The 60,948-nt window shown below is 44.9% G+C and overlaps 1 protein-coding gene across 1 annotated transcript; it reads right to left on the bottom strand.

The window, feature by feature from the left end:
* Positions 1-1,178: 1,178 nt before the first annotated feature.
* GLDN (gliomedin) lies at positions 1,179-37,020 on the bottom strand. Its single transcript, XM_063142527.1, has 10 exons — positions 36,679-37,020; positions 28,753-28,804; positions 25,003-25,020; positions 21,764-21,862; positions 21,284-21,430; positions 20,478-20,606; positions 11,523-11,606; positions 10,359-10,484; positions 6,072-6,222; positions 1,179-1,990 (listed from the first exon to the last, which is right to left on the bottom strand). The coding sequence occupies exons 1-10, from the start codon at positions 37,015-37,017 to the stop codon at positions 1,471-1,473; spliced, it is 1,665 nt and encodes a 554-aa protein (XP_062998597.1). The 5' UTR covers positions 37,018-37,020; the 3' UTR covers positions 1,179-1,470.
* Positions 37,021-60,948: the final 23,928 nt, after the last annotated feature.

Below are 60,948 nucleotides of genomic sequence, written 5' to 3'. Positions count from 1 at the left end.
GTTGTTCCCGCAGTCCCGGCCTCAGGTCGGGCTGAGGCCAGGAACATGGGCATGTGGACCGTTCCACCGCTTTTCCTGGCTACCACACTTACGCGCGAGTAGCCAGGAAAAGCGGTGGACGGGCCACAGCGCTCCTGCCCCCCTTCCCTCGACTCCCCCCCCACAACCTCCCCTGGCCTCCGATCCCACCCCCTGTCCCCACGTCCATGTCCCGCCACACACACACCCCATCCCCACCTGCTGTGTCCTGCCGCCGCCAATGTCCCCAGCCAGTGTTTCCTGTTGTTGCCATGTCCTGCAAGCCGGACATGGTGACAACAGGAAACGCCGGCTGGGGAGATTGGCGGCGGCAGCAGGACTTAGCAGGTGGGGACAGGGAGGGTGGCGGGACATGGATGTGGGGACAGGGGGTGGGATCGGAGGCCAGGGGAGGTCGTGGGTAGGGAATCAGGGGAAGGGGGGCAGGGGTCCGAATTTTTTTTTAAAAAAATCCTTACCTTGGTCATTGGTGTGCTCTTGCGCACGCAGCCACTTTAAGTAAAAAGAAAATGGCAGACGCGATGGGGCTTCCCTCGGCCCCATCGCGCCTCAGGTATAGATGGGGTCTGTAGGCCGTGCTACTTCTAGCGCGGCCTGGCCCCTCCTCACGGCTGGATTCAGCGGTAGGTCTAGCAAGGCCCTAATAGGGTGACCACATGAAAAGGAGGGCAGGGCTCCTGTATCTTTAACAGTTGGATAGAAAAGGGAATTTCAGCAGGTGTCATTTGTATGCTTGTCGCACCTGGTGAAATTCCCTCTTCATCACCACAGTTAAAGCTGCAGAAGCTATACTGCAGCTATACTGTGACCAGATTTAAAAGAGGGCAGGGCACCTGCAGCTTTAACCGTGGTGATGAAGAGGGAATTTCACCAGGTTCTTCCTATATACAAATGACACCAGCTGAAATTCCCTTTTCAATACAAAAGGAGCCCTGTCCTCCTTTTCCTAGGGTCATCCTACACAACAACTGCCCAAAACAAATTATATATATGCTCAAAATGAAATGGGAAGGAAACTCTCTCCAGATCTTTCACAAGAATCCAAATGACTTCATGACTGAGGTTGTTGGAAACGCATGACATTTGAAAGTTCCTTCCTCCCACCCCGCCAACCTCTTCCCCCCCTACACACACACACGCTTAAAGACGGCAGCAAAGAAACAGAAGGCTCTTTAGGTTTTCCTGGCACGGAGCTTCAGCCATAATATTAAGCAGCCTTTGTTCTATAAAGCCAAGAGCAGCCCACATCATTGACACATACGACGGGCACACAGTGGATCGTAACCTGCCCTTCTATACATGCATGCACACACAAGCACATACTGTTCGGCTGTCCTCGAGTAGGAGATGCGTATTAATTGGAAGGCTGACATCTGAAATGGATTATTTCTTGCTGACCTGGTGGACACACCGTTGTCATGCCAAAGGCCTTCAGCTGATAAAATGGACAGGGTACTGCATCAGGAAGCCATGCTCCCATGTATAAAGGCGCTTCTCCACCACGTTATAAGAGAGCATCGCCAGGACGGGCACAAACTCCGCATTGTCCTGCTTGGGTAGGGGCAACTGTCTCTCGAAACGTGCGTCGGATAGGGACAGGTTCAGCTTGAAACTTGTGTCCAGCTGCTTTTCTCTCAAGAGGTCAAAAGCGAAAGCGACGTGCGCATAGTACTTGTCCGTGATGTACAGAACCCCGCAGGCGATGAACGCGTTGCCGGCTTTGGACTGCGGGTAGGTCGTATTGATGGACCGCAGCACGGAAAATGTCTCCTCGTCGATGCGCGCAACCGCAATGTGTCCGTCGGGCCTCGAATGGTACATCACCCAGAGTCCGTTTTCATCCACGGCTACGCTGAAGTAGGATTTGGAAGCACTGAAGAGGTACATGCGGTCATAGAACCAGGCGTTCTCGATATGGAGGGTTTTGGATATCTGTGTCGCGAAGTCATATCTGCAAGGAATGGGGAAGTTAAGAACAGCTACGTTAGAGAGTAGGGGTGTGCACCGATTATTTTTACGACAAATGGAAAACGAAACAAATGTCCACCTTTGGTTTTCATTAGTTTTAGGCTGAAATGAATGGCAGAACAATGCCGAATGAAGCTCCAATTGTTTGGTTTTTCATAGACTCGTATATCAGTCAAGGACGGGACCTTAGAGAAGATGCCCTGAATTACAAGATCTCTGAATTCTTTTTGAACCACCTACCCAGCCTTGCTTCCTTTTAAACCTGAACCTACCCAGACACTACGATCAACATCAGAGGCCTGGCTCTGAGTGCCTCCTCTGACAGAGGTTTGGAGGCTGGGAAATAAGGTCTTCTCATTGGTGCCCCCTGATTACAGAATGCTCTCACCAATGAGATCCGCTGTCATATTTTTGGTGCCAGGTTAAGATTGTCCTCTACTCCAGGGCATTCGATGTCATATGATGGGGCATTTATATCACTTGTCATTATTATTATTATTATTATTATTATTATTATTATTATTATTATTAATCTTGTGGCATGTATTGTTGTGAACTGCTTCAGCTATTGGGTGGTATAAAAATCAAATAAGCAAATAACAACAACATAAGCCACTAGCTATGGAAGTCAAAGAACTACGGCAACAGGAAAAGGTCACAATTATTCCGTTAGTCAAATCAGTCACTGGCATCACATCAAAAAACTATACAGACTTCAGAAACTGGGCCTACCAAAATACATCCACACCAATATCCAGAAAGCAGTCATATTTAAAACATGTACAATAGCCAGGAAATTTCTGAATCAGTAAAAAACAGCATGACTTGGCAAAGGCGATCATGTCTGTCTAGAAAAAAATGGCATGAGCGAGAAAAGAGAGATAATCATAATTAATTATTATTATTATTATTAATAATAATAATAATAACAACAACAACCACAATAAGAAACCTGCAAAGGGTAATTCTGCAAGGGGTTACACAGGCACGGCACACCCGCGGACGCTAGCCAACCACCACTAGTCAGGGCTAACCACCCTGTTCGTGTGAAACAGTGGTTACGGAAACTAGAAGAAAAGCCTCGAACGGGCAGCATCAAGGCCGAGAACGCTGCAAGAACCTAACACCCGGCCAAGATGGAAATGAAAAGGTAATGAATAAGGAAAAGAACAACCAGCCAAACTCGCCTCCAGACGTGTTTTGCCTGTTCCACAGGCAACTACCAAGTCGGGATGCCCGAGACAACACTTAGCATAGTCAGGTGAAATGGATCGTAACGTTATGCATTATTACCGTAAAAGCACACAACTCGAAATAATAGCATCAGGATACCCCACAGAACTACATAGACTAAGGCCACAGCTAGACCTGAGGTTTATCCTGGGATCATCCAGGGTTCGCCCCTGCCTGAGCACTGGATCCCCTGTGTGTCACCGAGATGAACAGGTTTGACCCCTGCACGATCCAGGGATAAACCTTAGGTCTAGCGATGGCCGAAGAGTTAGAATCATCAACAAAAAGGCTAACGAACACAGTCATAATTAAAACTAATCAACTGCCAGGAAATTTCTGAATCTGTAAAAGACAGCATGACCTGGCAAAGCCCCTCGCGTCCGTCTAGAAAAACCACCATGAGCAAGAAAGATATAATAATAATAATAATAATAATAATAATAATAATAACAACAACAACAACAACAACAACAATAATAATAACAACAACAACAACAACAACAACACCACAACGGTCCGCCAGCAGTGGCAGTGTTCCAGTCCTCCTGCAGAGAGAAGCAAGGAGGGAGGTCTCTCCGCCCCGCCTCCCCCAAGTCTGGGGTCCTTGCCTTAAGTGACATTTTCCCAAGGAGTATTGTCACTGCTGTAGCTCTAGGGGAAACTACCAGAGCCTTTCTTCCTGGCCTGCACCACTACCCTCCATGTGAAGTTCTAACCAGAGCAGGGGCCGCCCTCCTGTCTTCTCCTTGTAGAGCGATGACAAGCCAGGTGAGCGTGGAATGAAGGAAATGCTTTGGGGACTGGTGTGGTTGGCAACTTCCAAGGCCCAGTAAAATAACCCATGACGGAAGGAGTAAAAACATTGTTTCCAAGCAAGGAGGTTCAGCCAGCACCCAACCTTGTACTTGCCTTCTCAGCAGCTGGCTGAATGTTTAGTCTCTGAAGTCTTAAAGTAAGTAAGTGTGTGTGTGTGTGTGTGTGTGTGTGTTTAATTATCCTGATTCCTGACAGAACAATAACGGGAGAGCCTTGGAGATCAGTAAGCCACGGAACATAGTTCAAAGTGTGCTCAACTGGCGTCTTGCCATGGGCTGATACACAGTGTTGGAAGCAGTCTTCCAAGAATGGGCTTGACTGAAGGACGCATCCCAACGTGAACAAGCTCTCCTTTGATGATGCCCACCCACAGCCTCCCAAGGCATGAGAATGCATCCAAGCGGCAGGATCATGCGGCTGAAAGGCAACCTTGCCGTACAGTTTTGCTAAACGAAAGGACCACTGGGAAGAGGACAGTTCAGCGTCTAAAGCAGACGAGGCAAAGAAGCTCTTTCAAATAATGCCGATCCAATCCACAGTGTCCTTTTTTGTTCCTCAAAGCACAGAACGTGCCGCTTAAAAGAGATTTGTGAAATGCATTCTCTCCCTATCAATGTCCTGCAGAGACCCAATGGTCAGATTTAACCAGGGATGGGAGAACCAGCCATGTCCAGGTTCACAGAGACTATGCAAGCGCTTTGAACCTATCTGGCGCTGGTGCCACTTTACAAGCCTGTGTTAGAGGACACCTCCTCCCTGAAGCCTTCAAAGGCCTCCTGCGAAAGCATCAGTGGCTGACATTCGGAATTTCAACTATTCAATGGGGAGTGCCTTTAGCAGAATTAATTATGACCCCCGGAACCATCTTCCTTCTGTGGGTTTGGCCCCATCTCCACAGGGGCAGGCCAAGGAGAACTTCACGCCCACTTTCAAAGGGGGATGTTGTGGTTGGCTCAGCATCAAGCGTTTGGCTGGAGATTGGGAAGTGGCAGAGGCCAGCCTGAATACAGCTGGGAGCCTTGCCAGAGCATCCCAGACCAGTCAAGGCTGAGATCTCATCAACTCTCCCTCCCAGCTCATGGACAATCAAAGCTAACGACGTAGAGACCAGCTGGGCTTCTAAGCTGGTCACTGAGAAGACAAGCCGCAAAACTTGGAGGAATGGACAGATTCCCGGTAGGGAACTGTCAAGAGAGGGGGAAAGAAGGGAACTTCTTCAAACAAGTATTAGACGCATGCCAATCTGGATGCCGGTTAAGCAAGCGTTGCACGTTGACAGCAAGATAGATGGACAGATGGTGGCGACAGATGAATCTTCATCCTTTCCAAGCGGTCAGAAGGGGCTCTGGAGCATGGAGGTTGAGTGTCTGCTCTGAAAGCTAGCAATTTATTTATTTATTTATTACATTGTCATTCTTTGTTTCTTACTCTAAAGTAAGAGAGCTGGTGTAGTGGCTAGAGTGCTACGGCATTTCTCAAATGCCTCTGCTAAAGCTTCATTTAGACCTGTAATTTGGCTAGAATTTTTTCTATGCTTGCCTCCACCTTATTCATTCATTTTTCATTCATCGCGTTTACATCCCGGCTTTTTTCCTCCAAGGAACCCATAATAATCCTCCCCTCCATTTTTATCCTCCCAACAACCACCCTGTGAGGTAGGTTGGGCTGAGAGTCTGTGATGGGCCCAAAGTCACCCAGTGGGTTTCCATGGCCAAGCGGGGGCTAGAACCCGGATCTCCCAGCTCCCAGTCTAACACTTTAACCATTACACCACCCTGGCTTTTCTTTTAGGCCCCCCACCCCCCTTGCCTTCAATCGCTGGTCACCACTGGAATGCAGCATCAAAGAGTTTCTCCAAAATTGAATTCAGCCCTCGGGATGAAAGAGATTTGACACCCCTGTCCTCCAGTACAGGCGCCGGGATCCCCCTCCCCAATCAGTGATGGCGGAAGCAGCCAGTCCATTGGTGCACCACCAGACGACACGCCGCCGCCCCTCCCTACTTGCCCACTTACTTCACAATGATGCCACGTCCCATATACTGATAGTACAGTGCGTTGTTGTAGACAGCGTGGCCGCAGCCGTGATATCTCCACGGGAGCTCAGTGGTGTTGTAGGTGTTGTTCCACAGTGCCGTGATGTCCTGGTATTCCTTGATTACCTTTCCTGTTCAAAGGAGAAGGCATGGAAGAAGTTGCAATTGGTATCTCTTGAACCTGCTAGACTTCCTTGGGTCGCCCAAGCAAAGCTCCTTACAGAAACTAGGTGGGTGATGCAGGTTTTCCATTGCACTTGGAAAGGGCAGAAAGGGCAGGGACAGGATCTCGTTGGGAACAAGGCAAAATTCTTTGGGGATTTGTCTACCCCTGCTGTTGGATCCTCCCATTTGCCAATCCTTTCCCATGGGCTGAATGAACCCTGATTGCTATTTCTAATATGGAGAGGACCACATTGTACCTAAGAAGAGGAGCCATGCTGGATCAGACCAAGGGTCCATCTAGTCCAGCATTCTGTTCATGCAGTGACCAACGAGTTGCCCACAGGAAACCCTCTCCCTCTCTCATAAGACTAGAATCCAGGATCATCCCATTAAGCTGATTGTTCGGAGATACTTCTTTAGGTAAAGCTTCCCCTGGCATTGTTTTCAGTGGAAACAATTCCATTCCCCAAACAACCAGAACAGAACATCAACTTGCCCGAATCAATGGCTTTCTAAAAGCTGACTGGCCACCTTGCATGACAATCGGGATCCCAAGTTGCAGAATGTCCAGAGAACTTTGGCATCTGCTAGCCAAGATGTCAGATATGGATCTGAAGTTGAAGACCTGGTATTCTATTAGCTAAACAAGGCTATTTAGACTGCAGTTCTTTACTACACACACTTATGAGGGGGGAAGTCTCATTGAGTTCCGTGAGGCTTACTCACTTACTCTTGAGTGGACAGGCAGATGATTACATGGTAAGCACGTAAGAAGAGCCCTGCTGGATCAGACCAAGGGTCTTTCTAGCCCAGCACTCTGTTCACACAGTGGTCAACCAGCTGTCAACCAGGAACCCACAAGCAGGACACGGTGCAACAGCACCCTCCCACCCATGTTCCCCAGCAACGGGTGTACATAGGCTTACTGCCTCTGCCATGCGGCTGTTGTTAAAGATGAGGAACCTGTCGGGGAACAAAAGAGGTGGCAACTCTAATTCAGTACGGACATGGTTCAAGATGCAGGTTGAATTCAACACTCGGCTTTTAAGAATGAAGCACTCGGGGCCTCAGGCCTGGATTATTATTATTATTATTATTTATTTATATAGCACCATCAATGTACATGGTGCTGTACAGATTACACAGTAAATAGCAAGACCCTGCCGCATAGGCTTACAATCTAATAAAGTTGCAGTAAACAATAAGGAGGGAAAGAGAATGCAAACAGGCACAGGGAAGTGTAAACAGGCACCGGGTAGGGTGAAGCTAAACAGTATAGAGTCAGAACAAACTCAATATTTAAAAGCTATAGGGAACAGAAAGGTTTTTAGCTGAGTTTTGAAAGCTGTGATTGAGTTTGTAGTTCTCAAGTGTTCTGGAAGAGCGTTCCAGGCGTAAGGGGCAGCAGAAGAAAAAGGACGAAGCCGAGTAAGGGAAGTAGAGGTCCTTGGGCAGGCGAGAAGCATGGCATCAGAGGAGCGGAGAGCACGAGCGGGGCAATAGTGTGAGATGAGAGAGGAGAGATAGGCAGGAGCTAGACCGTGAAGAGCTTTGAAGGTCAGCAGGAGAAGTTTATATTGGATTCTGGAGTGAATTGGAAGCCAATGAAGAGATTTCAAAAGTGGAGTGACATGGTCAGAGCGGCGGGCCAAGAAGATGATCTTAGCGGCAGAGTGGTGGACAGAGACCAGCAGACTGATGTGAGACGAAGGAAGGCCAGAGAGAAGAAGGTTGCAGTAGTCCAACCGAGAGATAACCAGTGCGTGAACGAGAGTCTTGGCAGAAGAGACAGACAAAAATGGTCGGATCCTGGCAATATTATACAGGAAGAAACGACAGGATTTAGCTACTGCCTTGATATGAGGAATAAAGGAGAGCGAAGCTATCCGTTTTGGAGTCTCCCACATTTGATTTTTTTTTTATTTTTATTTATTTATTTATTTATTTATTACATTTCTATACCGCCCAATAGCCGGAGCTCTCTGGGCGGTTTTAATCATATTTGGTTCTTTCCAAAGGTGAAGAAGTGTGTGAATGTTGGTAAATTCTAATCAAAACGAGCTCAAATGAAGCCACCCATCCCTACCAGAGGGATGGAGAGCTTCGGCTATTGGGCAGTATAAAAATGCAATAAATGCAATCGATCAATCGACATGAGGAACACACTGACATTGACTCTGAAGTAGGGCTGTCACACTTTTTCTTAGAGTCATAGAATTGCTGAGTTGGAAGGGACAACAAGGATCACCTAGTCCAACCCGCTGCAATGTGCAGGAAAACCAATCCATGAGAGGTAGCTGTCCAGCCTCTTCTTAAAAACCTCCAGAGATGGAGAACCCACTGTGGCGTTACACCCCACAAGTCAGTTCCCAAATGTATGTCTGCAGTGTGTAAGTCTGTGGTTTTTAGAATGTTGGCCTGAGTGGGCGGAGTTAGAATGTCTGGGGAGGGGGAGGAGTGATATATAAGGGAATGATGGAGGGGACTGTGAGAGACTTTTGGGAACTCTTAGGGCCCTCTGTGTGTTTGCTCTTGGGGTTTAGAGTACTTGGGTCTGGAGAATTTGAGGTTCAGTGTAGAGAGCAGTGTCTTTGGAGTGTGGTGTGCACATAGTTGATGTATATTAAACAATACTGATAATAAAGAAAGCTCAAGAGTGATTGTGTGAGAGAAAGGAAAGTGTGTATGTGAATGGATGAAAGGATTGGATGAAAGGTTTCAAAAAGGTTTTTAAAAGTTTTATTTTGAAACAAAGCTTGTGAACTTTTTAAAATAAATTTCAATTATTTTGTTTTAACTACCACAAAAATCCCACGTGTCTGTTTGGCATTTAACATCTGAAGTTTATACATTTAGCACCCACTCTGACAATAATTCACCTCAGCACATACAACTCACAGCACATTATTTTATATATTGAAATCCTTCTCCATTTAACCCCTTTCTCCACATAGTTTGGAGGAAGGTGGTTTTTATCCCTCGCCTCAGGCGTATCAAGCGGTGGTGCTTGGCTTGAGCAGGGAGTAGCTGCAGCCGGGTCTGTTGTTCAGAGCCTGTGTCGTGGCACCCACAACCTCTGTAGGTAGACCGTTCCACTATTGTACAGATCTTACCATCAGGAAGTTTTTCCTTATATTTCATCAGAATCTAGGTAGCTATAACTTATACCCATTATTTCGGGTCCTAATTTCTGTGGCCATGGGAAATAGCCCTTGGCCATCTTCCCTGTGTCATGCTTTTATGAGCTGATAACACAACTGGAGTAGGCTCAAGCCACGACCAGTAGTCAGCAAACAAAAAATGTAACATGACTCCCAAGCCTACCTTGCATATATTTTTGAAGGCAGTGCTTTCTACAAGCCCGCATGAACTAAAGAACTTATTTACGCTTCAGATACAATTTGTGAGTCGAGTTTCCTGGAGACAGGAGGGAACGCCAAGTCCCCCATCTTTTCTGGTATATCTTTGAAGATTTATAGGAGCCAATTTTTGGTCCTATTGGGAATTCATGTATTTGGGGCATTAAAAAAAAGTTTTTTAAAAAATCTGTATAAAAATTCTTTTCCCACTGATGAAGACCTTGGGGTTGAAACGCGTTTTGGGATTGTTGTTTGTTGTATGTTTGTGGACCATTCTGTTTAAATTTTATCTGTGTATTATGATTAAATATATATTTTTATGGATACATGATTTTATTTCTACAGGTATAGCTCTAGTTGAATTTGGAACATTGTTTCTAATCAGTTTCCTTAAACCTATTTTGTTCTTTGGCCTGCTTTTATGTAACGTGTCTCCCTTTAGTCTTCTTTTCCCCCAGACTGAGCATCCCAAAGTCTCCAGGTACCTGTCTAGTCTTCCAAGCATTCTATCCTTCCACGCATTCTTTTCTTCCAAGCACACGGAAGGCAGTGAACCGCTGCACTACCTATGTTTTTCTGCTGTCCAAATGAGTTCGAGGTACTGTACCTCTTTCCCCCTCCCCACCCATTTTATCCTCACATCAACCCTTTGAGGTAGGTTAGGCTGAGGGGGAAAGGCGAGATAGTGGCCCCAGGCCACCCAGTTTGCTTCATGGCAAAGCGGCCATCAGGACTGAACTGACCTGAGAAATGCTCAGTGATCCAAATTTTGTCATCGCTTCTATTCGCAAGATCCATCATCCATGCTCCGTAGCTCTGATTCAGTTTGATGATCTCGGAAGGGCTTCCGATGGATTCAATGAGGCATTCTAAGAAGAAACAAACTTAGCACCACCAGCTGACTGGCTTTGGTCAACATTGTTCAGTGCAGACCTAGAAGAGATTACCGGTGGAGCAAATGGACATCATGGTTTGTTGGTTCTGCACCCCAAAACAGTACATTTTGGATGGTTAAGGATGGAATGATGAACACTGCAAGTGTTGAGCTCTCTTTGGGCCCTTTGATATTTTTATTTGGATATGTCACAGACATAGTTCCGATCAATGATGTGGTAATGAATATTCATTTACTGACGGCTGCCCATATGGCAACAAGCCATGGGCGGAAGAGAGTTAATCCTCCAAAAATTGATGATTGGTGTATGAGGGTTTGGGATATGGCCTCAATGATGAAATTAAGGAAGGGAGCAATCCTATGTCCCCTAGACAGTGTCTGGGTGTCGTAGGATTTTTCTGGCTGCAAGCACAGAGACAGAGCTCTGAGCTCAGAGCCAAGAAATTACATTCCCTGTCACCTCACTGCCGGCATGGAGTGAACTGTGATGGCTACCGCTCTGTGCTTGTAAAACTGAGCATGGAGAGGGTGAAAATGGGGTATTCTCAGGGTGGGAAGGGGAGGAGGCCTTGGAAGCCGGGTTAGACAGCAACTCCTAACCCCTCCCACTCCAAAACTCCCCGGGAAGATGCTCAAAATCAACTGCAGGGTGGACAGACCATGGAGAAGAGGTTCCCCACTGTCATCCATCCATCATGCATTGGTTACTCATAGGATGTGCCCTAATAGGAGTAGAGTCAGAGACGATCAGTCAATACTTTTCAAATAGAGTAAATAGAGTCACTTTATTTGATAGTAGAACAATAAAGTTCATAATCAATACAACTTTATTTACTGTTCAGGGCAATTTAACTGGCATGAGTTTGATTTTGTTTATAATTCTTCTTTGTTATCATGTATATTTATGGATCAATGTAAGATTAAATGTTCCCCTTTGTTTATCTACTAGGACTTTCCTCTGTAATAGCAAGCAAATATATAAAGATATTTTTTTAAAAAAAAAATAGATTACCAGGTTTTCTGCGCTGATAGAGGTGTGCCCGTTCTTTTGCTTTTCCTGCCAGGGTATCATCATTTGGGATGGCACAGGTTTCCCCTAAAATTGTGGGCAGAGAAAAAGAGAGAGAGAGAGAAAGAGCTGTGGTACTTTTGACAGGCAATTTTAATTCGTAGGGCAGCTGAAACAGACATACGAAAATGATTATTGTTAGATGGGTTATTCTTGTATTTATTTACTTTTAGCATTTAAAAACACACACACCCTCAAAACATAATTTATTTATTAATTACATTTCTATACCGCCCAATAGCCAGAGCTCTCTGGGTGGTTCACAAAAATTAAAACCATTCAAAGTATAAAACAACAGTATAAAACCATTCTATAAAATACAATATAAAAGCTAAACCAGATAAAAACAGCAGCAATGCCAAATTACAAATTTAAAACACCAAGTTACAATTTATTTATAGACTGTTAAAATGCTGGGAGAATAAAAAGGGCTTCACCTGGCGTCTAAAAGCATATAATGTAGGTGCCAAGCGAACCTCCTTAGGGAGCTCATTCCACAGCCGGGGTGCCACAGCAGAGAAGGCCCTCCTCCTGGTAGCCACCTGCCTCACTTCCTTTGGCAGGGGCTCGCGGAGAAGGACCCCTGAGGATGACAGGTACATACAGGAGGAGGCGTTCCTTCAGACAGCCTGGCCCCAAGCCGGTTAGGGCTTTGAATGTTAATACCAGCACTTTGAATCGGGCCCGGACCTGGACTGGCAGCCAATGAAGCTGGAAAAGGACTGGCGTGATGTATTTGTTTAAACCTTTTGGGTATAAAAGCTTCCAAAGGAGTTTGCAAATAGTAAAAAACATACAACAAAAAATACAAACGTAGGATTAAAGCAGCACAGCAAATGAAATGAAATTTTGAAAAAACACAGCATCAGAATTAGACCTTTAAAAAAGGACTGGATAATTAAAGTAAAAAGTTATTTGCTTAAAAAAACCCTAATCAAATCTGGTGCCATATGAGCCTCCCTGGAGAGAGCATTACATAGACGAGGTGCCAAGACTATGAATGGCCTTTCAAAGATGTTATGTTTGAATCTTGGTATGAAATTAAAAAAAAATCGTTACACAATTCTAACTATTCAGATGGGTTTGTTGATACTTACGATTGTACGTTGTCTTGGGTTTTATTTTGTTTTCCATTCCAGTGTATCAGAATAAAGTCCAGTTTCTAATTAACAGGTTATGTATGTGTTTACTGTGATTTACATTCTATTAGTAAGATTGGTTCTATCTTTTAGAACATGGCTCACATCCTTTTCAGCTCTTCTTTTATGGAAGGGGGTCCTGTGCCCCAGTTCTTCCACCCTGCACCTCCTCCTAGTTCCAGTTAACAAAGATATAACTGTTTCTAGATCTCCAGAAATTGCTGTGTCTTTTTAAGTATCCAAATAAAACTGAATGGGGTTGAAATCGATTTTTTCTTTTTCTGAATCCAATTTCCAGTATTTTCTTTGCATTTATTATTATTATTATTATTATTGTTGTTGTTCAGGTTTGGACAGGTTTGTTTGAGAGCAGACCGTACTTCAGATTCCCTTATTCGAGATTGTTTCAGGATTTAGATCATGGACATTGTGCAGCTGAGAGGTGGCAGGTTTTGAAACGGTGTATTCATTTCTTCAGCAGAAGAAACGATTAGATTTTGGACTCAAGAATGATCCCGAGGTGGGGGGTGCACTTTTATGTTAAGAACGAAGATGTTGTAGTATGATAAGGTATATGTAATAGTTTTTGATATTTGTACTCAACAATCATTCAATATGTATGCAGCAGATATTTGATGTTTTTTTTTTCTTATTGTGTTTTGTTTCAGTTATATTTTGGTAATGTTTATCTATGTTTATATAGTGTTGAAAATGAATAAAAAATTTTAAAAGAAAAAAAGAAACGGTGTATTCAGAAAACAAAACAACTCAAACAGTCAGGATTGTTTGAGGTTCTTTTTCGTAACTTCTCAAGCCACGAAATCAAGAGGGGCGTCTCGTACAACGCACCAAGGGATTCAGCATTGGCACGCAGCAGGTAAGATGGAGGTGTGCAGAATTTGCCTGCAATTGCCTCCCCTGGAAAAATGCATCATTTTTTATTGGTCTTGAGAATGTGGTTCAATCTCAAATTTCGCCATGTGACATAATAATAGGTGAAAAATAATATTATGGTTATACCGCTTCTCTCCGCAAAATGCAAACAGGTGTTGGGTGCTTGAATGGCTCAAGCAACGTGTCAGGGATGTTTGGGGAAGCCTCTCTTTGGAAGCCCCACTATTCAGAGACAAAATTTATTTATTTATTATTTATTTATTTAAGGATTTTTATGCCGCCATTCAGCCAAAAAGGCTCTCATGGCGGCTTACAAAAGTATTTCTTGACAAAATGGCGCCTGACAGTCTATGAGCTGCCCAAGTTTAACATCCAATGTCCATCTCAAAGCCAGACTCCTATAGCTGATTTTGTGTGTTGTTTTCTTTCTCTGGTGTGACAGACGCCCCACAAGTACTGAGAAGATATAACGCTAGCAGTTGTCTTGATGAGATCAACAGCGTGATCCTCTTCAGATGACAAGCTAAGCCACAGCGGTTAAGCCCTTTGAGCTAACATCATGGCTTTGCATGTCATGTGAACCATGATTTAGCGGGGCGTGTCATGGTGCCTACATAACCACGGTTTAAACACACTTACTAACCATTTGCTGCGAAAGAGTTTGCAGCCTAACCATTGCTTTGTGTGTTGTCTGAACAGGCTACATACTTTTGGCTCTTCTCTCAGGAATTCCTCCTCCATTCCCTGATTAAGATTAACCATGATGAAAACTGCACAGGCGCGATCCATGTTGCTAATCCCTTTTAAACAAGGCATCAAGCCAACCGTGGTTAGTGTTAACCATGGTTTGCACCAGCACAGACAAAACAATGCACCCTTAAAATGTTTTGTTTATTAAGGTGCTTTGTGGTGGTGGTTCGATTTTTACATAATCACAAAATAATAAACACAGAGACTGTAACGGTTCAGTGCTCGTGTATGTTAAAGCACATGGAAACATGGAGGAAAAGGGGAGGGGGAAGAGTGAAAAGGAAAATACATGCTAAAGAAAGGGAATCCCATACTTGAAATAAGTATCTTACATATCTTATGATATCCTTACCTAAGAAGAGTCATACTCAGGAACAGCCACAGATTGAGGAAAGTGGTCATCAAGGTTTTCCACATACATAGCAAATGCTACATCAGTCTTGTATTTAATAATTCACCTGGTCACCACAGGTGTCTAGGAATTACAAGCAGGTGAGTGAGAGGGCTGGCGGAAGAAGGGAACAGCACCTACTTTGCATGCAGGATGTCCCCAAGTTCAATACCCAGCACCTCCAGGTAGGGCTAAGAAAGAATCCTGCCCAGAGAGCCACTGCTAGTTAACGTCAACAATACGAGGCTAAACGCACCAGGGTCCTGACTCAGTACGCAGCAGATTCCTATGGGGGGGTGGGACCCATAACCCAACTCTCACCGACCTCGTTGGTTCCTCTTCCAGCCACAGAGGAAGGGGCTTCCTTCTTCCGCAGCCAGCAGGCTAGCAGAGGAGGGAGGGATCTCCCCGTGGCTCCTCCACTCGCCCTTTATGCTTCCATGCTTGCCGAGGCTAACCAGAGTATTTCATTGAAATCGTTTTCAGCTGTTTAAATTGTGCATATTGAAATTCGATGCTGTATTTTATTATTTTGTATCTGCGGTTTTGATTTGATGAATTGGTATGGACCGCCCAGAGAGCTTTTCGTATTAGGAAGTATAGAAATGAAATAAAATTATCATCATCATCATCATCATCATCATCATCATCATCTGAGCCGGAGGCCTTTGTCACATCTTGTGGCTGAGAGTCCTATGACTGAATTACATGTTGTGTGACATAGTTGCTCTTTTTGCCTGTCCTGAATATACTGCCCACCAATTGCATACACACACACACACACTCATTCCCCATCTACTTTCTCCAGTCCGTGTCCTTAAGAGTACCAGTAGCACCCTTAAACAGCTTTTTTATCTTTTTGTGTGGAATGGTCAAGGCCCAAGCTAGCATACCCAAAGAAGCCGAAGAGCTTGATTTGTGTTTGGGAATTAATGAAAAAAGGAACAGAAAGTCTAAGGCCAACGATGTTTTCAGTTGGAGTCCATCCAAGGCCTGGAGATCACTTCGTACAATACATATGTACCCATCTGCCTGAAAATCATGAGCCTGCTCGACACTCAGAAAAGGCTACCAGGGTCTATGTCAAGAGTAGGCACCTGCTGAGGGCCCACTCCAAAGAGCCGCTTGGAGTTGCTCCTTCTCTTCACTGTTGCAACCTGCTTGTTCAACTGTGTGGTGGTAAGGAGAAGGAGGTGCCCCTTCCTGTCAAGCAAGCAAGAGGTGGCCATACTGGGAAAGAAGATGAGGAGTGATAGTAGCTGGTGGCAATGGTGGTGAAAAGGTAAGAGTCCCTGAGGGAGGGAAACCACTGACAATGCCTTGATGAAGGGCCCTTCAAAACCTGGAGACTGCACTGCTTACTACTTCAGGGTGAAGTTCCAACTCCACGGGTGCAGCCCACAAAAGCTCCCTCCTTGTGCTCATAGATTGTCTCCCTGCTCGTAAAAGGAACGGGAAAGACCCTGCACACGTGGAGCTCTGCATACGCAACAGAACCCTTGCTTGCACATCCGAGCCCAAAGCCAAGAGGAATTCAATATGTGCTATATAATATAGGCAAAATTAAAGCTTAAACACATCGGCCGCAATCCAACACAGAACGAGGCAGCCTTAAGTGCAAAGATTTCAAGGGAGCTTGTTCCCTCCTTCCAGGTGTTGCTTCACTGAGTGGATAAGGTCCGAATTGGCCTTAAGCCTCAACTTCGGCTCAGAGAAGACACATCTCTTAACCATGGTTTGATCCCAGATTTGGACTGAAACCATGGCTTAATTTGCTAAACTACGCCCTGCTCCTCAGAGGCACCAGCTAGAGCTGCAAGTCACGATGTAGGCAAAGAGGACGGAAAGGTGGGGAGGCGACCTTAACTGTGGTTTGTTTAGTGCCAATGTAAAGCTTAACCGGAGTTAATAAACCATGGTTTCAAACCAGGGTGGGCAGAAACCTATCCAGAAGTTTTGGACTTCTACTCCCAGAAACGCCTACCAGCGTGGTCAATGATAAGCAGTGCTGGGGGTTGAATTCCAAAACATCTGGAAATCTACTTTCTGCCAACCTCTGGTTTGGAGAAGCCCACTTCGAGTCCTGCTGCCACAATTCAGCTGTGTGGCCTATTCTTAATCATGGTTTGGGCATTAAGCATTACATGTGATCCATGATTTTGATGAGAGTGGAGTTGAACCCCTTCCTCCTGTGCTGTTTTCCAGATCTAAACTGCTCCTCCTTTGAAGATGTTCTTAATGCCACAGGGGATGGATTGGAAGAGAGATACCTGTAGTATGACTGTTTGTACACACACACACACCAGATTAAATAGCAGCTATTTTAATCTCAAAAACTGCTGTGGATAGAGCAGTGCCACTACTCTGATCAAAATCAGGACTCTCCCCTCAAATTGCTTTAAAGCCAGGAGATCCGATCATGGCTCTAGCCTTGAAAACCTCATATTCAACTCTCAGAAGTTCATAGCCTCAGCCAGCAGAATCAGAACAAGAAGATATGAAATTCTGCTATCTATCTCACTCTTCTCTTCACCAACTAGATGCTTTCCAGGCATTTTGGACTACAACTCCCATAAGGCACAACCAGCAGGACCAAAGGCCTGGGGATGATGGGCACTGAAGCCCAAAATGTTGCACTAAACCCAAAGAACGGATGGATTTTGGCATTGGCATGGGTTCATCGAAGGCTCCCACCAGCCAAGGCCTACCTTGCAAACGGCTGCTCATATCCGTACCACCAATTATCTGCTTCTCTTCTCATTAGATAAGACAGAAGCTAGACACAGCAGGGGATGGAACCAGTGGGGCGCCAGTTCCTACGGCGAGCTAATCAAGCAGCCCCCAAAATAGTACAAAGAGGAGAGGGCAAGAGCAATGTTCTCCTCCAACATCCTTGAAGTGGCACGTTCTGTTCCGAAGCACTGGAAGAGGGCCATGTTCCCACTTCACAGTCTCATTACTAGGACGGGGTCCATCTTCAACGGAAAAGGTGAGACGCTCCAGAAATAGGATGGCAGAACAGTGCTCCTGTGGGGGGCTCGCTTTGGATGCTCGGCTTTGGGAAAACAAGACGACCGGCATACAGAGGAGAACTCCTCCAAAGGCCCAAGTGACCATGGCCCTGAATGCGAATCTGAAGATGACTTTCAGTGGCCATGAGCAAAAAGAAAATGTCCAGGAGGTGTAGGATGCTGACATACTACGACAGCTAAGCATGTCTGGACATGGAGAGGGCCTGGAAGGGTGACTACATGTAACGTAGTCTCTGTTTACAGGATCGGAACATACCCGGGTGGAGGGTGGAATATAAATTAAAGGAAATAAGCATGAGATGAATATATAGAGAAAAGGCCCAGCAGTGACTAATAGTTCTGACAAACCAAAGTGTCGCGTCCGTTTTTCAGAGACCATATTCCCTCTGAATCTGGGAAAAGAGCAGGTGATGGATGGATCTCGGTGTCGTACTTAGCTTGCAAGGGGGGAGGATGTCTGCCTGTTCATAGCCCAAATTGCTGCTTCTCTGGTGCTATTTCCTTTCCCCACCCCCACCCCTTTTGTTACGTCTTCTCTCTCTTTCTCTTTCTCTCTCTCTCTCTCTCTCTCATTCTCATTCACTAGGTGGTCAGCTTCAATGTAACGCCACATTGTTGATCACACTTGGTGCTGTGACAACATCTCTGAAAGCAAAGAAAGCCAATTCAGAGCGATGGCACAGTCCGTCCTCTATCTCCTTACCCTCACTCTAAATTGGAGCCCGACCACAGCCTGGATGGGCGTAAGGAGGGGAAAGGGTGGGCCGCCACTTGGGCTGCTACGGTCAGACAAAGCAGGCAATTCCTGGCCAACCACACTACGGCAGCTGGACCTCCTGCACCTTTGCCTTTCACCTTTGCTGCCTGATGGTCTTTAGCTGCTCTTGCAAAGGGGAGGGGGGCGGTAATTGCCAGAAAAGAGGGGACACTTTTCACAGTGGGCAAAGTGGTTCATGAAAAGCACACATACAGCCCATCAGCTATTTGAAGAGGACAACCAAACCTAGCCACTTGAATTGTACTGCAAAGTCATCATGCAATCATCTGCGTGGCAATAAGTGCATGCAAAGCTACACGGATGGTATAACAGGCAGCACAATGTTTTCTTTGGATGCTTCCCATTCCTCTGGGGCCAGATCTGCAGGAAGGAACGCAACGGGAGCCACACGGCTAGGGGAACTCTCTAAAAGGGAGCCAGTGTGGTGGAGTGGTAAGAGTGCTAGACTGGGAATCGAGAGATCCGGGTTCTAGTCCCCACTCGGCTATGAAGATCACTGGGTGACTTTCAGCCAGTCACAGACTCTCAGCCCAACCTACCTCACAAGGTTGTTGTGGTGAGGATAAAATGGAGAGGAGGAAGACTGTGTAAGCCTCCTTGGATATAAATAGAAGTACTCTAAAGGAGCTCTCCAAGGTGCTGAAACTTACTCTGACCCTATTTTGTGGTTAGGTTTCAGCACTTTGGAGAGCTCCTTTAGAGTTCTGGCTGGTCCTGGCTGAAACGCAGAATGAATTCACAGCCCCACCGAAACTGGAGCCAACAGTCTCCACTGGGGTTGGACTTGACAGCCTAGCAAGTTCCCGCTCTAATTCTGTGATTCTACAATCCACAGTCCTTTTGCATCATCAGAGGCCTCCACCAAATTCCCCCAAGGCCATTGTCAAGATGCTATGGTGCAGAGGCAGAACCCTTCTGGGTTCCCTATCAGAACGCTAAACAAAAGAGTTATATTTCTTGGGCGAAGCTGTTTCCTGAGACCACCAATGGAGCGTTTTTAATTTAAACACAACCTTGTCGTTTCCAGACCCCCGTGCTGCAATCTGGAACATAAATCTTTACTTTCAAAGGCTTATTTTTCTGCCCAAGCCATGGCTATCTGCCCTGTCTCCCTGCTCTCCCGACTCTATGACTATGCTCCTTATCTCCCACAAATGCACGCCAACCCCTGGTTTGATTCCAGGTTCAGGGAGTGAAGGAGAAAGTAGGGTGAAACGAAACGCCCTTTGCAAGATCCTGGAAAGGAGAAGACGGAGGGATGGGACGGGACAGATGAGACATGGCAGCGCCCTTCAAGTGCCTGAAGGGCTGTCTCGCAGAAGAAGGGCAAAGGCACACTCTCTGTTGGCCCAGAAGGCAGGGAGGTAGGGTCCCAGTCAACTTTAGTAGAAACGGCTTGACAGTAAAAGCATATTGACAATAAAACCAATTGCCCAAAGGCATGGTGGCCAATCCCGCGTTGGAGGTCTTCAAGGAGGAGCTGGACAGGCAGCCATCTCTTGGGGATGCTCTCGCTTTGGATGTCCTGCATCAAGCACAAGCTTGGACTAGATGGCCTCCAACTCTATGCTTCTATGACCTCCCCATCCTCATTCAAACACCCTGAAGTGTCCAGAAAGCATCACGGGCATTATCTAGTTGCACTCTATACAACAACGCTTTACAACAACCCAGTGTTATAGGATGGCGTGGCAGGCTCTGAGGTTTGAGAGAGCGAGAGAAAGAGGTGCTTTACTTCAAGCCACAGAGTGAGTTCATGGCAGAGCTGAGAATCGAACTGGGGACTTCCAGATTTGCTGCTTAGGAGGCAACCCTACACCCACTGACCAGGGTGTAGGCACCACTGAGCACAGTGGGATTCACACCTGTGTAAGCTTGAACAGCCACCACATGACATCGGGACGGCACACTCACCTGTACACTCGGCGCTGTACATTTTCTCCTGAGCTTGGGGCTTTCCTTTGCGCTTCCCAGGGGGCCCTGCAGGTCCTGGGGGGCCTGGGGGACCAGGAGGGCCTGGAAGCCCCGGATCACCTTTCGCACCTAGCGGAGCGGAAGACAAAGAGTCATTCTATGAGAACATCAGAAGAGCCCTGCTGGATCAGACCAAGGGTCCATCTCGTCCATCACTGTGTTCACACAGTGACCAACAAGCTGTCGACCAGGAAACTATGAGCAGAACATGGATGCAACAACACCCTCCCGCCCATTTTCCCCAGCAACTGGTGCACACAGGCTTACTGCCTCTGATACTGGAGGCTGCACTTGGCCATCAGGACTAGTAGCCATCAATAGCCTTCTAGAAGAGTAACTACAAGAGACAAATGCTACAGGCTTTGCACCTTTCAGACTGAGAGGTGTTTTCAAGCGGATCCAATGCGGGAGTTTAGAAGGTGATATTTTTGTAGCCTGCAGATCCAAATTTTAACAGTCAAGTCCTCATTCTGTGACCCTAACCCCCACGACCCTAGAGAAACACGATACTCCCAGAGATTCCAAGGCAACCTCAGTAGCCCGGCTCTGGAGACTGACGATCCACAGCTTCAATGCAGCATCATTTACACCAGGAATGAACAGAAAGTAGACCAGGATCTAGTGGTAGATCTCTCAGTGGTCACACTGATGAGGACAGATGGATGTTGAAGTCCAAGTGTCCAGAGACCGTTAGGCTGAGGAAAGGCTGCATTGACATCTAATTCAGAAAGTGCATTTCTTCTCACCTTCTGCTAGGAGTTCATTATTTGCATCGCCTTTGTCACCCTTGGCGCCTCTGGTCCCTTTTTCTCCTCGGGTCCCTTCTTTCCCAGGTAAGCCAATTTCGCCGGTGTCTCCTTTCTCGCCTCTCTCACCAGGTTCTCCTTTAGGTCCTAGCAAACCGACAGGAAAGTTAAATACCATGTGTGAGATGTGACTGCTGGGACAATTAAATAAGGTCAGAAGCGAAGTCTGAAGTGGTACAGTCAACACAGGGGGACTATACCCCATGACTGGACTTTTGAACTGGCTGCACAGATTTAAGACATGACTGCAACAGTTAAATAAGATGAGGAGCAAAGTCTAAAGTGGTACGGTCACCGCAGGAGGACCGTACCACATGGCTGGTCTGAACTTTTGAGTTCGCTGCAGAGGTTTGGGGAAGGTGGGAACAAGGAAGATATGGGGAAGTGTTAGCCACATATATCTTGAGTCTGTGAAGATACCTATTTTTCCTCTTTTCCCAGATTCTCCCTTTTGCCCAGGAATTCCGGGAATCCCATCCGATCCATTCAATCCAGGCAATCCATCGAGCCCAGGGGGACCTGATCAAGCCAATGAAATATATATTTTAGAGACTTCTGCTTCCCAGACAGGATATCATCCATCATCAAAAACTATTTATCCCATTGCTTCATTTATTAATTACATGTATATTTCATTTCATTTCATTATATTAATATACAGCTGCATAGACAAAGCTGGCTGGGCAGTTCACAACAATTAAAAACCATTAAAAGCTATATCCCACCTTTCTCCTATCATGGAACTCAAGGAAGCATCCCAGGGCTGATGTCAAAGGTAGGCATGAGAAGGCACTGGCCAGTGCCCCATATCCCAGTGGGGGCCCACTGACAAGAGCCCACTGGACCAGCTCCTCCTCTTCACCATTGCAACTTGCTTGTTCACCTGCTGACTGCAATTCAGCCATCACATCCTCTCTGAACCCTGGACCTCAATCCTATTCATAGTAAAGACAGAACTCTACGCCAGGCCAAACGGGGCCGGGGGCCAAAATGGCAAGCCCCTGTTGAGGTTCCCTCTATCCCTCCGCAGTGCATAGTACAACTTCCCTCATGCCTTGATGCCATTACACCATGTATCCTCTCTCCCACTGTTCTATATCCTTGGCTGCCACTGGTACAAAACCATTCAATGAAGTCAACCACAACTGGTTGGCCGCTGTGTGAACAGAGTGCTGGACTAGATGGGCCCTTGGTCTGATCCAGCAGGGCTCTTCTGATGTTTGTATGTCTCCCGTTCACACGAAGCAAGCAGCCATCGCAAATGCAAGCAAGAATTGGGCCCGGGATGAGTGACAAGATCATGTTTGGCGCAATCTTGAACATTGTTCATTCACCATCCCTAAAATTAACTAAATCAATATCATGTGTGGCACTTGATTCTTTTTTTAAAAAAAGGATTATCGTAAATGCTTAGCTCACTGATGAAATTTCTGTAGTTTCATGGTATCCAAAATTGATATCTCATGGAAGAAAAAGACACTATGGTGTGAAAATTTAAAACAAACCTCAGTTACTGCATTTGCTTTCAAATGGTTTGAAGTGAGGCAACTTTGTAGGTTTGGATGATTCTGCAATGCAGATAGTAGAAGAGAAGACTGAGGCTTAAAACAGAATCTAGAAATATATTTTCAGAAAATATGGGTTGGAGGCAGGCATAGCTATACTTTGAGTGGACCCATTGAAATCAATGGGACTTAAGTCATGATTAACGTACATCCCATGGATTCCAAGGAGTCTATGAGTTAATCTGGATCCAAACCTGGATTCAATTTCTACACCAACTTTGAGGGATTCTTGTGGAAAACATTAAGGCTGGAATCCTAAATGCTCACAACGGAGTAAGTCCCGTGGAGCACAGTTGGAACTTACTTCCAAATAACCATAGATAGGACTGTACTATTCCTTTACAAAAACAAGCCACAATTTTTAGGAAGAAAGGAGAAATCTCCCAATTTTAACTAAACCAACTTGCACAGCCTGATCCGATGCAAGTTTGATCAGAAGTAGCTGCTACTGATTTAAATGGAACTTCAAACCTGGCTACATGTTATACCCTTTGCAAGAGAACTCCACCTTTTGACAGTTCTGAAGGCTCCCCTTCCAGTAGGAAGAGAAAGCTGAAGTGGATAGAAATCACACATATATTTATTATTTTTATTTATTATTTAATTATTTTATTTATTTCATTTTATTTATATTGCAAAAGCATAGCCACTGGCCACCTTTCTACATCCAGATTTTTTTTCCTCCTCTTATCTCACTGCTTAGCAGCTAACTTTCCCTGCTCCACCCCCCTCCCAACTCGTAGGGAAAATCAGCTGCTAAGCAGAGAGATAAGGCAAGATAAACAGCAGAAGGAGATTGGTGGCCAATGGTTTCTGCTTCCCCCATGTTCGCTTGTGATCCCCTCTGGATGTCTCTGCCTGTCCCCAAGGGAGTCTTCAGAGTTCTCAACAGGCAGAGGCTACTTTTCAAGTGGTGAGAATATCCATGGTCAGGCTCATAGAATCATAGAATAGTAGAGTTGGAAGGGTCCTACAAGGCCATCAAGTCCAACCCCCTGCTCAATGCAGGAATCCACCCTAAAGCATCCCTGACAGATGGTTGTCCAGCTGCCTCTTGAAGGCCTCTAGTGTGGGAGAGCCCACAACCTCCCTAGGTAACTGGTTCCATTGTTGTACTGCTCTAACAGTCAGGAAGTTTTTCCTGATGTCCAGACGGAATCTGGCTTCCTGTAACTTGAGCCTGTTATTCCGTGTCCTGCTCTCTGGGAGGATCGAGAAGAGATCCTGGCCCTCTCTGTGTGATAAGCTTTGAAGTATTTGAAGAGTGCTATCATGTCTCCCCCCAATCTTTCTTCTCCAGGCTAAACATGCCCAGTGCTTTCAGTCTCTCTTCATAGGGCTTTGTTTCCAGACCCCTGATCATCCTGGTTGCCCTCCTCTGAACACGCTCCAGCTTGTCTGCGTCCTTCTTGAATTGTGGAGCCCTGAACTGGACGCAATACTCTAGATGAGGCCTAACCAGGGCCGAATAGAGAGGAACCAGTACCTCACGTGATTTGGAAGCTATACTTCTATTAATGCAGCCCAAAATAGCATTTGCCTATCTTGCAGCCATATCGCATCGTTGGCTCATATTCAGCTTGTGATCTACAACAATTCCAAGATCCTCATAGCATTGCAGCCTTAACGGGCCTTTGACGCTGGAAGAACCCTAGAAAAACAGGTCCTCACCATATTGAATTGGTACGATAAAGGGTTCGATAAAAACATTCTTGTTCTTGTTCTTGTGCATATAGTGCCATCAGTGTGGTGCTATACAGAGTATAAGAGAACAGTACTCTGCCCCCAAGGGGCTCCAATTTGATACAGGGGAAACAACAAAGGGGAGAGGAAGCAGGACAGGGATAAGCAAGGAAGGCCACAGCTAGACCTAAGGTTTATCCTGGGATCATCCAGGGTTCGCCCCTGCCTGAGCACTGGATCCCTTGTGTGTTACCTAGATGAACAGGTTTCACCCCTGGACGATCCAGTGATAAACCTCAGGTCTAGCTATGGCCAAAGTCATATGCAGCTCTTTGTGTCACATGTGCTTAGATTCAGTTACAGACCCAGTCGCAGTAGGGTTTGGGAACATAAAGGAAAAAGGGTTATTACCTGGCAATCCTGGTGGCCCTAAACAAAATATGAACAAAAGAAAAAAGAACCAAAAAAAAGAAAAACAGTGAGTGCAACATGACACTAAAACCAAGAATACAACTCTTATGAATAGGACTAAGCCAATGTCATAGTGAAAACAACACGGAAGTATCTCAAGGAACTTTGTGCACGCTTTATGTCTACACGTTCAAACCACTTCCAGATCTGGTTAATTTCATCGCTTCCCACCCAGGAATAGCGTTCTACTCGTGGGCCCCTAGAACATGTTTCTTGGGGCTTTGTTGTCATCATACAGGGGTGTTTGTGTGCTGATCCCCTCCCTCTTATTTCTCAGCGGCTTCATTTTGGCTCAAATCCCATCGGCACGCTGGCACTAGGTTTGGTATTAGAAGCAACAAGAATGGGCTGAGGGTCCTCTTTACAAAGAAAACGTAGCTTTTTCACAGAATGAACCCTGGTTATTAGCACAAGGTTTTCTGCATCCTTTGGCAGGGTGGGGTGGGTGGGTTGCATTTACAAGCATCCAAAATCACACGTGGTGTATATTTCTGTTTTCCCCCCATGGACAGCACAGGGGTGGGATATCAGGAGACTGGCATGTATGGATGGACCAGTTTCCTTATAATCCAGGCCAGTTTCAGATGAGCTCATTCATAGGTCCATTCCATCCTGGTTCTGCATTAATCAGCATTTGCATTTTCTTTTAGAAACCTGCATGGCATTTGATATCGAAATAGTATTTTTGAATGTATTTTCTCACAAAATATGTTTTTTTATTTAATTTTTTTCTCTCAAAGTATGCATTTCTAAACATATTATATCATAAGATATGCATTTATTTAGATGGATTTGGGTACTTCTTTTTTTGAGCTGGGAACTGCATAGCAAAAATTGGGAACTGCAAAGTCCAAAGGATAACTGCATTCTAATCCGTACATTGGTCTGGCACTGGGGTCTCCAACATGGCACCCAGGGGCACCAATGTGCCCACATACGTCTCTCTCGGTCCCTACCAGATTCCCTGCTCCTCCTGATTTTTTATCTTGTTTCTTAAAATAATTTTAATTAATTATTTTTAAACAGAGAGGCTGGCATGCTGCAAAGTGAAAGGATGCCCTCCAGAACCATCGGGTTAAAAACAGGCAGCACCAACCCCATACACACCTTAGCAATGTACTTAGATTCTTGAGCAAGTTACTTTTCTTTTAGTCTCACCAGTTTGCCTTCTGGGAAATGACTGCTTGGTTACCGGCCATTGTCCACCGTGGCAGCCATTTTATGAACAACCAAGCCCCACTCCCACGGCAGCCATTTTGTGACAGCACCCATGACACTCTCTCAGAATTCCAAATGTGCCCACCAACCCAAATGAAAGCCTCACGTATCCCTCCTGGCATATGCCCAGCGGTTAAGAGAAAACAGTGGGTTATCCTTGGAGAAATGGTCTCTCCACGCTTCCCCATGGGGAAAACATGGTTTGCTGCTGTACCACTACAGAACACTGGAGAAACTACGGAACACATGATACTTTGAAAAATACAAAAGCTGAAGAATCTTCCTTTCCTTCCCTCCCAGTTCAGCTTGTTGAAACCTAATCTTCAAAAGCAAATAAACAAACGTGATTCTCGATCCCAAGCCCAGCAGGGTCTTAAATTTCACCCAATTTGTTCTTTGACAGAACATGTGTCCTGCCAGGGGAGTCTGGCTGCGACTCAAGTAATTGCTCCACAAGGTGTGCGGCATGTCTGCCTTTTCGCTCGCGCCAGCCAAAGGAATGCAATAATGAACGTGTCGGCGTTCTTGAGTGCTTCCCAAGGAGCTCTCTCTGCGACTCCAATTTGCAGCAGGAACAAAATGGCACATCAGACCGGAGCACCATGCTGAGACAAAACAGTGGCCCAGATCCAGAAGCAATACTTATGGAGATCTTGTTGTGGGTGGTGTAGCGGGCTCAGGGCTCACAGGGACACAGCACCGGTATTTTTTTATTAGCAGGGACACTTTGCTAGGCTGACCATATGAAAAGGAGGACAGGGGGCTCCTGTATCTTTAACGGTTGTATTGAAATGGGAATTTCAGCAGGTGTCATTTGTATATATGGAGAACCTGGTGAAATATCCTCTTTATCACATCAGTTAAAGCTGCAGATGCCCTGCCCTCTTTTAAATCTGGTCACTCTAGTATAGCTCCTGCAGCTTTAACTGTTGTGATGAAGAGGGAATTTCACCAGGTTCTCCATATATACAAATGACACCTGCTGAAATTCCCTTTTCTATGCAACTGTTAAAGATACTGGAGCCCTGTCCTCCTTTTCATATGGTCACCCTAAAGACTTTGCTTCAGAATCTCCTTCCTTAAACAAAAAGGAGCCTGGGGGTTATTGTTGGAAAACAGTGGGAAGGCAGTGCTACAACACACACCCAAATCCTTATCCACGCTAGCGATCCCTGCAGCAACTTTTTTTAAAATTAAAAAATATGCAAATGTGATCACACTGTTGCTCAGCCTCAGCCATAAGCATCCCCTCCACCTTTCTGGCAAACGATGGACTGCTTGAAGCATTCCGGGAGTGGAGAAGGCATGCACATTCTCTAAATCCTTCCTCTGAGGAAGGTTCGGAGGATGGCAATAAGGGAGAGGGCCTTTTCGGTGGTGCCCCCCACCCCATTGTGGAATGCTCTCTCCCGCAAAACCTGCCTGGCACCAACGTTGTCATTCTTTCAGAACCGGGTAAAGACTTTCCTCTCTATCCAGGCATTGGATGGCATATGGCTGGACAAATAAGGCTTTTTAATGCATCAGTTGAATTGTTTCTGGTTGTCAGTGGTGTTTTCGGTTTTTGCTTTTTTTAAGATCGTGCTGGTATATTGGAGGAGGGTTGTTTTTAAGCGGTTTTAAATTCAGTACGTGTACATTTTTGTTGGAAGTCACCTTGGCTCTCTTTTTTAAGGAGTTTAAGAATCTAAGAAATAAAAACACTAACAACAAAAGCAATAATTCTCACTTTCAGATGAGATAAAGATGTGCACATCAACCTGCACTTGCATTTTCATACATGCAGGCATTTTTCTTTGTGGGAAATAACTCCATTTCTGCAAACTGAAGTGCCAGAGCCTTCAAGGCTTAAAAGATCTGTCGCTGATCTTTTGATGGAGGGACAGAGCTAGTAACACCTCCCAGGGACAGAACTAGAGTCCTTCTCTCTGCTGAAACGCAATCTCTTTCTTTCTTCTCCCACCTGTTTTGATCACGGAGCTCAGCGAGGCTTTACAAAGGATTATTAGACAGGCTCACATCCAGGCACTGACCAGAGCCACACCTGATTAACTTCCGTAAGGTAACCTGTTTCAGGAGTCTTAAGAGCAGGGCCTGCGAAGCTTTGGCGCTCTGAACCTAACAATTCATGCGGATGAAATCTAGTGAAGGCTGCTGGTTCCAAAGTCACTAGGGCAATGAATCCGCTCCGGGTTTCAGTCAGAACCGGTTAGAACTCTAAAGGAGCGACCCAAGGTGAGGATCCGTTTTAGAAATCTGACTTGTTCTGATTGAAATCCAGAACAGATTCACCGCCCCACTGACATCGGAGCCATCAGACTCAACTGATGAAATCTTTTGATGGAACGCCATCGCATTTTTGCGCATGCTACATCTTCCTCGGTTCCTAGCCACTTTCACCACTGGTGTGCAATAGCAGTGAAGCCAAGCCAAGCAAAGAAGGTAGATCACTTCGCAAGTTTGCCAACTTACCTGTTAAACAAACCCCTTTCGTGCTGTTGCACAGCTCAACCATCACCCGGACCTAAAATCATAATAAATAAATAAATAAATACATCATTGCTTGCAATATATAGGATTCATGATTCGGACAGAAACAGACATCATTCTGCCTAGCATTTGACGAATTCCCAAATTGTAAACTAGAGTGTATTGTGAAAAATGAATTTATTAACCAACAACACAGGAACCAGCCTACTATTGAATCTAATCATTGATCCATCGAGTTCAGCATTGTCCACACCAAAGGTGGGGAACCTCGACCCTCCAGATGTTGTTGGATTACAACCTCCATCATCCCTGCCCATTGGCCACGCTGGTGGGTCTGATGGGAAAACACATCCAAAAACATCGAGAGGGCCAAAGCCGTTCCCCTACATTAGAACAACAGCATCAACACCCTTTCCCGCCGAGCATTTATTCATAGTCAGTTAGTAACAATTAGCCCAGGGCTTCCTTCCTCTAAAGACAGGAGTGTTGGATGCTCTTTGTACAGACATCATTGCTTACAGAAGAGGGAAATGTAGTGTCCCAAATGAGGCCACACTTGAAGATGCAAGCTGAACTGACTTCCAAAGGAAGGCCATGGGTTGACCTTACTCACTAAGGCCACGGGGGGGGGGGGGGATGAGGCTAGAAAGTAAGTTTTTAAATCAGACGTCGTAACAATTTGGTACAATGCCCTCCCCCGCCCCATGCAAAACATAAGCACTGGAGTAAAATCCCAGCGGTGTTGTGGCTGGCAATGTTGTGGCTGGCAGCGTGGTGTTCCGTACGCAACATCTATCCATAACCCCTTCCTCACTGGAGCAGCTGCCAACCTGGTACCTTGCAGCTGCTTTGGACTACATGCCTCATCATCCCTGACCTGGCTGGAGCTGATGGGAGCTGCAGTCCCAAACATCTGGGGGGGGGGATCTACACTACTGCTTTTAAAGCACTTTAAAGCACTTTGAAACCGTTTTGAAAACTGTATATGCCGTGTGTTCTGGGGCCCAACAGTTGTCAAAACTGCTATAAAGCGCTTTAAAGCAGTAGTGTAGATCCCCCACATTCGCTTGGCGCCTACAGTGTACTCCTTTCGTCGCCAGCTGAAGACCTTTTTATTTTCTCAGTATTTTAACACTTAATCTAACAAATTTAAACTTTACGGTTTTAATTCCATATTTTAACCCATATCAATTTTAGCTGTGTGGTTTTAATCCCCGTTGTGCTTTCTATATTGTATTTTGTATTCGTGTTTTTAAATTGTTGGTTGTTTTTATGCTCTTCATGGTTTAAATTTTTGTAAACCACCCAGAGAGCTTTGGCTATTGGGTGGTATAAAAATGTAATAAATAAATAAATAAATAAATAAATAATCCTACTTAGAGTAAACACATTGAAATGAATGGGATTTAAGTAAATCATGACTGGTTGAAGTCCCATTCATTTCAATGGGTCTCCTCTAACTAGGACTTAGGTTGGATTTTAAGCCAGGTTACCTACTCCTGGACTAGGGCCGCAGCCCGGTGGTAGAGCACATGTCTGGCGTGCAAAAGGTGTCAGGTTCAATCCCCGAGATGGCCAATGGTATTTATTTATTTATTTATTTATTACATTTATATACTGCCCCACAGCCGAAGCTCTCTGGGCGATTTACAACAATTAAAAATAGTAAACATTAAAAGTATACAAAAAATTAAAAAAACATAAAAACAGTATAAAAACAACAGTATTGATTTAAAAACAACAATTCTGGGGTCCATTAAAAACAAACTTAACGTTGTTAAATGCTGTTAAAATGCCTGGGAGAAGAGAAAAGTCTTGACCTGGCGCCGAAAAGATAACAATGTTGGCGCCAGGCGAGCCTCATCGGGAAGATCATTCCACAGTCAGGGGGGCAACCACTGAGAAGGCCCTCTCCCTTGTTGCCATCCTCTGAGCTTCCCTCGGAGTAGGCACTCGGAGGAGGACCTTAGATGTTGAGCGCAGTGTACGGGAAGGTTCATGTCAGGAGAGGCGTTCCATCAGGTGTTGCTGTCCCAAGCCATTTCCCAAAGCTACTGAGAAATCAGGGGAAATTAACACAGCTGCACTCCCCCACCGGTCTTTCTCCCAACAGAAGGTCATCCATCAGGGCAACCAAAGCTGCTTCAGTGCTTTTACAAAACATGTTGAGTCCCTTGCCTTTGGGTGGGCTGGAGAAAAGAACGGCACATTTGCCAGCTCTATTCAATGAAAGAATGCCAATGAATGGGTCTTGGTGATGAGTCCTGGATCTTGGCTGTCCACACAAGTGCTCATCTTACGTTCCGCACAGCGTTTTTCACTTAGCTCACAATGAGCAATTTATTGCAGCTTTGGGTGTCTTTATTTTCCACCGCCCCCAAATCCATAGCCACCCCAGGCGATTGTTTTTTGGGACGCCCTGCGCTCCACATTTCTTGGTCCCGTTTCTCCCCCGTTTCTGAGCTTTTGTTTGCAAAGACAGAAGATTGATTGCTCACTCTTTGTAGAGCGTCCTCATCATCCTGTTTTGTCAACTGGTGTAATCACAGTGAGAGTCTATTAAGGGAACGAGCTAAAGAAGAGAATTTGCCCTATAATATTATGTTGGCGTAAGAACGAACTGAGGCAGGGAAGTTATTTTGGCATAGGAATGAATTGAGGGGGCGGGGAATGGCTACATTTTTCTTTTTGTTCCGTCACTCATCTCTATACCAATAACAGCTACACCTGCTAAAGTTGTAGGAGATAGCAATATTTTAAATAAAAGATAGATATCCTACCTCCCTAGCACTCTTCTCACTATAGTTAGGAAAACCTCCTCATCACTATTGTGAGAGGCAATGTGATTTACCTAGCACCAATCACTAGCCCACCTCACAGGGTTGTTATGAGGATTAAAAGGCAAGATGGAGAACATCGGACAAATTGCTTTATATCAGGGCAGACTATTTCCCCCCCCCCCCCCATCTAGTCCAGTATTTACTGGAAGCGTCTGTAAAAGGTCTCCAGCAGAGGTTTTTCTCAACACCTGAGATAGTTTGGGATAGCAGGAATTAAACCTGAGACCTTGTGCATGCAAGGCACGTGCTCTGCCGCTGAGCTACGGGAGAATCGTGTCCACTCCCCTGGGCTGTTTGGAGGAGGAAGGAGAGAGAAATGAAGTCGCTGCATGAATCCTACCTCAGCAGGTGAAAAACGTCACATGAAAATCCCTATCAGTCATACAGCCGGCAGGCTTATCCAGTGAAATTTTAGAATGTTTTAAGGATGTTTTAATCATGTATGCTATGCTTTTAATCGGTTTTTAATGTGTTTTATATTCACTGTTGTTTCCCGCCTCGATCCAAGTGGAGAGGCGGGTAAGAAATATATTGTTGTTGTTGTTGTTGTTGTTGTTGTTGTTAAAAAAGGCCACTCCTATATTGAGATGCAAGATTTCATAATTAAACCACAGGTAGCAATGTTGATCCATTAGGAAAAAGAAATATCCCCAAAGCAACAGAGGCTTAGTTGCAAAGTAGTGATCAAGCTTCCATAGTCAGCAGAACTCTTCTTTAGGCTGGACGTTAAGCCGAAAAAGGGGTGAGCGAGAGAACATTCAAGGACGTAAATTGGCATGATGGGAAGATCACAGCATTCACCGATACCTCCCCAGCCCCCACCCTGTTTTTTGTTGGCTTGCTTAACATCCAGCCTGCGGAAGAGCTCTGCTGAACTCAAAAGCTTGCTCACTACTTTGTGATGCTTCCATTGGTCCTGATAAAAGTATCATGCCACGGCTGCAGTGCCACAGAGACATCCAAATAGGGGAGAGAAAGTCAACACATTGAACTCTGATCGTAATTCTGCCATCATACCCTCGAGGCGTTGAGGAGGAGAAGGAGGAGCAGATGCCATCACCTGCTTGCTCTGTGGCTCTCTGTCTGCCAAGCAAGCAATTGGGCGCAATAGTAGGAGGAGCCATCTCAGCTGGTGGCAAGGGTGGTGAGAAGGTAGACACAATGAGGGAGGGGCCCCATTGAGGGTATCTTGCCCAAGTTCCCTCAAACATCTGGAATTGGCACAGCCATCAACACAGAAAGGTAGGGCGAATGTGACACAGGGCTGCCATTTTCAACGGCAACCCCGTGTTTCTTGCAACCTTGTCCCTGAGCTCAAAATGTCACACCATTCCAGCCACTCACACGCAACACCCTTCTTCTCTACCTATTTCCTTAGCATGTGTAGCCATTGCTGGCACATGCTAAGGAGTTGGGGCTGGACATGATGGCCTTATAGGCCCCTTCCAACTCTACTATTCTATGATTCTATGATCTGTAGTTAAAATGAGCATGGACACATTTGCAAGCTATGAGAAAAGCGTGCAAATTAGAAATCCATTAGCTGCTTATTCATTCCCCCAGTCAATTGTCCAGCTTCTAACACTCAACAAAAAGTATCTGCATGAATGGTCCTCAGCATTGAGGGTGAGTTATGTAAGCCATCAAAAGCCGGCCGTTGGCTTCCGTTCATTTTGAATCAGAGGTGACATTCTTTCCAAGGCAAAACTCAAAACAGGTGCCCCCCTCACCCCACAGAAATGCATGACGGCATCCCTGAATGAACAGAAAAGCAAGATACATAACCCATTGTGCAAATACCTGTGGACATGAGGGTATTTTCCCCACCCCACCCCAAAAATGAGAGTTGTTACACATGCATTTCCCAAAAACTGATACTTAAGAGAGGCGGGATTAGAATGGAACCAACATTACTCAGAAAGCATTTTCCTAAGAAAACTTCTGAGATTGTGTGTGTGTGTGTGTGTGTGTTTCATGCTCTTAGAAAAAGGGGGCTACTTTGCAGAATTTTCTCATAATATACTTAACCCTTTGTATGGCAGCTGCCATTTCCACCCCACTGGAAGGTGCAAATTGGTGGCCAGGCCATTGGAAGGGGGGAGGCCAGGGACTCAGCCAGCTGGCCTTTGTGCTGGTGGTAAAGCATGTCCGTTGAGATGCCAGGCACCACACGAACCCAGGAACTGTGCCAGGCCTGGAAGGAGAAATCCCCCCCCACCTCTCCCAGCATGGAGAGCAGACATCAGTGGGCGGGGCAAAGGCCATTGACATCATCTGGCCCACGGAGGGGCGGGGGAGGGGCAGCCCACCCTCTTCCACCATAAAACTGTACTGCACCCCCTGTTCTAACTCCTCATCATGCTTATAGCCAGAAAGATTCCCTTTCCCCAGTCATTTGCAAAGACCTGCAGGTCACAGTTGACTGTTCTTCTGCCTTCCTAGGTGACTTGATTCAGGTCATCAGAAGCTCTTTGATCCACAAGAAAATCAAATGCAATTTGAAACTAGAGTGACCAGATACAGAAGAGGGCAGGGCTCCTGCAGCTTCAACTGTGAGGGGCTGCATGCGTACAAATGACACCTGCTGATATTCCCTTTTCTATGCAACTGTTAAAGATACAGGAGCCCGGTCCTCCTTTCCATATGGTCACCCTACCTTTGGCCCTTCCCCTTTTATCTTTGGCCCTGCCCACCATCAGATGTGGCCTCCAAGAGCTTCTCTGAAATAGAATTCATCCCTAAGGCTGAATGAAGTTTGAAACCCCTGATTTACAGGATGAATAAACCTTGATTGTGACTTTTACCTAAATCCAAAGAACTATATGCCCAGTATTATCTAGTCCAGAGAGTGAGGAAGCTGGTCACCTTCCAGATGGGCTTTAACTCCAACTCCCATCAGCCCTAGCCAGAACTGCCAATGGTCAAGGATAATGGGATTCATAGTCTAGCAACATCTGGAAGTCCACAGACATCCTACCCCTGGTCTGCTTTGAGCAACAGTTACCTGCCTGCGGACTCAGGCAGAAAGGGTTTCTCTCCACCTACTGCTTGAACCTTTCAGCTGGAGATGTCAGGTTTCGAACCCAGGACTTTCTGCACACGAAGCCTCTACCCTACCACCGAGCAACCGGAACAAATCCTACTGCCAGGAAAGTTTTAAATGCTTTGTTGAAACAGTTTGCCTGAAACTGTTTTAACAGCATGCTATAAAAAGCCACTTTACGGAGGTGGCTGTCTTCATATGTACAGACTACACACATAACCAAGGTTTTTTCTGGGATCTACAGCCAATAAATAAATGTCTCCTGGCTTGCAAGTGTAACCCAATGCTGCTTTGCTGTTTACCCTTTCCATTTCTGTCTTATTTCGGCAAAACCGTCTATGGAACACACATTATTAGCTTTGTCATTTTGCAAGCATTGTGCTCTTGTGGAATGAAGAAGAGGCAGTAGCAGTAAAACATCCAGCTCCTCAGCCACCAAGCCTCCCAGAGCATCTTACATGTAGTCACTAAAACAAGACAGTCCCAGCCTGCAGGCTAAGAAGAAGAAAAGACATGGCACATAAGGAAAATAAATGGGTAGGGAAGAGGAAAAAAGGGGCTGGTGGAGAAACACTGCTTTCCACAATCATCTACCTTGCTACAGAATGGCAGGAACTGAACTTCTGATCTTCCAGGAGATGTGATAGTATGTGATATCATCCATGTGGTTTGCCCTGGAGCCCAAGATTTCTCTTTCACAAATAGCCAGAGCGGGAATTTGGGGAAAGGGACAAGCTGGATTGGGACTGAGGCATTGTGGAAGCAGGGTGGGATGGTGTTTCCCCCCTGTTGTGATCCCATATCGGACCACCCTGCCTGCTGTTTGCATGAAATAACAGGCTGGGTTGGGGGGGAACCCAGATTGAGACCACAGCAGGGGCAAAGTAGTAAAGGCTTCCCATAATGTAGTTTAAATTCTGCTCCCCCAACCCATCCTCCATTCCATGGTCGATATTTGTGACAGGCAAAACTTGCCTGCAAGAGCAAGCCATGTGAATGACATCACATGTAGTTTGGCTGTCAGTAACAGAGTTTTAAACGTTTCCCAAAGAATGTATTTTTTGCCCTTTAACATCCATGTTGCCTTTTAACAATAACCCCTAGGTTCCTGGCTATTTCATAATCTGATAAATGCATCTGAACAGATGAAACCTTACAGAGGCATTACGGAATCTGATTTATGCAGGCTCTCATCCTGGCCTTTTCCAGGAGGCATAAAAATTTAGACCCGGAAAGTGAATATCTTCCAGGCCGATTGGGATGATAGCGTTCCATAGGAGTACAGCATTTACTTATTTAAAGTTTGTAGTAGGGTAGTTGAGGGTAGTTTGTTCTCAGGGTGTGTTGTCATGACATCTGAACCTGACATCTGAAAAGAGCCTCTTGTGGCAAAAAAAAAAACAACCCGTTTTTGCCATCTGGCCAGTGACTGCCCGGCCACTAATGCCAAAACAGCACTTTGGAAGGACCGTAACTTCATCGACACCTGTTATTGTTTGGGTTCTTCAGAAGTCTGCAAATCGTAATTCTCAACCCGCCCCCTCCAATTTTTCGCAATTGCACAAGAGCACAGAATGACTGTCCACCACCTGTAGTCTCACCATGTCGATTTCCATGTATGTTACATCTATCAAATGAAACTCTAAAGTGGAACAGGTCATGCGTTGGGATAGTGACAGGGCCAGAGGTCACAAGGGCTAATGGGCACACAATTGCAAAAGGCTGCCTTCCCCACCCCCCCACCCCCGCCCTCGACACCCACGCATACATACACCTGTGTCCTCCAGAGGTATTGCATCCCAACTCCCATCATCCCCAGTCCCGAGGCTCCCCTGAAGCCAACGTTAAGAGGCCTTGGTCCAAGCCAGCTTCCTCCAACCTGATGCCTTCGAGATTGGATTGGACCAGCCTCCTCAGCCCCAGCCGACGGGCTGGCTGGGGATGCTGGGCGTGGTGGTGGTGCTCGGCTGGCGCGCTCTCCCCTCCTGCCCTCCGCCCCCGGGACTAGAGCAGCGCGCCTCCTACCGGCACCATGGAGTAGGTCATCATCATGAGCATGTCGTCGCTCTCGGCGCGGATGTGGCCCTTGGCGAGGCCGCGCCCGCGGTGGCTCCGCTTGTTCCTGGCGGCGGCGGCGCCCGACGGCTCGGTGGGCTCCGGGAGGCTCCGGAGCGCGCCCGGCGGGGCCCCTCCTTCCAGCGCCCGCTGCCTCCCCGCCTCCTCCTGCAGCGCCCGCAGCGCCGCGCTCAGCTCGCTCCACTGGCCCAGCAGGAAGACGGTGCCGGCGGCGCTGAGCGCGGCCAGCAGCCCGACGGCGGCCAGAGCGCAGCGCAGCGCCCGGCCGCCCCCTTCCTGGCCCAGCATGGCTCCTCGATCGCCGGCAGGAGAACTCGGCGCCACCCGGGCCCGGCGGGGGGATGTCGTTCGCCCGGCGGGGCGGCTCTTGGGCCCCGTGGGCGGCTCGCTCGCTCGCCCCGTCCTCCAGGCCGAGGGGAGGGGAGGGGCGCCCGCCGGGCTGGGCTGGCCCGGGCCAGGCAGCGGGGGAGGCAGGCCGGGCGCCGGGCCGACAGCCAGGCCAGCCCGTGGCCAGCCCACGGGCTTCCAGGAGCAGGACGAGGCGCGCCGCCGGCTCTGCCCTCCACGCACAGTGCCTGCATGGGGGGCTGGGGGGCAGCGAGGCACGGAAAAGATTCGGGGCCCATTTCTCCGTGGCTTTTCTCCCCCGCCACGCTAAGCGTAATTGTTGGTTGTTTTTATGCTTTCCATGGTTTTAATTTTTGTGAACCGCCCAGAGAGCTTTGGCTATTGGGCGGTATAAAAATTAATAAATAAATATAGATAAATAAATAAAAATCGCCACGCGGATGGAGGAGAAGGCTATTCCTGGAAGCCAGCCACGGCTGCTAGTTCAGAGGGCCCTGCACTGCCTCCAGTATCAGAGGCAATTGGCTTCAAACTCTGTTTATAAGATGCGCCCCTGCTAATTCTTCTGTTTTTAATAAACTTCTATCAACTTTTTAATAAAAACATGAAATAAACTTTTTTATCAACAGTTTTCAATAAACCCTTTAGTAGACTTTTATAAACCTGTAAACTTTTAATTCGAAGTTGTTTCGGGAGCTCTTGAGCCAAAAAGTGACTTATCAATATATAAAGAAATTCATATTTCCAATCCAGTTGTATAGAATGTAAACGGCAGGTGTCTCCATTTGTCTTAAATAGGGTGCTTCCAGCATAAAGCTTAATGAAAAACGTATAAAAACACTTTTACATAACTTATAACGTAGCTATAAAACAATAAATAACTACTGTAATTGCCAACTAAAACACATCTGGTCATAAACAAACCATAAATGGAATTGCTCACTCAAGACTGCAGAGATTAGCTGATCCTGATTTCTTTCTCTTCTTTAGGGTGACCATATGGAAAGGAGGACAGGGCTTCTGTGTGGTTAACAGCTGTAGAGAAAAGGGAATTTCAGCAGGTGTCATTTGTATGCATGCAGCATCTAGTGAAATTCCCTCTTCATCACAACTGTTAAAGCTGCAGGCGCTTTAACAGTTGACCAGATACAAAAGAGGGCAGGGCTCCTGCAACTTTCACTGTTGTGATGGCTTTAAAAGGGAGTTGGATAAATTCCTAGAGGAGAAAGCTATCGATGCCTACCAGCACTGATGGTTATGTGCCACCTTCAGTATTCGAGGCAGTAAGCTTGTGTGCAGGAGTTGCTGGGGAACATGGGTCAGAGGGTGCTGTTGCACCATGTCCTGCTTGTGGATTCCTGGCTGACAGCTGGTTGGCCACTGTGTGAACAGAGTGCTGGACTAGATGGACCCTTGGTCTAATCCAGCGGGGCTCTTCTTATGTTCTTAAGAGAGAATTTCACCAGGTGCTGCATGCCTACAAATGACACCTGCTGAAATTCCCTTTTCTATACAACTGTTAAAGATACAAGAGCCTTGTCCTCCTTTCTATATGGTCACCCTATCGTCTTGTCCATTTCAAAGCATATTGATACATGTAGGATGCATTCCTGTAGTCACTTACCTGAGAGTAAACTCCATTGAACTCAATGGACAGTATTGCATGGTAAAGGAAGTGTTGTCATTAGGAGCCATTTGGAGCCTAGTAGGAGAGAAACAGCATTCTGTTCTCCATCTGTGCAATCTCATGGAAGAGCTAGGCATTTAAAAAGTGTTGTTGTTGTTCATTAGGTATTAAACAAGTAAGAAGTATTGCCTTAAAACCATCAGCCCTAAAACAAATCCAGGACCTGATTAAAACCCATCATCTGAATGCCACAGAAAAGAGACCTGGGAGCAAGATGTCAAGGGACCTTGTCAAGAAGCTGATGGCTGGTAGCTTACAGTTGTTTTTAGATATATGTTGCCTCTCTTTTTGTGTGTGTTTTGATGTAAATAGTTTTTAATCTTTGCAAACCTCCCGGAGATCTTCAGCTGTGGAGCAGTATAGAAACAGAATCAATAGTAATTACAGTAAGAATTAGAACCAGCGATGCATTGACATTCTAAGGCATTCGTCACATTTGAGCCACTCCTCAAATGGGATTATCTGTCATTTTCAGATAATCTGGTACTCAGAAGTAAATGGCAGGGATGGGACATGGCAGGGAAGAGGTCCCAATCCAGCCTGCCTGGAGTTCCTTGAAAGTCATACCCTCTTCCTCCACCCACACTCCACTGGTTTGGTTTTTCCTTGGCTTTCCTGCAGGGTTTTTTCCCCATTTGAAAAGCTTGGAATATCTCTCCTAAGGTTAAAGCTTCATCCCACATACCTGTTTCCCTCGAATTATCCCCTACAGCACTAAACTGTTGGCTTGTTGTTGTTGCTAAATCACACCCCGGGCGGCAGCGCTCCTAAGATTCTTTGCAAAGGGTTTAATGGGGGAAATGTAAAAAAAATCATTAAAATTCAACGGATGACCCAATCTGATTCAAATTTGGTATGCTTAAAGCTCTCCTTAATATCTATTACTGTGCCAATTTTGAAGTCTTTATCTTTAAAACTTACGCAGATGTAAGCATTTGTTTAATTCATATCAACTCCTGCTCCTGCACCCCGGAGCCACTAGGAAAACACACTCGGAAACTAGTAGCAAAAAAGGGCAGGTCATAGAATCATAGAATAGCAGAGTTGGAAGGGGCCTACAAGGCCATCTAGTCCAACCCCCTGCTCAATGCAGGAATCCACCCTAAAGCATCCCTGACAGATGGTTGTCCAGCTGCCTCTTGAATGCCTCTAGTGTGGGACAGCCCACAACCTCCCTAGGTAATTGATTCCACCATCGCACTGCTCTAACAGTCAAGAAGTTTTTCCTGATGTCCAGCTGCAATCTGGCTTCCTTTAACTTGAGCCCTTTATAGCACAATTAAAGCAGGATGCACGGGAGTACTTCACAATAAAAGCAGATTATAAACTGGAAAACTTCGGAGTCCTTTGCACACAATTCACAGTGATTGCACAGTATAACGCTGGTGTGATAAAGCTTTTAGCTGCTGGAAGTTGGTCTTTAAGAGCAAAATTCAAGGTCCTGCAGCCCATGGTCTCCCGGGACAACACACCGGCCAGTGATGGGTGGTGGCACAGGGGCAAATGGACTTGGCATCAGTAGCCAGCATGGGAATAATGAAGCTGACACTGATCCTTTTAAAGAAACAAAGAGGAAGATGTGAAGAGTGAGCAACTACTGCAATGGCTAGCTAGATCACTGGAGCACTCCAGACTGCAACATTTTGTTGCAAGTCCTGTGCAGGTCGACTTAATTAGGTTTGATCATCCTAAACAGATTTGAGGCTGCATCGATTTCTACTGGGACAAAAAAAAAAAAAAAGGCTGTTCCCCCATTTAGTTCTTTTTGAAAGCCAGAAATTCCTCGGATCTGTCCCTGCCAAATATTTTCACAGGGGCATAAGTGTGGATAAAATGCAAAGAAGATGATGAAAACGGAAGATCAGCTCTCTGGCAATGGAAGGATGCTTTTCCCAGCAATTGGAATGTCTTCAGACAATCAGGCTTTTGTTTGCCAAAGGGAAGATGAATCAGACAGGAAAGGTGACCCAAAGGGAGCAATCAAGCCGTACCCAAAACATGATTCAAATGAATGAATCAAACAGAATGAAAGAGTGTGATTATAAACACCCATTCATGTTCCAGTCCAACTCAGATCAAAGCGATTGGTCAAACGCTGAATGAAAGCAATTGGTCTGGGGGTTGCTACATCCTCTACTATTCCATTACTTCACTTAGGCTGTGACCTCGTAACTATTTGGATTGAAGCCGGAGGCCCGCTGCACACATCAGCATGTGAGCACTTAGGACAGGGTGTATCAATGGGGAAACCAGCCCAGTGGGCTGCCAGGGGTAGGAGTGATCACTTCTGTCCAAAACCTAAATTGATCACTTGCAAGGGCTTTTGAAATAGGGCCACGGGGAGACCACCCCTGGTTCAAAGGAACAATCCTGTTTAGACGGGGGGAGGCGGGGAGTTCTACAGTTCCCATGCTGGATTGGGCTCTGAAGGTCAAAAACAGCAGCTTAAATTGGTCCTGGAAATTACCCCTACAGAACGGAAGGGATCCACATACTAGCCTTTTGAGGGGCGTTATGTACATTAGCAACCGACAGAAAATACAGAAGAAGAATTATTAAAAGGTTAAGAAAGAATTCGAGGCTCAGATTTTTGAAATTGGAACGGGAGTTGAAGTCGCATGGGAATAAAGAAATACCCTTTATAAGGTGCTATATATTTTTTGCAGAAAGGCAGGGTACAAATCAAATAAAGGAGGCAGGGAAGTGGCATATAGGGGGATGTAGTGGGAATAATTTCATAGGTGTCCTTTGCGGTGAAACGTTGCCTCCTTTCTGGCAAATTAATACGTACGTATTGGTTGGCAAGATGGGATTTGGAATCCTTTTTGTTCTGCTCTCCAACCGTTCCCCTGAAGCAAAGGACAGCGGATTCTTGTCCAAAAGAGGGAAGGAACTCGTGCTATCTTAAGCACAGTTTCCGCCACAGATGACGTTTGCCAACCATTTACCCATGTCCCAGACGGACAGAAAACTGTCCCCTCTGATCAGAGAGTGAAAATACGCTGCTCTCAGCAGCAAAATTGTGGAAGCTGCCCTTCCTCTGTCTTCACCACTATGACCCTTGGTCAACAACACGTGGCATTTGGCAAGGACTGGATCAGATGCTTTGTCTGCTAGAGTCAAGGGTCAGGCAAGATGCTGGTTTAGCAGCGTTGGTCATTCACAGTGCAGGCCATGATCCTGCCCCAGCAGTTCAGCTTGCTTAAGGAGTTGAAGAAGCTAACAAACTATACATAGGCCATAGCTAGAAGGGGTGAAATCCTGGGGTGATCCCCAGGATCGTCCCTGTGCATCCACATGATGCACAGGGGATCCCAGGATCATGGAGGGATGATCCCTCCCTTGCCCCGGGATCTCACCCTCTGCTTTAGGCCCGGTTTTTCCGCAGTCTCAGGACCGCGGAATGTGTGGCTGGGCGCCGGGGTTTGTCCTGGCTCCTCGCGATTCCTCATGAGGAGCCGGAACCCACGCATGAGGCGCAGAGCTCCTCAGGAGCACTGTGCCCATCAGGGCTGTTGTGGAGGAAGTGGGGAAAGGAATTATTTTTTTAAAAAAAATACTTACCTTATGCGCACAAGCGTTCATGCACTGCTGGCTCTTTAAGAGAATTAAAAATGACGCGCGGTGCCTCTCCCTCTGAGGTCGTTGCGCACCGCGTGTAAACAGAGGGGGGATCTTGCAATAAAACCATCGCGAGGTCTTCACCCCTCCATCGCGGACTAACAGGTAGGTCTAGATAAGGCCATAGAATTGACCAATTGAGGTTAACCCTGGACCAGAGATGGGACATTAGCTCAGGAGAAAGCCTAGTATAAAATATCTTTCAGGCATGAAGTGAAAACTCTTGCCCATAGGAGTTCATCAGGAATTAGGTATGTGGAGTGATTGTGCAGTGTCATTCATTCCGGCATCCGCTCACAGATGGATTCGACTTTTTTTTTTCCCCCCCCATCAAAAATATGTAAATAATTCTGTACGAAAGTTTGCAACAACTTACATAACTGATACTAGTATGTAACGTTTAGCGTATTGTCCCCCATTCCGTTCAGCTTTTCCCCACGTATATTTTCCAGCATGGCATATGTCTCAGGAGATACTATATAAGGTGCCAGGAGGCATACAACTACTCCAAAAACCAATAAAAAGTGATAATTATCAAATAACCCATTTATTTACAATTTGTAAAGATATGTAAAAACAAATTGATGTGTCTCAAGGTGGTTAACAATCACGATGTTGGATACTATAATAACCAATAATGCATACCATACATGAAAGAGTACAATTATAATCCAGTCCAACAATATTACAGACTTTTATAACACTTAGCACCTGAGACAATATCATCAAAATAATATATATACACAAATAGGGTTTCTTCTCATTTTCTTTTCTCTTCAGCGTTGTCAATGCATTGAATGACAGGAATTTGCAATTAAACTTCTCGTTTTCGCTGTTCCAGCTTCTTTGGACTCAACGCTATAGAGATAAGAGATTCAATGCAAAATTATCACCATTAGTTCTAACCCTCTTTAAAGTTAAGGACTAAAAACTCCTGAAAGCCTGCAGACTCTTTATAGAAATCCAAACTCATTTTAGTCCATCTTGAATTTCTCCAGCAGCCCTAATTTTTATTTATTTATTTAAAACATTTCTTGGCCGCCTTTCGGGGCAGAGACCCTCACAAGGCGGTTTACAACAATAAAACGCATAAGATATTAAAAGCAATAAAACCACGATCACAATAAAATAGCAATTAAAACAAACAAACAAAAAACAACAATAAATCTAGCAGGAACAACAATATCAGAGTTCCTCATGGTAAGGCCACGGTAGAATAAAATGTTTTAATTTCTTCCTTCTGGGGGTGGGAGTGTTCCCTTTAGGCACACAGAGGGAGATGGGGGAAGGCACGTCACTTGATTTATGGACGTGCTCTTCTGCCTGGGTTTCCTTCTCAACTTATTCCAGTATGCCTGAACTGGTCCTCCTTCACTTCCTGGTAGGTCGTCCATGCTTTTCAGATCTAGAAATATTTCCAACTCTGCGTAAGGCTTAAAAATGGCAAATAGGAGTCAGCGCTCCAATATTTCTCAGGAGAAAAGATGGAGCAGAGGAGCACGGCTTGGCAGGATATACAGCTCCTCTCAGACACTGCCCACAGACAGACGCGTGTCAATAATTGGGGGATCGTCATCATGCATTCCTAGGAATGTTTACTCCAAAAAGAGTTCCATTGTGTTTAATGGCATTTACTTCCTTTAATATGCGTGACGATGATTTTAATCTCAGAGTCCTAGAAACACCCCCACCCCCATTGCTACACTTGTTTTATTGATGTGGAATATTTGGTGTACCGTCATTCAGGATTCCCAAAGTGTTTTACGCACAACATCAAGGCCATAGCTAGACGGGGCGATATCCTGGGGTGATTCCCAGGACTGTCCCTGTGCATCCACATGACGTACAGGTGTTCCTGGGAGCAGAGAGGGATCATCTCTCCCTTATTTTATTTATTTATTTATTTAAGGATTTTTATGCCACCATTCAGCCAAATAAGGCCTAGCCTTTGAGCCCGCTTTTTCCGCGGTCTCAGGCTGATCCCGAGACCGTGGAACATTAGTGCGGGTGTCACGGTTTGTCCTGGCTCCTTGCAGTTACTTGCGGGGATGGGGTGAGGAAGTGGGGAAAATAGTAAAAAAAAATAAAAATTACCTTTTGCGCACAAGCGCTCATGCGCTCCTCTCCTTTTAAAAAAAAACCAAAAAAAATGGTGGGTGCAACGTCTTCTCTCTCCGAGGTTGTCTCACACTGTGTGTAAACAAAGGGGGAGATCTCACAATAAAAATATCACAGATCTTCACCTCTCCGTCACGCTAGACTAGGTAGGTCTAGCTGAGGCCTGTGGTACACAGTTATAAAAAATACAATTAAAACAAAAATATATACAGCAATAAATAAGGCTAAAGGCACAATCCTATGCATGTTTAGACAGGAAAAAGTCCTACAACTCCCATGGCTGGGGCATGCTGGGAGTTATAGGACTTCTTTCTGTTTAAGCATGTATAGGATTGTGCCATAAACAGCAGAAACACAGCAATTATAAAGTAGCAATAAGGATTAAGAGCAACAGGTCACTGTTCTAAAAAGCCTGGGCAAATAAAAAGGTTTTCATCTTGTGCTAAAAAGACACCAACCTTGGCATCAGGTGAGCTTCCTCGGGAAGTGCATTCCAACGTCTGGTGCCATCACAAAAAAAGGCCCTTAGGATACTCCTGGAACTTAGGAGTTCCAGGAGTCTCTGAGGGGGATATTATGTTAACACTTGGGAAGTGTTATGTTGGTTGTCTAGCTCAAAATAATTAGAACAACTAAGGAAATAATTGCCAGGATTAAAAATTTATATGAAACAATTTGGCGAGCATTTTTGAACAACTCAGAAAGAACTTTGAAAGAACAACGATGAGGGTGCTGGTCAGTAGTTGTTGGTTGGGGTAGTGATTACAAAGTTTCCTCTCATTTTCCACTCTAGAAAGGGATATTTTTGTCTTGACAGCATATTTCTGAGGCTGTCGATTTGGATTCTCGACAGAAATATCCACTGTTAAAAAAGATGTCTCAAGGAGTCTAACATGGTTGTGATTATTATTTTGGCAGTAGGAAAGAAGAGTTTTCGTTTTCTTTTCAGACTCCCAGTGTTCAACATGGCTTGCCAAACGGCTGGGGAATTTCAGGAAGTTTTCGATAAAATGCCACATTTCTGGGACATGTGTCACTGCTAGTTTTGCTTCAGTTGTATTAACTTTTGCTTCACTGTAATCCAGGCCCAAGACATTTTGCTGCCTGGGTTGAAGGATAAGATACTCCCAAGGAAGCTCACCTGATGCCAAGTTTGGTGTTTTTCCAGCTCCAGATGAAGTTATTTTTATTTTCCCAGACTTTTTTTATCAGTGTCCCATTGCTCTTAAGCCTTATTGCTACTTCATAATGTACAGAGGCCAACTAGATTGGCTAATGGCAGTGGGAAACGTGTCCTTCACCGCACCGGAGGGCAGCAGGCTAGTTTAGGGAGTTTGGGGCTGGCTATTGGGTAGTCACAGCTCTGTCCTCTGCCACATCACTGCTGCTCACTGGCCCTCAGCACCTGCTGACTGAGGTGGCCACTCCCTTCCTTCTTATGGCTCCTTATCTTTAACCTGGACTTGGATTGGACAGCCCTTCAAAATACAGACACCTTCAAAATGGAGGACAGTCCTCTGTCAGTCCTTTCAAAGCAGGGCTGCCCTCTGTACATGAGGGCATATGGCCACCCTGTGGGGAAGTCTTCAGGGGACTTTTCTCACCTGGACCTGAATGCAGGAATTCTGCTTTATCAGGAGTAGCAATTGCCCAAAAATTCAAGGAAACATGAGCGGAAGCACCCCTGCAGACTTGAGGGAGCAGGGCTGGCACACAGGAGAATGTTGGGCTAGCATGTGCAGTCTAATCCTTCTTACTTGCATTCTATATTCTGTTCAGGCATAAGTCTTACGCAGGGAAAAGTCGAGCAGAATGGGGGACAATATGCTAAATGTTACGTACTAACATAAATTCTGTAAATTGTTGCCAACTGTCTTACAGATGTGCTCTCCCTCCTTCCTTCTTTATGTTTACACTGAACTAGGAGAGACAATGTGGAGTAATGGTTAGAGTGTGTGACTGGGACTCAGGAATTCTGGATTCTAGTCCCCACTCAAGCATGAAGCTCACTGGGTGACTTTGAGCTGGTCACAGACTCTCAGCCCAAGTGATCTCACAGAGTTGTTGTGAAGGTTAAAGGGAGAGGAACACCATATAAGTCCCCTTGGGTTCCTTGCATGAGGAAAGAAGGTGGGGTGTAAATGTAATACTAACAAAATTAACTTGAGCAGGACCGTCCTTCAAATAGCTGATGCCTTCCAACAGAGGATTGTCCTCTGTAAAAGAGGACACATTGCTGGCCTTGGGAGAAGATTGACAGTTGCCCCACACCAAAATTGGCAGAGATATTCAGAGAAGGGGGAGAAAATTCTCCGAGATATTGTCTGAGACATCTCTTTAGAGAAATGTCAGGCCAGCTATAAGAATAACCCACCCACCGGTATTGTGAAATGCCCCCCTCCCACCCAGCACCTGGTGTTTTCCTGATCTGAATCCTTCCCTGCCAAAACCGCTATTTAAGGAGGAAAAAAAGATAGATGCCATACAGGTTCTTGGCCCAAATTCAGCCCACAAACATGGCGATGCTTCAGCTGCATGCCCTTTTCCAGGAGCGTTTCCCGTTTTTGAGCGGTGGACCTTCTCATGTTAATTGCATCCGTTTATCTGTCTCTTCGATGCAGCCTTGGCTGTGTAATCTCTCAACTGGGCCAGGGTTCAGGAAGAAGAAACCTTCTGGTCTGATGCCTTCTGTCAGCACTGCCCGGAGGCATGGCAGGTCTTTTTTAAGGCTTTCCCTCTACTTAACGGGGCTGTATTCAAATTCTTCAAGCCGCTTTTACAGAAATTTTTCTAGCTGTCATTCTCTTTTGCATATATTCACGGCACTTGTTAATTCTGGTTTTCTAGAAGAAGAAGAAGAAGAAGAAGAAGAAGAAGAAGAAGAAGAAGAAGAAGAAGAAGAAGAAGAAGAAGAAGAGGAAGTTGTTATTTATTTATTACATTTTAATAGCCGAAGCTCTCTGGGCGGTTTACAAAAATTAAAACCATAATAAAACAACCAACAGGTTAAAAGCACAAATACAAAATACAGTATAAAAACCACAACCAGGATAAAACCATGCAGCAAAATTGATATAAGATTAAAATACAGAATTAGAACAGTAGAATTTAAATTTAAGTTAAAATTAAGTGTTAAAATGCTGAGAGAATAAAAAGGTCTTCAGCTGGTGACGAAAGGAGTACAGTATAGGCGCCAGGCAGACCTCTCTGGAGAGCTCATTCCACAACCGGGGTGCCACAGCGGAGAAAGCCCTCCACCTAGTAGCCAGAAGAAGAAGAAGAAGAAGAAGAAGAAGAAGAAGAAGAAGAAGAAGAAGAAGAAGAAGAAGAAGAAGATCTAAATGCTCCTTTTCTGCAATCTTTTTTTGCAACCAGGAATGCCCCCACATTTTGCTGTCAATGTGCATAGAGTACCCAAAGCCAACCAAGTTATTTTGGCACAGGAGGCCAAAATCCCCACAAACACTAATCCCTGAAAGTACAAATACAATAATAACACAGTAAATAATAAACAATTTGCTACCCTTTCATGACACCCCAAATCTGCTGCCGGACTCAGCCATCTCATAATGCCTTATAGTAGGACCAGTTTTGTTCAGTGGTAAGGACATGCTTTAAATGCGGAACCATATCAGTTATGGCATATAGATGTTGTTGTTGTGTGTGTTTAAAAAAAAAGATTTGGAGTTATTTCTATGGCCAGATCTACACCGAGCAGGATATAGCGCTATGAAAGTGGTATGGAAGCGGTATATGGAAGATCTACACTACTGCTTTATCGCGGTATTGAAGTGCACTGACAACTGTTGGGGCCCATTGAGACATCCATATACCGCTTTCATACCACTTTCATGGTGTCAGATCCTGCTTGGTGTAGATGTGTCAATGGGCCCCAACAGTTGTCAGTGCACTTCACTACCGCTATAATGCAGTAGTGTAGATCCAGCCTATGTTCCCCATTGCCCCTCCGGTCTGAAAGGTCTGTGGATTAAGGAGGTTTGAGGAATCTGAAAGTTGTACAGATAATTTTGTTAACTCTCTTTGGCATGAGCCCCAAATAAGTCAGCCATGGAGGGGTCAATTCGGCCAGAGCTTCAGAGAGATCAGACTTCACCTTCGCTTCGTCTTCACAGGGTGAATGTTTTGTGGCACAGCCGGGCACGTTGCCAGTCGCTCTTGCAAAAGCTTACAGGACAGTTTGCCTGCAAGCAAGACTCAGTCACTACTGAGCTTAAGCAGAGGAGAACTGGTCTGAAACAAGAGCGAGGTGAAGCTGTGTAGCAGCATTGCCAAGCTGACAGCAGAAGTCGCTGATCAATGCACTCCAGGAGAACCCTGGCACACAAATCGCTGCAGAAATCAAGACCAAACTAGAAGGGACATGAAATGTGTCACATCAGAGGGGATGTTTAACCCTTGCCTTCCCTGTCTTGGTCCTGATAATAATCACCCCCACCGATCCTATCAGCCCCCCATGATCCTATCAGCCCCCCATCAGCTTCCAATAATAATAATAAATAATTATTTATTTATTTATTTATTTCCCACCTCTCCCTTTGGATCAAGGTGGGGAACAACATAAGTACATCAGTACAGTATAAATCAGATACATAAAATTAATTAAAAGAGCATATAAAACTAATACAACATCAAAATAACAATCAACAGATCTTAAAAATTCTTGGTTTAACATTTATCTGGGTAGGCCTGCTGGAAAAGATTAGTCTTTATGGCTGTCTTAAACTTGGAGAGAGGGTTAAGTTGATGAATCTCTCCCGGCAGGCCATTCCACAACCTGGGAGTGGTAGAAGAGAAGGTCCTCTGGGTAACAGTTGTTAGGCTAGTTTTGGCTGACTGAATTAAGTTCTCCCCAGAGGACCTGAGTGTGCGGGGTGGATTGTACAGGAGAAGGTGATCCAATGGAGATCTTATCCCTGGGGCAAAAAGGAGGCATAACGATATGAAGGGTGGCAAAGCTGCTCAGTACTCCGGAGGCAGAGGAAAAGTTAAAACTTCCTTCCCTCCATGTTCTGGCCCTGTCAAAAATTGGACTCCTCCCTGCACCTGCAACAAATTATTTTTCAAAAGAACAGATGTGTTTGCAAGTTAAGTATTTAGCATCACCTCCACTTTGGCCCTCAAAGTGAAGTGGCAAGGTTAAAGCTTTCTCTCTGAAAACACCTCATATATGGAGATTGAGTGAACTCTCTCGCTTTTCGTGCTCCATCAGCGATCCAAGACGTTTCTTTTAAAACAAGCTTTTGAATATATTGTGGCTTAATTTTGGGAGCAATCCTAGACACTGTCTAGACGGCCATAGGATTTTTCAGTTTCTCCAACCTTGGTTCCCAGAAACTGCTCACCCCACTCTCTCCCTCTCCCTTGGCGGGGTTCTCTCCACATTGAGTCTTTCTCTTTGTCAAGATAGAACCAAAATGGCACCATGGCTCGTTCACACGAGAGACTTGGCACGTGCCCAAGCCCACTGAACTGTTGTGATACTGCATCGTTCCAGGGCATTCTCAAAAAGAATGTCAGCTACCAGTGGGGATTATCATTTCTTTTGTGCAGGCTGCCACCCACCCACCCCAAATACCACAGAATGACACTACAGCTAGGAAATATAACTTGGTAGCTGCCAGGATAAGTTCTTCTGACATCACCACCGCAGGAAAAAAAGTATCAAAGAAAGAAAGATCCTGTCCTATCTACCTTCGCTCAATGTTCCCAGTGGAGCTGATCTGAAGCCGTTGCCTATACTACAAGGGCAAAACAGAACCAAATCCATTGTAGATGAATTACCACATATTTTCAAATAATTAGCAACAAACAAGAGTGGAAATTAGTAGTGTGTCATCTCCCCCCCCCCCCCCAAGAAAGCTGAGCAACTTGTGGCATCAATCTGGTTCTACCAGTGACTACCAGATTGTGTTCAAACTTCAATAGGTGGCTGAACGTCCTTGCTTATATTGGAATATGACTTTATTCCATTGGACTTCAGTGGGTTTCTTTGCAACACATGCTGCTAAATGCGTAAGGCTATCTGAATCTAATCCAATACAAATGCATCCGAGGACAAGTAGCCTACTATGAAGCGATGGGTAAACTTTGCAAGCAGGCTGGCAAGAAGGTCTGTCAAAGTTGTGAATCTAGGACCTGGCGCCAGAAGTTTGCAGCCGCTTACCAAAATGTTGTGGGGATAGGCACAAGACGGTAATTCTCAGACACATCCGCCAACTTGCGATGGACTCATACTTGTAGTTTAAATCATGGCTGGGAGCTTACGTAGGGAATATTGGTCTCAAAACAGCACAAGCTCTCTGGCTGCCAAAGAGGAAGACATAATGAAAGGACAGCAACACAGATTGGGTAATCCAACACTAAATTTGCTGGATGGATTTAGTTCTTCACTTGGTATTTGGCTGAAATAAATCCCTCATTTCCCCCATTGGAACGCAGCAGGTGAGAAGGTTGTTTCTTTTTGAACTGTGCTGATGGCTGCATCCCACTCGCATAATATTTTGTTGGGATGACTTCACAGATGGTTTTGGCCAGGCTGTCAAGCCTGTATTGATAGCTGTGTTTCACAATGGGAAGGATTATTTACCCCCCTCCACAATCTAGTGAGAAAGAACAGATGGATGATTAAACAAAATAAAAAAAATATGTGGCAGAATATGGGGTAAAATGGTTGTCTCGTCTGCAAAGTGATAAGGAGAGTTTTGACACACGTTTGGTGAAGTTGTGTATCAAAGTGTGTGGTAAACAGGTCAACTCATCCTGCCACATATGAATTGTGCAATATTTCTGGAGAAGATGTGTGGTAAAATATGTTGTAGAATGTGGGGCAAAATAGTTGTCTCATCCTTCCAAGTCCTTTACCACACATCAGGAACAGATGGATCATAAAATGTGTCGAAGGATGCTTCCAGACAGAGGGGTGCTGGCACTACTACCTGGAAGGCATTGTACGACATTGTTTGCACACTTGTTTTGGTATATATTAGACCCAAACTGGCTCACAACAAAGCATGAACAAATATAAATACCCCAATACATTGTTATCCCTATAACAGTCATCTCAAAACAGTTTCATCGTAGATACATTTTTTAAAATCACCTCAGTATCAAAATATCAAAACCATTCATATATTATTGTATGTTTTCTAAATAGCGTGAATTATTATTTGTTCCATGACTACCTCAGATGCATTTTTTTCATCGTATGAAATTGACTGCATTTTTTTTAATTTTTACAAATTTGGGTGTTGCTGGAGTATTTTGAACAGGCAAGTCCTGCATTCTTTAATTATTTTGTGAGCACTTGAATTTGAGGTGGTGGTTGAGAGGTTTCTTCATTGGCTGAGGGGCAAAGCCTGCACGGAAAGCAAATAGAATGTGTGGTACAATCTGTAGTAAACTAGTTGTCTCATCCTGCTGTATATGGAGTATTTTACCACTCATAAGGAGATTGTAAGCCTATGCGGCAGGGCCTTGCTATTTACTGTTTTACTCTGTACAGCACCATGTACATTGATGGTGCTATATAAATAAAAAATAATAATATGGAGAATTTTACCACATATCAGTAATGGATTTCTGGTAAAATGTGTAGTAGAATGTGTGGTAAAATTCAAATATAATTCAGCCAAGTATGGAGCACTTTATCACATATCTGGAATGGTTTGTGGTAAAAGGTGTGATAAAATGGTCATATCATCCTGCCAAGTATGGATTTTCCACCATACATTAGAATTTTACCTCATACCCCTCTCAATTTGCCAAGTGGTAGGTCGGTAGTGACCAAAAAGACAACCTTTCCGGTTGTAGCCTCCCATTTTTTGAATACTTCCCTTAGGAAGTCTTGGCTGGCATCTACCTTGATGCCTTTTCAGTGCCAGGTGAAGACCTTTATAATTTCTCAGGTCTTTTTTTTAACAACAGTTGAATTCAGTTTTATTCTCCTCCTCTGACAGATTGAATGCTTTAAATCCCCCCCTCTCTCCTTCCCTCTCTCTTTCTCTCTGTATGTCTGTTGTTGTTGTATTGGTTTTAAGCTGTCCTGAGAGCTTTTTTTGCTGAAGAGTGGGATATGTATATTAAAAAACCAGGAAAATAAAATGTGTGGGCAAACTGTCAGTCCTACCCAGCCTTGGTAGTGTGTCTTCCGACATCTGTAAAACTTATTTTAGCCTCCATAAATATAATACCATAGGACATTGCCTTTAACCAAGTCAGGTTTTTGGTCCATCTAGCCCAGTATTGCTGGCTCTGATTGGCAGCAGCACTCCAGGATGTCAGGTAGATGGTCTTTCCCATCACTTGCTCCTTGCGTGTAGATTGGCCTTTACGCTGTTTTCAACATCACTGCTTCATTTCCAGAAGGACTGATACTGCCTTCATGTTCATGGGTGGTGAAATCTTGGCTACATAAGGAGCAGCACCCAGAGAATTGAGTTTGCTATAGGAAATCTGTGACCCTTGAGATGCTGTTGGACTCCAACTTCCATCTGCCCCACCTAGCATGGCCAGTGGTCAGGGATAATGGGGTTTGTAGTCCAGCAACATCTGGAGGGCCACAGATACATCCTCCCCTCTGGTATATAGCCATACATTCACTTTGAGGAAATGGCTGGAACTTTGCAGAGGTTATGCTCTACAGGGGACCTATATTGTCCTTTTGGGGAGGTCACATTTGTTCCAGGACTTTGTTCAATCTCTTACTGTGAGCCATTAGCTTCTTAAGATTCCCTCCTCCCCATTCTCACATTTCTCTGAAGCTGGGCTACATTTTATAATGACAACACTCAACTTCCTAATTCTTGAGGAGGACAAAAAGCCTCCATTATCTAAAGTCTCCTGAGAGGCAATTCCGCAAAGCTGTTCCCCAGAGATAATGTCTGTAATCATTTTGGATGAGCCTTGAATTAAATCCAATGGCTTCTAATTGGGCACCATGTTCTCATGTGCACAAGTACTTTGTGCCCCTTTCCTGTTTCCTGAACAGACGTTGATGCGCTCAAGTAGCACATTCTGATAGCTGTTAAGAAATGGAATTGCTGTTGAAATGAAAAGCAATGGAAGCCAATGTCTCTTCCAGAAGTCAGCAGACATGAATCTAAGAAGTTTAAGCCTATGTTGCTGAATGAATACTGAACTGCAGTTCTGAACTCACTCTTCCCAGAATACTACTGTTAGCACCTTATGGACTGCATAAAAAATAATTGGATAGATGCAGTTGCTGGATGGACTCAGGTGACCAGTTAACAAGGACTAACTTACTGCAATGGGCATCCAACCCCTTGATAAGCTAGTTGCCTGACACCATAACGACCATCAAATTCCTCCAGATTGAATTGTCCCACTCCACTGAGGTAATACGGCCATCTGGATCATCCTGAGCAGTGCTAAGGAGTTTTTAAGCACATATTTGACCAAAGATGGGCTAACTGTGTGGCACCATGTGGCAAAGCAGTCACCTCAAGAACAAGTGTGTGATATAATATGAGGCATATTTGGTAAAATGGGCACCTCATCCTGTCAAGTGGTAAGGAGGGTGTCAGCGCATATCGGGAATGTATGTTTGGGATAAAACGTGGGATAGAACGTGCGGTAAAATGGCAGTCTCCTCTTGCCAAGTGATAAGGATCGTTTCAGCACACAACAGATGGCATTGAAGAAAGGAGAAGCCCAAAGGATCTCTCCTCCTTCCCAGTTTAAGGAAAGCGAATAATACTGCCAGTGCAATGATGCTGCCAGCCTTATTACCCAATAGAGATCATGGGGACTAGACCCTTGGCAGCGAAATGTTGCCAGTGTCACACCACTGGCAACATTACTCACTTTATTTATTTCCAGAAAGGAGGACAGATCCAGTAGGTCTCTCCCCTCTTCAACCAGCCCTCATTGTCTGCTACTTTGAATCCCTTCCCCAAGGGAGTTTCCTCCACTCTTGCAGAAGGGGTGTGGGGTGTCAGACACTGGAGGGAATTTGGGTGTGTCAAGGTTCCTCCTTTACCTGGACCCCTTGATCAGCTCCTTAAAGATATCTTGCCTCTTCAAGAGTCCTTTTTCTCATCCAATATCTTTTTACCTTCCCTTCTTAATAACGTGGGGTTTTGGCCTTAGGCGTGGTGTAAATTACACTCCTGAACACTAGGTTTTAACAACAAATATTTATTAGATTATATGATATAAGGCAAAGACACATCAACTTAAGGCATTTACTCAAACAGAGCTGTAAGACTTTAAAAGGCATTTAAAATAGAAATAAAAGAAATAAAAACACAGTTTCCTCTAGCCTATCTACTCTTTTACCTGCAGGCTTTGGCCTAGAGTCCCTTCCAGCCTTCTCTTGGCTGTTCTTCCTCAGAAGAATCTCTCTCCTTGGCTCTCTCTTTTCAGCTCTCTCTGTAGTTCTTTCCCTCTCTCCTCCTAAACAGTTAACTCTACCCCTTTTATACCCTCCCCCCAGAACTGAAACCATACAATCAGGTAACCTAAAACTGGGGAAATGAAACTTAACTCCTTTAGGGGGGAAATGAAACTCAAGAATGTCCCCTCCCATCAGGAGATTTTTGGGCCTTCAGGCTTAACCCAAGCCTGTGTAGGCCTCAAACCGGGTGACCATATGACCGGATTTGCCCGGGGTTTTGATGGCAAATCCAGGAGGGGAGGGGAAATCCGGATTTTTTTCCTAAGGGCAGCTCTAATGGGAATTAACAAAAATGCTTATAACTCCGTCATTTTTTAAGATAAAGACATGAAACTTGGCACAATGGTAGCTCTTATGAAGGGCTTTAGTCATACCAAATTTGAAACAGATCCGTTCATCCATTGATCTTTTACGCATTTTTTAAAAATTGAGGTTTTAACATTATTATTTTTAAAATCGTCATTTTTAAAGATAAAGAGATGAAACTTTGTACCATGATAGGATTTAGGTAGAGCTTTAGCCACACCAAATTTGAAACAGATCCATTCATCCATTGATTTTTTAGGATTTTTTTAAAAAATGAGGTTTTAAAATTATTATTTTTTAAACTGTCATTTTTAAAGATAAAGAGCTGAAAGTTGGCACCATGATAGCTTTTAGGTAGAGCTTTAGCCATACCAAATTTGAAACAGATCTGGGGCCAGTAGCAAACCCTGTTAACAACAACAGCAGCTTGCAATGAGTGAAGATACAGTCAGAAAAGATATTTGAGGGAGGGGGAGAATGTAACACACAGAGTATAGCAAAAGCTTCAAAGTACAGCAAAACCTACAAAAGTAGGAGTGAGTGAAGTTAATTTCAGATACATTGAATCTCTCACTTGTTCTTTATTTCAGTGATTTTAACATTAAGATGTTATGTAGAAGAGATTTGTCTTAAATGTGTGCTGTAAAATCAGACATGTGACCAAGGCTATGTTCGGGTGGGCACGCCCCCTTGGTGCTGGACACGCCCCCTTGGGGGCGACCATGTTGTCCTCCTTTTTGGTTTCCAAAATATGGTCACCCTAGCGTGAGCAGAAATGAGGTAGGAGCTCACAGGAATTTGTGCTGAGGAGTTCTCGGGGTTCAGCCCCCCTGCTTCAATTTCTTGCCCTCCCATGGACCCTGTCTTGAAACAGTTACAACATTCACCTACATGGAGTATTTGTTGTTGCTGCACACCACCCAACAACTGCTTGAACAAGGGAAGACACACAGAGTAAAAGTTTCCATGTTTCCAGTGGTGGCCCAGTTAACCAGCCTGAAGAGTCATCAGGAAAGAATAAACAAACAAGCAAAACCAACGCGGCTTTCTTTCGATAGCCTGCCTTAAGAACTGGCACACACACACACAAACCACAGTGTTGAAGTGCTGCTAGAGAGCCATTCCTGTATACCACGTGCACAGATGTAGCCATCAAGAATCGTGAAAGTGCAACTCCTTTTCATTTCGTGTTCTCCTATCGGGAAGAATGTTTGGGTCCTCAAAAGACACTTGCTCACCGAGAGACTTCTAAGTACTTTCCATACCGTCCAGTTGATTGCATGAGCTCAAGTCTTGCTTGCACCTCAGGACGAATGACGAGGAAAGATGGAGAAGGTCATGTTTATCGTTTGCGCGGTACCCAAGGAGATCAGTCTTGACACTCCTCTCGCCTCTTGTATGCCATTGGAACATGTTTTGAAGAAGGTTTCAGCAAGGGAGGACCACAGAGAAGTCGTATCTGAAAGGGCGGCTTATTAGTTCAGCAGATGGGATTGCAGCTGTTTGGCTCAAACCGAATATCCTTTAGCAGCTGCAAAGTAGCAGCAGCTGCCCCGTCTATGCAGGGGAAGGGTGATAAAGGCAGTTTGTGTGTAGACTTTTCCTCCCGCAGGCCAGTTAAGCAGGGAAGAGGCCGGAGTAGGAGAAGGAAATCAAAATGTCAAAATTCTTGCATGCAAAGGAGAACGGGAAAGGGGGGGAGAGTTCACGGGATGACAATGAGATATAGAACCTTCCGACTCTGGGTCAACAGCATAAATGCGGTAGAGTTTGGGCTGGAACCAAAATGGCCTTTCTGTTGAACATCTGTTTGGCAAGCCACTGGTACTTTCAGCACAGTTGCCAATGGACAGGTGTCCCTGGAACAAAATCACAGGGCTTGTTTCTGTTGGCCATGATCCAGGGAAAGCAATATTCTGCGCACATGCGGGGTAATATACAGTGCTCTCCCAAGCAAGTACTTCTGCCAGAACCAGGACGGTATTTGTTGTTGGCTGGTCTCTTTGTCAGTACTGATGGCTGTGACTCCCAACATCAAATAAAGATTAAGGTGTGTGTGTGTGTGCTACATTCTTTGGATGTCAGCCATCAGCTCAGAAAACACATTAACTGAGGGCTAAGGAAGTTTTCATTGCAGCTTCTGATTTTATGAAAGCATGGGAAGCCACTTGATAGAGGTGTACAAATTATAGAGGTGTACACAATTATTTATTTATTTGTTACATTTTTATACCGCCCAATAGCCGAAGCTCTCTGGGTGGTTCACAAAAAATTAAAACCACGAAGAACATAATAAAACAACCAACCAATGCCTGGTGTGGAGAATGTGGAGAGAGAGGCATTTTTCTCCCTCTCTCAAAATACTAGAACCCAATGGGTTCATCCCATGAAGCTTTATTGCACCTTCAAACTTTTTAAAAAATTTAGTGTATATTTATTGTATCTTATGGTTTTAATTGTGCACTGCCCAGAGATCCTCAGCTATTGGGCAGTACAAAAATGTAATGAAGAAAAATAATCAAATGAAGCCCATTAGTGGAAATTTAGGACAGATGAAAGGAAGGACTTCTTCACACAGTGCAAGTTTAACTATGGGATTTGCTACCACATGATGTAGTGATGGCCACCAATTTGGGTGGCTTTAAAAGGGTATTGGACAAATTCCTGGAGGAGAAAGCTATCAATGGCTACTAGTCCTGTTGGCTATATGATACCTCCAGGATCAGAGGCAGGAAGCCTATATACACTAGGGAACATGGGTGGGAGGATGCTGTTGCACTGTGTTCTGCTTATGGGTCCCTGGTGAACAGCTGGTTGGCCACTGCATGAACAAAATGCTGGACAAGTTGGACCCCTCATGCATGTCCTCATGCATTTGTTTTTTTTGGGGGGGGACAATGGACAATCCAATCCATTATAATTGTTCAGCATCTTTCTGAGAGTTTGAGATCAAGGATGGAGTCACTATGCATGAGTTCCCCTTCTGAGTGTGCCTTTTTAACTCTTCCATGCCATTTTTTTTTGCCTCAGTCATCTTTATTATTATTATTATTATTATTATTATTATTTATTTATTTATTTATATAGCACCATCAATGTACATGGTGCTGTACAGAGTAAAACAGTAAATAGCAAGACCCTGCCGCATAGGCTTATTCCAGCAATGTTTCCATCCTTTCATGCCAACCACCTCCATTCTTGCAAGCAAGACAGGCACGTCTATACAGGCTTTAGACTACAAAACCCATAATGCCATGTGTCCAGAAGCAAAACAAGAATAGACAAAAGCATCGCTCAACTTTTATTTTGTTGACTGCAAAAGCTGGTACAAATGGCCAAAATGCACCAGGCAGGGCAGGGAGAACAATGGCATTATGCCTCCCCCTGTGTGTGTGTGTGTGTGTGTGTGTGTGTGTGTGTGTGTGTATATATATATATATATATATATATATATATATATATATATATATACACCACTGAATTGGGAAAGCAGATTCTAGCCTTTTCTCAACCCTGACTCAAAGAAGCATAGTCCCATGATCACTAGTAACAAGTTTTGGCATGGGTCAATGGTGTAATGGAGGTCATTTTGACCTCCATTACACCAATGAAGTGTAAAAGAAATTCAGAACAAGAAAGTGAGAAAACAATTGTCCAAGAGTGGAAACTAAAAATGAACATTGTATGGGAGGGTGAATGATGGATTATTTTCTTGTTAAGATGAACGAAAGCACCTAACAACCAAATATTCACGAGCGTGAACTCCTGGATTTTGGTAAAATAGAAGTCATATGAAGTATGCCTGAATCTTCCCACTGTTGATTGGAGAGGGGAGAAATTGGTACAAGTAGATTCTCTGGGAGTATATTAGATTTAACTGTACTTGGCTGAGTTCTTGAAGAGGGCCTCCTTGTTCTGCAAGTGGTGCTTCTACAATACCAGGAAGAAAATTGCTTCTGCCCTAGAAATGCAGTTCTTTTCTTAATATTTGAACCCTTTAATAAATAATCAGAGAACTATCCAATAAAGTTTCAGGGGTAACAAAAACCAATGTAGTGGGGGTTTTTTTAAAAAAAATGCTCAATATTCAAGCACTCAGAATTAATATTCTAGAAATATCATAGAATAAAACCAGCTACAGAGAGAATTTGAGGTTGTAGCCCCAAGCATCATCCCCCAGGACTGAGTACTGAGATGTATTATTCTATGTTATATTTTTATTTCACTTTTTTTCCATGCCCAACACAGTATACATTGCTTTCCTCCTCACTTTATCCCCTAACAACCCTGTGAAGTAGCTTAGGATGAGCGGTGTTGAACTGGCTGAAGGTCACCCAGTGATCATTATGGTTAAGTCAGGATATGAATTCATGCTATGCCAAAAATGTCTTCCACATTATTTTCGACCTTCCGCATTCAGTTTGATAGAAAAGAAATTGCTTTCAAAAAGAAACTGAAAAGAAAAGACGTTTTGGAGAAATTCTCATGGGTTGGGTTCACGGTTCTTGTGTTCACCTTACGTATGAGGTGACCATCAGGTGTGCTTGAATACCTTGTCTTTCACTGAACAATCATCTCTCTGCATCTGCATCAGAGACAAGGTGTATCCACAATTCCTCCTTGAAATTTGACATTTGGAATATCCTGGGGAAGGTGCTGAACATCAAAGAATGACAACTAGAGCTGAGCTAACATTTCTCAAAAGATGCTTTTTCTCAGAAAAAGTCCTGCCCTCTTACCTGCCCTCCTACTAGAAATAAAAGACCACTTTGCAGAATTTCCACAAATTTCTTCCCTGTTTGGGGGCGAGTTTCACTTTCCCTCCCACTACCCACAATGCCCTGGAATGATACTAGACATGGGGTATTGTGGACAAGGCAAAATGGAAGCCAGGCTGCCTACAGAGTTGCTGCTGTTGCCACTTGCAATGACAAAATAAAAACCATGAGGTAAAAAGAAAGAAGCTGTGCTACAACCCTTGCCAATGGTTGACCCTAGCTGTCAGAAATTGTCAGAGAATTTCTTCTCCCATTGGAGAAATGTGGTAAAATTGTCCGCCACCCTAATTTCCATAAGGGGAATGTGCTTTCATTTGGGGGGGGGAGGGATTCCTCAATGTAGAAAACTAGATAGTAGGAAGAATTCCAGTCTTCTTGCTGATACGCTAATCTTCTATGTTCTGGGGAAAATTGCACATTCAGTCATGGGAACTAGGGGTGTGCTTTGCCTTGGTCCCAAACCATGAATCCATGTCGAAGCATGAATCCGTGTCAGGGGGTGGGCTGTGCACAGTCCTAATGGGAACCCCTGGCTGCAGTCTGAAGACACAGGCTGGTTAACTTAGTAAAAAGTTGTTCTAGATATCCATCAGAGTGTAAAGGTGGTACATAATGATACAATATATCATAATGATGTGATATATTAACTTCCCACTGCAGGGAAGCATTTAACTCTGATACAGGGATGAAGGACATCAAAAAAGCCAATTTCACCCAATTCACTTTTCCTTGAGCTGATGGGAGTCCTATTATGCTTAGAATTAGTTGTTGGAGTATGCCTCTTGAGCTGAACAATGTGTGTGTGTGTGTGTGTGTGAATAGAAAGTAATAAAATGTCAATTTTGATTCCATCCTTTATATGTTGAAGCTTCTGGGTTCAAACTAGCTGGTTTCTCCACCCTCTTGGCAGGATCTACAGTTGAGAG

Source organism: Elgaria multicarinata, chromosome 16 (assembly GCF_023053635.1).
Source record: "Elgaria multicarinata webbii isolate HBS135686 ecotype San Diego chromosome 16, rElgMul1.1.pri, whole genome shotgun sequence".
In the NCBI taxonomy this organism is placed as follows: domain Eukaryota; kingdom Metazoa; phylum Chordata; class Lepidosauria; order Squamata; family Anguidae; genus Elgaria; species Elgaria multicarinata.
Note: the sequence above shows the minus strand (reverse complement) of the source record. Positions and strands in the feature narration are given on the sequence as shown.

Coding starts and splice junctions, on each gene's coding strand:
- GLDN (XM_063142527.1), bottom strand. CDS start 37,017: ATGCTGGGCCAGGAAGGGGGCGGCCGGGCGCTGCGCTGCGCTCTGGCC. Junction 28,805..36,678: donor TGACCTACTCCATGGTGCCG/GTAGGAGGCGCG, acceptor TTATGATTTTAG/GTCCGGGTGATGGTTGAGCT. Junction 6,223..10,358: donor GATCACTGAGCATTTCTCAG/GTCAGTTCAGTC, acceptor TCCTTTGAACAG/GAAAGGTAATCAAGGAATAC.